Source organism: Bubalus bubalis, chromosome 18 (assembly GCF_019923935.1).
Source record: "Bubalus bubalis isolate 160015118507 breed Murrah chromosome 18, NDDB_SH_1, whole genome shotgun sequence".
NCBI lineage: Eukaryota > Metazoa > Chordata > Mammalia > Artiodactyla > Bovidae > Bubalus > Bubalus bubalis.
In genome coordinates, this window is record NC_059174.1 from 44,770,092 (window position 1) to 44,842,180 (window position 72,089).

The 72,089-nt window shown below is 41.5% G+C and overlaps 1 protein-coding gene across 1 annotated transcript; it reads left to right on the forward strand.

Moving 5' to 3' along the window:
• The first annotated feature begins 17,694 nt into the window (after positions 1-17,694).
• Positions 17,695-19,944, forward strand: LOC102397458 (major allergen I polypeptide chain 2). The gene is made up of 3 exons (XM_044932203.1): positions 17,695-17,852; positions 18,353-18,534; positions 19,712-19,944. The coding sequence occupies exons 1-3, from the start codon at positions 17,738-17,740 to the stop codon at positions 19,811-19,813; spliced, it is 399 nt and encodes a 132-aa protein (XP_044788138.1). The 5' UTR covers positions 17,695-17,737; the 3' UTR covers positions 19,814-19,944.
• The last annotated feature ends 52,145 nt before the right edge of the window (positions 19,945-72,089 follow it).

Consider the following 72,089-nt stretch of genomic DNA (forward strand, 5'->3'; position numbering starts at 1 on the left):
AATGCAGAGTTCCAAAGAATAGAAAGGAGAGATAAGAAAGCCTTCCTCAGTGATCCATGCAAAGACATAGAGGAAAACAACAGAATGGGAAAGACTAGAGACCTCTTCAAGAAAATTACAGATACCAAGGGAATATTTCATGCAAAGATGGGCTCAATAAAGGACAGAAATGGTATGGACTTAACAGAAGCAGAAGGTATTAAGATGAGGTGGCAAGAATACATGGAAGAACTGCACAAAAAAGGTCTTCACGGCCCAGATAATTATGGTGGTGTGATCACTTACTTAGAGCCAGACATCTTGCAATTTGATGTCAAGTGGGCCTTAGGAAGCATCACTGCGAACAAAGCTAGTGGAGGTGATGAAATTCCAGTTGAACTATTTCAAATCCTGAAAGATGATGCTGTAAAAGTGCTGCATTCAATATGCCAGCAAATTTGGAAAACTCAGCAGTGGCCACAGGACTGGCAAAGGTCAGTTTTCATTCCAATCCCAAAGAAAGGCAATGGCAAAGAATGCTCAAACTACTGCACAATTGCACTCATTTCACACGCTAGTAAAGTAATGCTCAAAATTCTCCAAGCCAGGCTTCAGCAATATGTGAACTGTGAACTTCCAGATGTTCAAGCTGGTTTTAGAAAAGGCAAAGGAACCAGATACCAAATTGCCAACATCCGCTGGATCATGGAAAAAGCAAGAGAGTTCCAGAAAAACATCTACTTCTGCTTTATTGACTATGCCTAATCCTTTGACTGTATGGATGACAGTAAACTGTGGAGACTTCTGAAAGAGATGGGAACAACAGTTTGTTGTGATCCACACAGCAGTCACAGATGGTCACAAAGTGACATATACCAAGTTGGCATACTTGGTTCATGTATTGTCATTAACTTAGTGAACCTAACTAGGAAACCACACCTTTAGAAAACTCAGACACATTAGTATACCAGGTAGAAGAATTACAAACACCATTCCCAAAGAAGGAAGGAAAATGGAGCTTATTTATTCTCCAGTAAATGGGACAATCCTAGTTTATACCTGTTGTGTCAAAGTCCCTAGTGCCCTAATATTTCTCTCAGGAAATCTACATTCTCAAGACTTTTAAGCTATTGTTAGCTGTCAGAAGTGTATTGTACATTAGTTCTTTAGAATTTTTCAATTTTCACATTGAATAAACCTGTCAACAGAAATTCCCACTTTCTGACTAGCTTCAGTTCTTGGCAACCAGCGTTCTACTTTCTGTTTCTTTATTTTTCTTCTTCTTCTTCTTCTTATTTTACTTTACAATATTGTACTGGTTTTGCCATACATCAACATGTAAGAAACGAATCGCCAGTCCAGGTTTGATGCAGGATACAGGAAGCTTAGGGCTGGTGCATTGGGACGACCCAGAGGGATGGTATGGCGAGGGAGGTGGGAGGGGGGTTCAGGATGGGGAACACGTGTACTTTCTGTTTCTATGGGTTTAAATATTCTTTCTTTTTTAATGAAGATGCTTTATATTTTTAAACAACCTTTTAGCATGCCTTGCAGCTTGTGGGATCTTAGTTCTTCACCAGGGATTGAACCCAGGCCCTCAGCAATGAGAACACGGAGTCCTAATCATTGGACTGCCAGTGAATCCCTGGATTTACCTACTTTAGATACTACTTCATATAAGTGAGATCATTCAGAATTTGTCTTTCTGTGACCGGTGAATTTTACTTATAATAATGTCCTTAAAGATTCATCCATGTTGTTGCATATAGTAAGATTTTCTTCCTTTTAAAGACTGAATAATATTACCCTGTGTAATATGTCTATATGTATGTGTGTGTGTGCATTCATGTGAGTGTGTTAGTCGCTTAGTTGTGTTCGACTCTTTGTGACCCCATGGACTATAGCCCACCAGGCTCATCTCTCCATGCACTTCTCCAGGCAAGAATACTGGAGTGGGTTGCCATTCCCTTCTCCAGGGGAACTTCCTCACCCAGGGATTGTACCCAGGTCTCCTGCATTGCTGGCAGATTCTTCAGCCTGAGACCCCAGGGAAACCTGTGTATATATGTGCGTGTGTATACATATGTGTGTGTGTGTGTGAGTGTGTTTATGTATAAAACACAATTTCTATATCCATTTATCTGCTGCTGGATATTTAGCTTGCGCCTGTGAATAATGCTACGATGAGATCCTGATTTTCATTCTTCTAGGTAAATACTCAAAAGTCGGTTGCTAGATCAGATGGCCATTGAATTTTTCAATTTTTGAGGACTCTTCATACTGTTATCCATAATGGCTGCACCAGCATACATTCTCTGTTTCTCAATAGAAATGCCAGTACTAGTCTTTTTTCGAAAATGACTTGATAACAATTCTGAGGTGATATCTAACTGTGGTTTTCCTTTGTATTTCCATTACAGTTATTGATATTAAGCACCTTTTATGTCCCTGTTGGCTTATTTTTATATCTTCTTTGGAGAATTGTTTCTTTAGATCCTTAGCATATTTTTAATTGAGATATTTCCTTTTTTTACATGGGGGTGTAGGAATTACTTGCATATTTTACATATTAACTTCTGATCAGATATGTGGTTCAAAAGTATTTTTTCATTCTGTATATGGCCCTTTATTCTGTTGATGATTTCCTTTGCTATGCAGAAGACTTTTAGTTTTACGTAATCCCACTTGTCTACTTTTGCTTTTGTTGCCTGTTCTTCGGGTAGAATATACAAGAAATCATTGCCAAAACCCATGTCATAATGTTTCCCCTCTATGTTTCCTTCTAGTAATTTTAGTTTTAGGTGTTATGTTTCAGTCTTTAATCTGCTTTGAGTGGCTTTGTGTTTGTAGTATAAGATGAAAGTCACATTTCATTGTTTTTCATCTATCTATCTAGTGGTTCCCAACACCATTTATGGAAGAAACTGTCTTTCCCCACTGTGTATGTCTGGCACTCTTCTGCCAGATCACTTGACTGTATGTGTGTGTGTGTGTGTGTTTTCTGGGCTCTCTAATCTGTTCCAGTGGACTATACGTCTGCATGTAAGTATCATACTGTTTCAATTACTGCAGCTTTGTAATATGTTTTGAAATGAAGTGGTGCAGTGCCTATAGCTTTGTTTCCCATTCTCCAGATTGTTTTGGATATTCAGAATCCTTTGTGGTTGCATATGATTTTTAGGATCATTTTTCTAGTTCTGTAAAAAATGCCTTGTGATTTAGATTAGGGACTTCATCGACTGTTTATATCATTTGGGATTGTATGGATATCATCACAATTAGGCTTCCAGTTCATGAGTGTGGGGTATTGGTCTTCTAATTTGTGTCTTCTTTAATGTTTTTCATCAGTGTTTTCTAGTTTTCAGTGTAGTAGTCTTTCACTTGTGTAATTCATTGTATTCTAAGCATTTTATCTTTTATTAATTTCCTTATGGAGTTTTCATTGCTAGTAGGAAGCATAGCTGTAATGGTTGTCATCAGTGTCTCTGGGTTCAGCAATAGGAAAACAGGGCAGGTAGTGGTGATTGGTAGTGCCAGGAATGTACACAGGCTCAGCTGTGGGACTGTAGGTGAATGCACAGGGCAGTGGTGTATGCATCATGGCAAGAGCAGGGCCTGTGTTAGGATCTTGGACTGATCACAGCACACAAGTTCAGTTGCTGAGTCAGAGCTGGTGGCATGTATATGCCTGGCTTCAGGACCAGGACTGGCTTTGCTGCATCCATGATGGCTGTGCTGAGTTCCAGGGAGGCACTAGCTCTCATGGTTCCTGAGGGACTCAGCACCAGGAGTCTGAGACCTTAAAACCTGTGGGACCTTCTGTTGGGGGAGCTGTGGGCACATGTGGTGGTTGTGCTGGCTGTTGGTTTCCTGCACAGCTTTGCCTCATCTTACTTGCAGTACTTGCAGCACTGCTGTGTTGCTGCAACTTCCTAAGTGGACACTCTCAGAGCTGTTTCACCCACATCTGTCTGTCCAATTGTTGTTTTCATTGTGGGAATAGAGAGTGGGATCTCCTACTAAACCATCTTGCTGACATTACTCTCTATATACATTTTAGAATCGGTTTGTCAATTTCTACAAACTTCCTGCTGGCATATGAATCAGGATTGCTTTGAAACTAAAGATCAATATAATTGAAATTTTAACAGTGCCAAGTCTTTCAATATAGAAGCATGGTATATGTCTCCATTTCTTTATGACCTTTTATTTCCCTCAGAAATAATGTTTTGTAGTTTCCATTATCGGAGAAGGCAATGGCAAGCCACTCCAGTATTCTTGCCTAGAAAATCTCATGGGCGGAGGGGCCTGGTAGGCTGCAGTCCATGGGGTTGCTACTAGTCGGACACGACTAAGCGACTTCACTTTCACTTTTCACTGTCACGCATTGGAGAAGGAAATGGCAACCCACTCCAGTGTTCTTGCCTGGAGAATCCCAGGGACGGCGGTCGCACAGAGTCGGAGACGACTGAAGCGACTTAGCAGAGGCACCAGCAGTAGCAGTTTCCATTATGCATATCTTATACATATTAATTCCATACCACATTATTTTTATGTTTTTGGTGGTCTTAAGGATGATATTTTACTTCAATTTCTGGTTGTTTTTGCATGTATGTCAAATACACTTGAGTGAGTTGTAATTTGCAAATATGTTCAACTCACTTTTATGCATAATGATGTTTTTGTAGATTCTTTAGAATGTTCTCTGTATATTATAATTTAGTCTGTGTATTGAGTGTTTTCTGTGAATGAGAAGAGTTTGATTTCTTCCCTTCCAAGTGTACGTTGTTTTCATCTTTTCTTGCCTTATTGCAGTTATGAGAGCTTTCAGTCCAGTGTTGACTAGAAATCGCAAAAAATAGACATTTTTTCATTGTCCTTCATTAAATGTGATGTTAGATTAGGTCTTGTTTGTTATCTTTGATACATTTTATTAAATTGATGGAGTTTTCTTCTATTACTATTGTAATAAGAGGCTTAATGGATGTTGGTTGTTTTCCATTTCTTTTCCATGTTTTGATATTTTATATACAGTTTACCTCTTCCTTTACAGTCTGTATGTATGTGTATGTATATGTGTATATATATATTTTTTTTTTTTTTTAATTTTGTGCTTCACTTTTCAGAACTGCCAGTAAAATATTCCAGAAAATTTTTGAAGTTGGTGTCTTTGCCTTCTTTATCCATTTTAGGAGGAAAGCACTCAGTCTTTCACCATTTATTTTTATGCCAGTTGTAGGTGGTTTTATTGGTGGAACTCATAATGTTGAAGAAGTTTACTTTTCATCTTAATTTATTAATATGTATTATTATGAATGTTTTGATTTTTAAAATATATTTTTTATTCAATTGAGATAATCATATGACTCTTCTCCATTATTCTGTGAACATGGTGGATTTCCTTGATTGATGTTGAATGTTAAAGCAATCATACATTCCTGAGATAAAGAGCCCTTTGTCATTATGTGTCACTTCTTTTTGTGTTGCTGGATTTGATTTGTGAAAGTGTTGACTTTGGGGGTATATATTTATGATAGCTATGGCTCTATAGTTTTCTTGTAACATTTTTCTTGAAAATATGATGAGAGTTTACTGACCTCAAGAGATGAGCTGGGAATGTTAGTTTGTCTTTCATTTACTTAAACCGTTTATATAGGTTCTCTCTGCCTTTTCTCATGTCTCTGATTAAATGTACTATTTGGAATTCAGGGAAGGTCTAGGAGAGGAAAGTTTTTCTACAGATAAGAGGTATGTGGAAGGCATGGTGAGTGGTGGTCTGTTCTGGGAAGAGGCCTTAGAGTCCTACTGGGCTATATTTATGCATTGAATTAGATATTTTTGTAATGCTAAACTATGTTTGCATTCTTGTATTCTTAGAGTAAGCTGACTTTTTAAAACAAAATACCTATTTTTATACATTGTTATACTAGCTTTGCTCACACTTTGTTTTTGTCTGCATGTACCTAAAATTAACCCAAACCATTTATGAAAGAATGAAAACTCTTCTTCCCTTGATCAGATACCATGAGTGCATGAGGAACTATGAACAGAGGTTGGTAACACTGTACAAGAGGTGGTGATCAAAACTGTCCCTAAGAAAAAGAAATGCAAACAGACAAAATGATTGTCTGAGGAGCCCTTACAAATAGCCAGAAAAAGTACAGAAGCAAAAGGCGAAGGTGAAAAGGAAAGATATAACCATTTGAATGCAGAGTTCCAAAGAATATCAAGGAGAGATAAGAAAGACTTAAGTGAACACAGCAAAGAAACAGAGGAAAACAATAGATTGGGAAACACTAGTGCTCTCTTCAAGAAAATTAGAGATACCAAGGAAACATTTCATGCAAAGATGGGCACAGTGAAGGACAGAAATGGTATGGACATAACAGAAGCAGAAGATATTAAGAAGAGGTAGCAAAATACAGACAACAACTGTACAAAAAAGGTCTTAATGACCCGGATAGCCACAAAAAAGGTCTTAATGACCCAGATAACTACCTAGATGATGGTGTGATCAGTCACCTAGAGCCAGACATCCTGGAGTGTGAGGTCAAGTGGGCCTTAGGAAGCATTCCTACGAACAAAGCTGGTGGAAGTGATGGAATTCTAGCTGAGCTATTTAATATCCTAAAAGATGATGCTATTAAAGTGCTGCACTGAATTCATCAGCAAATTTGGAAAATTGAGCAGTGGCTGCAGGATTGGAAGAGGTTGGTTTTCATTCCAATCCCAAAGAAGGGCAGTGCCAAAGAATGTTCAAACCACTGTTAATTTGCACTCATTTCACATGCTAGTAAGGTAATGCTGAAAACCCTTCAAGCTAGGCTTCAACAGTATGTAAACTGAGAACTTCAGATAGATGTACACCATGGATATAGAAAAGGCAGAGGAACCAGAGACCAAATTGTCCACATCTGCTGGATCATAGGAAAACAAGAGAGCTCCAGAAAAACATCTGCTTCATTGACTATGCTGAAGCCTTTTACTGTGGATCACAGTAAGCCTTTTACTGTTGTGTGGATCACAACAAAGTGTGGAAAATTCTTAAAGAGATGGGAATACCAGACCACCTTACCTGCTTTTTGAGAAACCTGTATGCAGGTCAAGAAGCAACAGTTAGAACCAGGCATGCAACAAGAGACTGGTTCAAAATTGGGAAAGGAATACATCAAGGCTGCATATTGTTACCCAGCTTATTTAACTTATATGTGAGCACATCATATGAAGCCAGGCTGAATTAATCAAAAGCTGGAATCAAGATTGCTGGGTGAAATAGCAATAACCTCAGATATGCAGATGACACCACCCTTATGGCAGATAGTAAAGAGGAACTAAAGAGCCTCTTGATGGAAGAGAAAGAAGAGAGTGAAAAATCTAGCTTAAAACGTAGCATTCAAAAAACTAAGATCATGACATCTGGCCCCATCACTTCATGGCAAATAGACGGGGAAACAATGGAAACAATGACAGATTTTATTTTCTGGGCTCCAATATCACTGTGGACAGTGACTGGAAGAAAAGATGCTTGCTACTTGGAAGAAAAGCTTTGATGAAACTAGATCAGCATATTAAAAAGCAGAGACATCACTTTTCTGACAAAGGTCCGTCTTGTGAAAGCTATGGTTCTTCCAGTAGTCATGTATAGAGTTGAGAGTTGGTCCAAAAAGAAGGCTGATCCTCAAAGAATTGATGGTTTCAAACTGTGGTGCTGGAGAAGACTCTTGAGACTCCCTTGGACAGCAAGGAGATCAAACCAGTCCATCCTAAAGAAAATCAACCCTGAATATTCATTGGAAGCACTGATTTTGAAGCTGAAGCTCCAATACTTCGGCGACCTGATGAAGAGCCAACTCACTGGAAAAGAGCCTGATGCTCAGAAAGATTGAGGGCCCAAGGAGAAGAAGATGACAGAAGATCAGATGGTTGGATGGCATCATCGACTCAAAGGACATGAGTTTGAGCAAACTCCTTGAGATATTGAAGGACGGGAGGCCTGGCATACTACAGTCCATGGGATCGCAAAGAGTCAGACATGACTGAGTGACTGAAGAACAACAACAAGGATTATCTACCTCATTGGAACTGACTCAAATGAATTCCTTTCTATGGCTGAGTACTATTCCATTATATATAGATAAACAACTTCTTTAACCAGTCATTTGTTGATGGACATCTAGGTGACTTCCATGTTCTAGGTATTATAAATAGTGCTGCAATGAACATTGGTGTACATGTGTCATTTTCAGTTATGATTTCCTCAGCGTGTGTGCCTGACAGTAGGATTTTTGGGTCATATTGTAGTTTATTCCTGTTTTTTTTTAGGCATCTCCATTCTGTTCTCCATAGTGCCTGTATCAATTTACATTCCCACCCACAGTGCAAGAGGGTTCCCCTTTCTCTATTTGCTCTCCAGCATTTATTGTTTGTAGAATTTGTGATGATGTCCATTTGACTGGTGTGAGATGATACCTCATTGTAGTTTTGTTTTGCAATTCTCTAATAATAAGCAATGAGCATTTTTTCATGTGTTGGTTATCCCTTGTGATGTTTTCTTTGAAAAAATGTCTCTTTAGGCCCTCTGCCCATGTTTTATTATGTTGTTTGTTTTTCTGATGTTGAGTACATGAGCTACTTGTATATTCTGGAGATTAATCCTTTGTCGATTGCTTCATTTGCAACTAGTTTTTCCCATTCCAAGAGTTGTCTTTTCATCTTGCTTATGGTTTCCTTTGCTATGCGAAAGCTTTTAAGTTTAACTAGGTCCCTTTTGTTTATTTTTATTTCCATTACTGTAGGAGGTGTGGAGAAGGCAATGGCTCCCCACTCCAGTACTCTTGCCTGGAAAATCCCATGGACATGGGGCCTGGTGGGCTGCAGTCCATGGGGTCGCAAAGAGTCAGACACGATTGGGCGACTTCACTTCCACTTTCCACTTTCATGCATTGGAGAAGGAAATGGCAACCCACTCCAGTGTTCTTGCCTGGAGAATCCCAGGGACGGGGGAGCCTGGTGGGCTGCCGTCTATGGGGTCGCACAGAGTCGGACACGACTGAAGTGATTTAGCAGCATACAAGGTAAAAAAAAAAAAAAAAGAAACGAAGAATAACCACCAGCTCCATATTGTGGAGAGAGCCGGCACTGCCCGGGCATGGGCCGGCTTCTTACCAGAGTCCTAACAAAACTTGGTCCAGCCTGCGTGTCTCATCGCCCGCCCAGCTCCATTTCCAACTTCACCTTCAGAAATCCCGAATTAGCTACATGCCACCATACACCTGGCAGATTGTCACCCCCAGCTGTTAGCCTTGCTCGTCTCTCTACCTGTTACACCTACTTACTCCTGCCTCACTCTGAGTCAGACACGACTGAAGCAACTTAGCAGCAGCAGCAGGAGGTGAGTCACTGAGGATCTTTCCATGATTTATGTCAAAGAGTTTTCTGCCTGTGTTTTCCTCTAAGAGTTTTATAATTTCTGGCCTTACATTTAGGTCTTTAATCCATTTTGACTTTATCTTTGTGTATGGTGTTAAGAAGTGTTCTAATTTCATGCTTCTATAGTACATGTAGTTGCCCAGTTTCCATAACATCACTTATTGAAGAGACTTTTTTCCATTGTACTGTCTTGCCTCCTTTGTCAAAGATAAGCTGCCCATAAGTGTGTGGGTTTATGTCTCAGCTTTCTATCTTGTTTCATTGGTCTATACTTCTGTTTTCTGCTAGTACCATACTGTGTTGATGACTGTAGCTTTGTACTATAGTCTGAAATGGGGACGGTTGATTCCTCCAGCTCCATTCTTCTTTCTCAAGATTGCTTTGCCTATGATGATTCTTTTGTGTTTCCATATGAATTGTGAATTTTTTTGTTCTAGTTCTGTGAAAAATGCCATTGGTAATTTGATAGGGATTGCACTGAATTTGTAGATTGCTTTAAATAGTATAATATTTTTGCAATACTGATTCTACCCTTCCAAGAATATGTTATAGCTCTTCATCTGTTTATGTCATCTTTGATTCTTTCATCAGTTTCTTATAGTTTTCTCTATTTAGCTTGTTTGTCTCCTTAGGTAGGTTTATTGCTGGATATTTTATTCTTTTTATATCAATGGTGAATGGAATTGATTCTTTAATTTATCTTTCTGAGTATTGATTGTTAGTGTACAGGAAGTCAAGGGATTGCTGCATATTGATTGTTTTGTTCAACTTTACTAAATTCACTGATTACCTCTAGTAAATTTTGATGTATCTCCAGAATATTCTGTGTATGGTATCATGTCATCTGCAAAACAGTGAAAGTTTTCCTTCTTGTTTCCAGTTTGGATTCCTTTATTTTTGCTTCCTCTCAGATTGCTGTGGCTAGAATATCCAAAACTATGTTGAACAATAGCAGTCAAAGTGGGCACTTTTGTCTTGTTTCTGATCTTAGAAGAAACGTTTTCTGTTTTTCACCATTGAGAACAATGTCTCCTGTTGTTTATTATAGTCAGGTAGGTTCCTTCTATGCTGATTTTCTGGAGCATTTCTATCATAAATGGATGCTGAATTTTGTTGAACGGTTTTACTACATCTATCAGTCAGTCCGTTCAGTCGCTCAGTCATGTCCGGCTCTTTGCAACCCCATGGACTGCAGCACACCTGGCTTCCCTGTCCATCATGAACTCCCAGAGCTTGCTCAAACTCATATCCATTGAGTCGGTGATGCCTTGCAACTATCTCACCCTCTGTTGTCCCCTTCTCCTCCTGCCTTCAATCTTTCCCAGTGAAGGGTTGTTGCTTAACCACGAAAAGACACCGGGATTCTTGGCCTCTGAAGGAGAAGAATTCAATCCAGGGCCAGAGACAAGGCTTGATCACTCAGAGCTTTTGTGCAATAGAGTTTTATTAAAGTGTAAAAGGGATAGAGAAAGCTTCTGACATCGACATCAGAAGGGGGCAGAAAGAGTACCCCCTTGCTAGTGTTAGCAATGGAGTTATATACTCTCCAATTAGTTATTACAGTGAATCAAAAGAATGTCCGGAGGTTGTAAAGACATCACTAGACTACTCCCATAATTTACATTTAAGATAACAGGATTAGCCAGAAGGTTTTTTTCAGAGACTGTCCTCAAGCAGGATACATTATTGTTATATAATCCTAAGGAGTGTAGAGGGAAAAAAAAGTTTGTCCTTTCTTCCTCCTTGAGAGTTCCAGACCCCTCTCTCCTTGGGAACCCCTGGACTTCTTATCAACCTGCCTAGGAAATGACTCTCTCACCAGCATCAGGGTCTTTTCCAGTGAGTCAGTTCTTCTTATCAGGTGACCAAAGTATTGGAGCTTCAACTTCAGCATCAGTCCATCTAGTGAATATTCAGGACTGATTTTCCTTTAGGATGGACTGGTTGGATCTCCTTGAAGTCCAAGGGACTCTCAAGTCTTCTCCAACACCACAGTTCAAAAGCATCAACTCTATGGTGCTCAGCCTTCTTTATAGTCCAACTCTCACATCCATGCATGACTACTGGAAAAGCCATAGCTTTGACTAGATGGACGTTTGTCAGCAAAGTAATGTCTCTACTTTTTAATATGCTATCTACGTTGGTCATAGCTTTTCTTCCAAGGAAAAGCATCTTTTAATTTCATGGCTGCTGTCATCATCTGCAGTGATTTTGGAGCCCCCCAAAATAAAGTCTGTCATGGTTTCCATTGTTTCCCCATTTATTGGCCATGAAGTGATGGGACCAGATGCCATCATTTGATTTTTATCTTTTAATTTGTTAATATAATGTATCACATTGATTGATTTGCATGTATAGACGTATCCCTGCTTCCCTTGTATATTCATGAGTTGATCATCGTGTGTGATCCTTATTCATTTTAAATATAGCAGTATGTACATGAGCATCCCAAACTCTCTGACATCCTCCCCAGTGGCAATAATATGCTCATTCTCTAAGTCCATCAGTCTTCTGTTTTGGAAATATGTTCATTTGTATCACTTTTTTTTTATTCCACATATTAGATGTCATAAGACATTTCTGCTTCTCTGTCTGATTTACTTCGCTCACTATGACAGTCTGTAGGTCCATCCATTTTCTACAGCCTTTCTACCCTTGAGTGTCTCTGTACTGTTCTCCCCCATCTCCTCTATAGAGCTCCCAGTTGATGAAAAGCCACGCCCCTTCCAGGCTATTGTCTCTGGGCAGTTGCACAACCAGCTCTGCACTGCTGCTGCCTCTGTGAACTTATCTCAGTCTTTCTCTCCTCCCTGAATACCTCCTGTCTGCCTCTTGACCAGAGCAGGTGTGCTCATGCTGCAGGGCCTCTGTGTGTGGTCCCTCCTTAACTGGGAGGCTCTTCCTCCAGTGGTTGCTTGATTCATTCCCTCATCATCAGGAGTCTTCAAGTATTGCAGGGCATAAAATTTCCTCATATCTTGAGTCCTCATATCAAAGGTTACTGCCTCCATCCTCCCCCTCCACCCCCACCCATGGTTGTCTGTCTTCTCCCCCTGCTTCATCTTCCCCCAGAGTGCTTTTTCCCTTGGGATCACTGTCTTTCACTTCCTCTTAGGTGATGAAGAGCAGCAGGCGAGCGAGAGCTGTGCTGTGTGCTGTTGCATCCCGAGGACCAGGAGAGGGTCCAACATTGGGTAGATGTTGTGCGATGTTTGTTAGAATAATTGCAGGAGGATTCCATTTCTCTGTAGTTGATAAATGAGAGTATTTTTAGTTCTACTTGCTATAGATATGCTTATGAATATTGCCTAGAATTAAATAAATAAGATAAAGTTTTAAAATGTTTGGTTAGCCAGAATCAAGTAGCTTTTGGCTGGAGGAACCTGGCTGTTCTTTCTCTAAGTGAACTTCAGGTTTACTGAAGACCTGAACTGAAGTTGGGATGCAAGGTATGAGCACAGTCAGAACCCTATGCCAAATAGGATTCACATCCGGTAACTGCTCTTGGCAAAGATGCACCAAGTACTGAGCTGTAGTATCAGCTGACCACCGTGAAACCCCTCCTTGCCAGGGCTCCTACCGCTTAGGCGCCAGTGCCCTGAAGTTCACCCCCAAAGGCATCAGGTGGCTGTAGATGTGTCTAAGAGGTTCCTGGGCAGGAAGGTGAACACCCCAAGGCCCAGGCTGCACATGCTGGCTCTTTTCTTTTGGGGCGGAACTTTCGTGTGGTGGGACACCTGCCATGCATCCCATGACTACTGTCCTTCAGAAGACACTGCCCCCAATGCCCTCTGCAGCTCTGTGAGGAGAAGAGCCAGGGGCTGGAGTGCTGAGTAACACAGGTGGCTGCTATGGATCTAGCCCATTTCCCTTCCGAGGGTGCCACAGGATTGTCTGAGACGTCCCTGAATTGTGGGGACATTTGACGAATTCAGGGCAAAGATGTGGTCAGAATCAATGGAATACAGCACATATAACCCTTTCCTAATGCAAGTTGGTTTTTTAAATGTATTTTTAATTGAAGCATAATTACTTTACAATATTATGTTGGCTTCTGCCATACACAATGGCTCAGCTGTAAACATACACATTTCTCCTGACTCTTGAACCTTTCACAATGTCCCACTCAATTCTATTCCTGTAAGTGGTCATAGAGCACCACGTTGAACTCCTTGTGTCAAGTTGTTTTACAATAAAATTTTGATTTGGAATAATTTTTGATTTATAGAAGAATTGAAAATATTTGTCAAAACTGACGAGCAACTTTGGAGCATTACTTCTAACTTAACCTCACATATTATGGGGATTTCACCAGGTTGTCCATTAATGTGTCTTGGGTTTCAGAATTCAATCCACAACCTACACACACTGCATTAATTGTCATATGTCTCCAGTGTTCTCTGCTCTGTGGAGTCACTCATTCTCTCCTGGTAATAGCTTACACGTATGGAGTTCGGTGATGTGTTCTTGGTCTCCAAAGGAGAAGATTTGACTCCAGGACCAAAGACAGTCCCAGTCACTCAAAGCTTTGTGCGGCAAAAATTTTTATTTAAAGTGACAGGACAGAGAAAGCTTCTGACATGGACATAAGAAGGGGGTAGAAAGAGTACCCATCCTCACTAGTTTAAGCGTGGCATTACATACTTCTCAACTGGCTGCTGAGAACAGATAAATAGAATACCTCAAGATGGTAAGAGTTTCACCAGACCCTTTCTGAAGGAATACATCCTGAGATAACTTCAGCACAAGATTAGCCAGAGAGCACGGGTCCTGTGAGGGAGAATGGTTCCCTACAACTTCTCTGGGTGAGATATACTGTTGCTGTGTAATCAGGGGTACAAGTGTTGAGTAACAGGTTCCCAGACAAGATTTGTTACAATTATAATAATTAACATTGACATTATAATCATTAACATAATCAAGAACGTTTCCCTGTTCATAGGTTCTGGACCTAAAGAACAGCCATTCTTGGGTGAGATACATTGTTGCACAAGGCTTAAGGAAAGCATGAGGGAGAGTGTTCACCTCCTCCTTAAAGGGCCCTGGACTGCCTAAGCTTTAACTCTCTTATGGGTCTGTCATGACTTTGGCCATCCCAGGAGGACTGGCTAGGGATGGCAGAAGGACCTCAAAGCTGAATTTGCCTGCTGTTGTATAGCAGACAAATGTAGAGTGGAGGAAGAAATAGCAGCTCTTTCTTGCCTGGAGAATCCCATGGGCACAGGAGCCTCACGGACTATAGTCCATGGGGTCACAAAGAGTGGGACATGACTGAAGCAACTGAGCATTGCAGAAAGTGGGGCTTAGGCTTTGGGTTTTGAGGAAGACACCACAGAGGTGAAACACCCTTCCTGTCTCCTTACATCAGGGTACACGTGACAGCTGTGTGTCTTACCACTGGGTGTGTCAGCTTTGACTATTGATTAACACTGTTTTTGTTAGAACTTCACTGTTTTCCCCTTCTCCTCCCCTCTTCTTTTCTTTGGAAATGAGTTACTATGTCAAGCCCATGCTCAGGGAGTGCAGGGAAGTATGTTCTCCATCCTTGAGGGGATAATCTGTCTGTATTATTAGGGATGTTTCAGTAAGGAATGATAGTCTCTTCACCCACATTATTTTAGTCTAGTTTGCCAGAAAAACATCTATTTCTGCTTTATTGACTATGCCAAATCCTTTGACTGTGTGGATCACAATAAACTGTGGAAAATTCTGAAAGAGATGGGAATACAAGACCACCTGACCTGCCCTTGAGAAATCTGTATGCAGGTCGGGAAGCAACAGTTAGAACTGGACATGGAACAACAGACTGGTTCCAAATAGGAAAAGGAGTATGTCAAGGCTGTATATTGTCACCCTGCTTATTCAACTTATATGCAGAGTCCATCATGAGAAAGACTGGGCTGGAAGAAGCACAAGCTGGAATAAAGATTGCTAGGAGAAATATCAATAACCTCATATATGCAGATGACACCACCCTGATGGCAGAAAGTGAAGAGGAACTAAAAAGTCTCTTGATAAAAGTGAAAGTGGAGAGTGAAAAAGTTGGCTTAAAGCTCAACATTCAGAAAACTAAGATTATGGCATCTGGTCCCATCACTTCGTGGGAAATAGATGGGGAAACAGTGGAAACAGTGTCAGACTTTATTTTTGGGGCCTCCAAAATCACTGCAGATGGCGACTGCAGCCATGAGATTAAAAAATGCTTCCTCCTTGGAAGGAAAGTTATGACCAACCTAGATAGCATATTGAAAAGCAGAGATATTGCTTTGCCAACAAAGGTCCATCTAGTCAAGGCTATGGTTTTTCCTGTGGTCATGTATGGATGTAAGAGTTGGACTGTGAAGAAAGCTGAGAGCTGAAGAATTGATGCTTTTGAACTGTGGTGTTGGAGAAGACTCTTGAGAGTCCCTTGGACTGCAAGGAGATCCAACCAGTCCATTCTAAAGGAGATTAGTCCTGGGTGTTTATTGGAAGGACTGATGCTGAAGCTGAAACTCCAGTACTTTGGCCACCTCATGCGAAGAACTGACTCATTGGAAAAGACTTTGATGCTGGGAAGGATTGAGGGCAGGTGGAGCAGGGGACGACAGCAGATGAGATGGCTGGATGGCATCACCGACTTGATGGACATGAGTTTGGGTGAAATTCCAGGAGTTAGTGATGGACAGGGAGGCCTGGAGGGCTGTGATTCATGGGGTTGCAAAGAGTCAGACATGACTGAGCCACTGAACTGAACTGAAGTGTGCTAGGTCTTTGTTGTGGCATGTGAGCCTTCTCTTTGCAGAGCACGTTCTTTCTAGTTGCAGCAGGAGGGTTTTTAGTTGTCCCAGGTCAGGTGGGAGCTTAGTTCCCTGACCAGCTGCTGCTGCTGCTGCTAAGTCACTTCAGTTGTGTCTGACTCTGTGCGACCCCAGAAATGGCAGCCCACCAGGCTCCCCCATCCCTGGGATTCTCCAGGCAAGAACACTGGAGTGGGTTGCCATTTTCTTCTCCAATGAATGAAAGTGAAAAGTGAAAGTGAAGTCGCTCAGTCGTGTCCGACTCTTGGCGACCCCATGGACTGCAGCCCACCAGGCTCCTCCATCCATGGGATTTTCCAGGCAAGAGTACTGGAGTGGGTTGCCATTTCCTTCTCCTCCCTGACCAGGGATTGAACCAATTACCATGCATTGGAGGGCCTATTCTTAACCACTGGACCACCAGGGAAGTCCCCATTTATTTACTTAATCATTTGTTTGTTCAGTATGGACTCAAACATATTACTTTATACTTTGGATATCATCCAATACTGTTATATATTTTGTGTGTCAGACCGTTTCCAGTTTGGCCATTGGGAGCATCTCACACTTCCCTTTAGAGTTTCAAGGTCCATTTCATCTTGTTTTTGCTAACAAACAGCTCTCCTGGAGTGTAAGTTTGATTTTGACATTGAGAGGGTTTTCAAGTGTAGAATGCCACCTCTGATGGCCCAGCCCTCTGGGCCTTAGAACTCCTGTCCTCAGTGTCCTGTAGGGCTGTGGACCTCAGAGTCTCTGATGCGTGAGACAAACCACACAACCTCACAGCTGCTCACTGATGTTTCTGGATAGACTGTGCAGTGCTAGTAGTTCTTGAGACCAGGTTCACTGATGGAAGAGGATGAGACAACCAGAAAGGGCAAGTCTGGACCACTGGGGGTCCAGAATGTTTCCAGGAACTTGTTTCCTTAAGTGTTTGAGAAAAGTTGTGGCATGATTAGAATTTATCAGAATTATCAGTGCTGGAGAATATCCATCTGGTCCCAGGTCCTGTGAGTTCCTTCTTGGGAATGATTGGAGGCCAAGGCTGCTGTCCAGCAGTGCTCAGGGCCCTGTCTAGGGTCTGCAGATGTTAAGATATTTGATGATTCAGGAAGACCCAACTCCCCATTTTTATCTCCAGGACTTGAGCTTTGGATAAAAGGGAGGATTCTGGATGACTTTTTTTCTACCTGAGGGTGGTGTAGACCTATCCTTGGCCCTCCTGTGATTCTATCTGCTCAGTGTGGGAGAGTGTTGCCTCAGAACCAGGATAGGCTGGGGGAAGGATGACCAGGAAAACAGGTGATGGTTGGGGCTGGGACAACAGAGCATTTGGCTCCAAATGAGTCACTTATAAATGTCAACTCCACTTGATCTTTGGCAAAGATGCTACCACAAAATCTCCCTGAGCACTGTTCTCAGAACAGGATGGGCTTCCAAGTAAACATCCCAAGGTCCAAGAGAACCACCTTTGCCACAGGTTCTTGGCCACAGGCCCGTGGTCCTCCTGAGAGGGATGTGGGTTGAGCTTGGCGAGCTAGTTGTTTATAATGCCGCAGAAACCTTGCCCTGAGCAGAGGACTCCACCTGCCGCCATGATGAAGGGAGCACTGCTTGTGCTGACCCTGCTGGTGACCAGAGAGCTGACCTTCAAGACGACTGACGGTAGGAAGGAGATTCCAGATGACCCTTCTGATCCTTGCCCTTTGCCATCTCACTGCATCCTCCACAGTCCTGTCCTATCCGCTTCTAGGGACAGATTCCAAGGGTAGCTGACAGATCAGTGCCCAGGAGCCCTGCATAAATTCCTTGAGCCTGTCAGTCTTTGAATGTAGAGGGTGGTGTGGAGCTGGAGGGATCATTAGCTGTGCAAACCCTGGGGAATATTTTGTTGGGGGCATTAGTGCTCATTGGAAGGGAGGAAGAAGGCTGATATACCCAGGGATGGTGGTCAAGGGCAGAGGGGTCTCCAGGGCTCACCCCTCTTGCTGCTCCCTCTGCTGGGAGGTTTTCTGTCTGGGATGTTAAGCAGTCCTGGGAGAGGCCGGGTCTCTGTGGGAGATGATCCTGGAAGCTTTGGAGATGTGGCTTCCTATCAAGTGGTGGAAACAGGAACCTCCTACTCTGGTTATTCTTTGACAAGATGTTTTCTGTCTTTCCTTCAGCGGAAGCCTGCCCTGTGTTTTATGGCGGGGTTGCTGCGCTGTTACTTGGAAGCAAAACATTGTTGAATTCAACGCTTGATTTGGTTGATGCTACTGATGAGGAAAAGGCAGCCTTTGGAAAAGTCCAGGATTGCTTCAATGAGGCGGGATTTGTTGCCAAGCTGAAAATTGTAGAACTCATGGTAATTTACTCTCCTGACCCTGACTCTGCCCTGCCCACTCACATGCATAGTGTGGTATGCCACATGGGAATAGATCATGCAGTCATGGGATATGTGACAGACAAGATCTATAAGCAAAGAAGCACATAAATCTTTGCTCCACCCTGCAGCACCTGTAATATGCGAGGGCAGTCCATGTACACATCCAGCCTCTGTTGTTGCCAAGTATGCCCACAGCATGCGAATCAACTCACAAACAGAATAGGGTTGCAAGGCCAAGTGTGTTGAGGCAGGTGATTGTTTTTTTCCTCAGTGAGTGGAACTAGCATCGGAGCAGTAGAATTTTACCGTCTGGGAGGAAAGGAAGCTTTCAGTTCACACACATGTAGGAGTCATGTCAGTTCTACTTTAGGAATATTGAAAAGGAGCCCCTGGCTTTAGAGTCTCTTTCCAGCATGGGACTCCCTGGCTTTGTAAGGTTTCATCACCTCCTCTTGTTCCCACTGTGTGGGCCTTGACTCTGGCTCAGAGTCCCATTTCTACTGACATATCTACAAGCCTGTTTTTCCACTGTGGTGTTTTGGTGCCTGAGGCTCCTGAGCAGGCTTCTAGGTACCTGTGACTGCTCACCTTGGCTAGCAGTATATCTCCCGAAGAACCATTTTCCTTTATACTTCTTGTCAAACAATACTGGAGATTTTGGATAGTCTGTCTCAACATTTTTTCCCTCAAATTTTCTGTTCAAAATGAGAGGTTTTTTTGCAAACAGTAATGCACATAATAGGAGCACACAGAGCACATGGGTTTGTTTACAACACCTGCATGCACATTAGTCCACTCAGCACACCTGACAGAAGAGGCTCAGGTGCAGGAGGTGTGACCCAAACCCAGGCTCCAGCACCTTGCTCCTCCCTCAGGACCCACTCCGGCTGTGCCCTGATGACTCTTATTATCTCCTCCTCTCCCTGGGTGGCTGGTTGCTAGTCTCCATCCTGATGCCTGTGCCTGGGCTATTAGGGAGCCATCCTCCCCCTGGTCCCTGATGGCAGCCTCCTCTCCATTGGTGGGTCTGTGGGCAGAGTTTCTTGCTGGGGAGGGAGCTGAATGCCTGAGGGTATAGCATGTGGTGATGCTGGGTAGACAGGATAGCCCTGCTGTGGGCTCAGGTGTTGTCCCTCCTCCTCCTCCTCCCTCCCAGGGTTCCATCATCTCTGACAAGGATTGCACCGGCTATCAAGTGTCCACGGTTCTGGGTAGTGTTTTTGGAATAATTCTCAGTGCAGTCTCTTTGGTGAAATAGTCTTTGCCAGTGATGCCTGGTCTGCGCTCCATGTGCCACCCTGTTCTTCTCAACTGAAGCTGGAATCCTGACACCTGTCCCACCCATGTGGTCTCTATCAGGCTTACTCTAATAAAATCACTGCAGCAGTGCTCAGTGTGCCCAGTGTCTGTCTGCTGTGGGGAGGATGTGAAGCAGGAGGTCTTGGGTGATGGTGAGAGTGACCCAAGTGGTTACTGTGGGGAGTATGGGGATTGGGATCAGACAGAATGAGGTAAACCTAGGCCCTGTCCTGACAAACTGTGGAACCATGGGCATGTTTATAGTAACTTTCTCAAGTCATTCTGTCATCTGCTAAATAGGGGCTGTGTATGAAGATTAAGCGAAAGAAGATATAGGTAACCCTTGCCATCACAGGCCTGGAAGGATAAAGCTGTTGCTTGTGGCCACAGATAGCATACCTCACTCTGGTCTTTAGCACGGTGGCAGAGCCTCCAGTCCTTTAAGTGTCCTTTCAGTTACTGGTGAGTGACTCAGGAGATGCCCTGAGCAAGCTTGTGACAGGTCCCCTCTTCCTCCCAGTGGCATTCACCATTTTCTAATTGTTAGGTGGGTGACTTTTGAGGAGCCAGAGCTTTTGTTTTCAAGGACACTGTTTTTCCTGGGTTCTGCCACGGGGACCAGGACCTCCAGGAAATCTTGGACCAGGAGGAAGGAAGTGGATGGAAGAAGCTACCTCAGCGGGAATGTTGTTTCCATGGAAACACCTCATGCTGTGAAGTGTGAATTACAGGATGTGCCACATGAGTGAGTGTCCCGAATGCCCCAGCCTAGTTCTAGGAGCATGAAATAGGCAGCTGCATTACCAGTAGGACATTTGTGAAGATACAAGGAAAGGACTAGGTTTTATCCTAGCATCTAGGCCTTTGTCAGATTACTCTTAGCATGACCCACAAAAAGAGTGGCACTACTGGTAAAATGTCTCTACCTTCTGGCCAAGCGGGTCACATTCTGGGAGCTGAAGTCTGGATTTGGGGTAAACGGTGAGGGCCTTGAGTCCTGGCTCTTCTTTGACCTGCTACCTGAATTTAGGCCTTTAAATTCACTTTTGTTCTTTCTACAACTTGATTTTACATATACCAAGGGCTGGATGCTCTGCCAGACTTAGTATTAAGTGTCCAGGTCATACTAAAGAGGTCTAAAATGTTGTTGAAAAGTACAAAGTAAAAATTGAACAGATTCAGGACTAAATTGTATTCTTGTATGAGATGAATTGATATCTAGAATTTCAGATATTCCCAAATATGTCTAAAACAATCCTTGTTATAATGAAGGTAACTTAATGTTGACCCAGAAAACTGAATTCTTGAAGTCAACCAAAAAATTTGAGATCAATAGGAACTGTAAGAAGGATTATTCTCACCAGGTATTATAACAGAAGTATGAGTCTCCATAAATAATCCAGTTGTAGTCAAGGATACAACAAGGATACAAGGATAAATAGATGGTCACTGTGAGAGAAGAGAAAACCCATTATAGAGTCACAGATGGTTTAAGATATAATAAGAACAGTTTATTGAATCTTGAAGAAGGAATAGATTTTTAAAAAAGGGTGTTGAGGAAAATGAGCAAACATTAAAACAATCTAGATGGATCTGCAGAGCTGTTTCCTGTGGATTTACGTGGAGTAATGATTTAATTGTCATAATTCTAATGTTTGATTATTCATTTGTCACAGATCACTTCTCCTCCACCCTCCAGTTTCTCTTTCAATTTGACTTTCATGACATCACAGTTTCTTGTTTTCCTCCTGTTTTACTGGAAGATCCTTCTCAGGTTCTCAAGGCTGTATCCTATATCATGGGTCATTCTCTTTCCATCTCTTTTCTTTCTCATGTATGTTCACTTTCTCAGTGATACCATCCTGCTTCATCTTCACCTTATAAGTTTCATATTAAAATCTCCAAGCCCTTTACTAAAACATTGCAAAACACAGAATTGACCCTTAGTAAGCATTCATTAAATTAAAATAATAAAAAGCTTTTTAAAGAAAGCTCTAAAATTTTCTTGGGGGGATAAATATCCACAAAATTTAAATAAATCAGTGGACACTTCAAGGGGAATTTTCCATGGAATAGGAATGTCATTTCCCCTTACAAATAGCCACAAGTTTAATGTAATCTCAATGAATATAACAAGAGCATTTTTTGAAAGGCATTTTATTCTTATCAAATTATCTTAACCGTTATCTTATTATCCAGAAATCTCCTTCCTAGGTTTACAATCAAAAGAAATGAAAATTTGTTTTCTCATAAAACCTGCTCACTGATGCTTATGCTTTTTTTCAGATCAGTTTATCAAAACTAGAAAACTCCCTAAGTGTCCTTCAGCTGGTGAATAGATGAACAAAGCATGCCACATTCCTACAATTGAATCTATGCAACAATTTAAAGGAAGAAACAAAAAACCAATGTAAATGATTTATTATTGCATATATCAGTAATTTATTCTTATTTATGAGTAATATTCCATTGTATTGGTATAGAATTTGTTTATCCACCCACATAGTGAGGGCTACTGGAGTTGCTTTTCAATTTTGAGTGTTATAAATAAAGCTGCTATGAATATCTATGTATATTTTAAAAAATAGGAAAAACCTGCTGACACATGCAACAATGTGAATGAATCTCAAATATATTATGATCAGTAAGAGATTTGGAACAAAGCGACTACAATCAAGAGCTTCCCTGGTGGCCCAGTGACTGGGACTCCATGCTCCCAATCCAGGGACCCAGGTTGAATCTCTGACCAGGGAACTAGATTCCACACATGCAGTGAAGATCCTGCATACTCCAGTTAAGACGTGGCACAGCCAAATAATAAATAAGTAAACATTAATGAAGAAGACTGTGGTCATAAGGTTTATTTATATGCTATTTATTCTATTTGGGAAAATAAGAATAGCTGTAAAAATGTCAAGTAATTAGGGGTAATAAACCCAGGAGATGCTGAAATATGCACCCTTATATCATGGGCAGATGAATGGGCAATTAAAGGAAGACCAGAAATAGTCATTATGGATTTTATGAAATCTAAGTCATCATGGATTTTATGATCTAAGTCATCATGGATTTTATGAAAAAGGTAATTTGCCAATCAGTGAGGAAATTTGTGTTACTTCATAGATGAAATGGTAGTGGAGAAACTAATTGAATATGTGGGGAAATAAAAGTGTTGCATCTATGTCTCACAGCCATCTCCAAAATTAGTTTCAGATAAGTTAAATATTTACACATTCAAAGACCGGGATAGAAAATGTCATAAAATCCTTAGAAAATATTATGGAAGTCTATATTTTTTAACTTCAGGGTAAGGAAGACCTTTCTAAAGATGAAATGAAACCAGAGTGATAATTTTGACTGCATTAGAAATAAAATGTTCTGTATATTACAATATGTGAAATAGATCGCCAGTCCAGGTTCGATGCGTGAAAGAGGGTGTTCAGGGCTGGTGTTCTGGGAGGACCCTGAGGGATGGGATGGGGAGAGACGTGGGAGGAGGGGTTCAGGATGGGGGACACATGTACATCCATGGCTGATTCATGTCAGTGTATGGCAAAAACCACTACAATATTGTAAAGTAATTAGCCTCCAATTAAAATAATTTACCAAAAAAATGAAAAATTATTAAAAATAAAAAGCACAGTCATATTAAATAAATAAATGTTACTGCATGGCAAAATGTACCATATACACCTTTTCAGGACATCAGTCAAATGTTATTTCATTGATGTCTTCTTCTTATTTTTATGTTTGGCTTTTCTGGGTCTTCATTACTATATGGGCATTTTTCTAGTTCTGGTGAGTGGGCTTCTCGTTGCCATGGCTTCTCTTGTGCCAGAGCACAGACTCCAGGCCTGTGGGCTTCAGTCTTTGCAGCACATGGGCTCAGTAGTTAGGGCTGCTGAAATCTAGAGCATAGGCTCAGTAGTTGTGGTGCACAGGTTTTGTTGTTCAGTGGCACATAGGATCTTCTCGGACCAGGGATAGATCGAACCGTGTCTCCTGCATTGGTAGGTGGATTCTTTACCGCTGAGCCACCAGGGAAGCCCCTCATTGATGAGTTTGTCAATTCTGTTTAAATTATGACAAGTCTACCCCTTCCTCTGTCCTCTATCGCCCGTCTTCTTTCCCTGATTTCTTTTCTAATGGTCTATGTATTTACCAGGTGTAGGGAAAGAGAAAATTAGCCAAGAAGGCATGGTCAGGCTCTCTCGCCCCACACCCTCTTGCTCTTGCCCCACGTTTTGTAAAGAATGATTATGAAACAGCTAAGATTGCTTATACTACTGTGCATGTACATCACGAGGTACTCAGTTGGCCAGGGCTACTTTTGTTCTGTAAGCATATATAAACTTCACCTGATAAAGCTCTGGAGGTTGTGTTGTGTTATGCCCACTTTGTGGCTACGTTAGGTGGTAGTGAAGCTGCGTTATGGCTGTGTCCACGGGGTTCATGAGAGGAGAGAACACAGCATGTCTGCTGCTGCTACGGTTGCCAGTGCCAGCCCAGAGAGAATAAACGTGTCTGCAGATCATACAGCTCTTCATGTTCTCTTCCAGCTTCCCCTCTGATGGCTTGCCTACCCTGGGTTCAACGAACAGTGTGCACAGTGAGGTACACATCAGCAAGACACCAGGCTTTCTTGTTTGTTATTTTTCAACCAGCATCAGGCATAAGCTGCATAGGTAAAGAAGTTTTAGTCATTAAAGAAATATTCTCCATTTGGAAATTACCTGTCATCTGTCTTCTATGTATGTATTATCCCTTCTTTTCTAAGCCAAATTCCAGAATGTTCTTTGCTTACTCCAGCATGAAATATCTAATTAAAACAATGCCTTTCCCATGCTGATAGTCAATGGAATATCCTAAGACAGTAAGACCAAATATATACATATATATATATATATATATATATATATTACTGACTCAGCAGGAAGTGGATTTACCCTTCCACCTGAAACAACTAAACCTGGAGAAAATATAGGGAAGAGTGATGTCCATAAATTGAACTTCAGGTAGCACAGGAGAGTGGTCTCTGAGAGAGGGGAAAAAGTTGCACTCTATGATTGCCCACCTTTACTGCCTGGACAGAGTACCCAGATTGCCCTGCAGGAGGCAGGAGTTCAAGGAGGGAAAAGAGCAGTTTCTCTGAGTTCATGAGAATGAGTTGGGAGTCCAAGATGGTCAGTGTGGTGACATTTTCAGGAAAGAATACTGAAGAGGATAGAGTTTCACAGAAATAGGACTCCTGGGTTCTACAACAAGTCTCCATCCTATTCACTGAATACTCCTCAATGTGTGCATGTGAGAAAACTGCCCAAAGTGAGGAAATAACAACCTGAAACGAGCAGAAGAAATAATACCAAGAATTTATACAAATCTGAAAATAATTTGTATTTCTAACAGCCTTTTTGTAGGAGTACTATGGTTATTCATGGATGTCAAGTCGTTTATTCAGGAAGATATCTCGGCAGTGGCATAAAGTTTACCTTACATATGGATGCTTTTGTGTCATCTTAACAATGCTTAAATGGCTTCCTTTGTGTCTCAGTGGGAAAGAACCCACCTGATAATGCAGGAGACATGGGTTCGATCCCAGGTTAGGAAGATATCCTGGAGAGGGAAATAACAACGACTTCAGTATTCTTGCCTTGGAAATCCCATGGACAGAGGAGCCTGGTTGGCTACAGTTTATGGAGTCACAAGAGTCAGGCATGACTTGGTGACTGAAAACAGCAACAGCAGTACTTAAAAGAAGCTGCAAATGGATCAAGATATTTCAAAATAAAAGAAACATGGCTGAAAAATATCTATAGAACTATAGAGGTATCTAGCAAATAAAAGTTTAAATTTTAGAATATTTGAAATCCAGAAAGTTAGTAACAGGCATGTAAAGTAGCAGAAAAATATGAACTTTTATCAGAAGTAATCAATATAAATGAATCAATATAAAGAAATCATTAATATAAACAATTGAAGAATAGCATCAGTACAAACCATTGAAGAAGAAATCAATATAAAAAACCCAGAATATTAGATAAAATATTAACGGTTATTAAAAATTGTATTCCAAATATTTAAGAATGGAGAGTATGGACATGTAAGCTAGAAGCATAGATATATTTTGTAAAAACTCAAAGTAAACTTGAATAGATACAAAGCATATTCCACTGAATGGAATTAACAATGGATTAGTAATTGTAAAAGAAGAAAATATTAATGACTTTGAAATAGACAATGGCAGAAACTATCCAATTAAAAACAGAAATGGTTGAAAAATGATAAGCATATCAATGAACTGTGAGACAAACCTGGGGGAGGGGAAATACATGATTAATTCAAAATCTCTTAGGGAGTAATGGTCAAAGTCTGCCCATGTTTGATGAAAAGTATAAACCTATAGATATACAACTCTTGGTTAACTTTAAGCATAAGAAAAATGAATAAAACTGCACTTAGCACACTTTAATCAGATTTCTTGAATGTAGTGATAAAATAGAAATCTTCAAAGCAGCCAGAGAAACAAAGATAAGAGGACAGCACACTTCTCTTAGGAAACAATGTGATTTAGTGAAGTATTGAAAATATTAAAAGAAAAATATTGGGAATCTCTAATTATCGGCCTGGTGAAACTAGTTTTTAAAAATAAAGGAAAAATAAACTTTTTTTTTTCACATATGCAAAAGCTTTAAGTATTCATCATCATTATACATGCACTATGGGAAGTAATAGAGGATGGGCTGCAGGAAGGACAGACATGGTACAGCATAGAAATCTAAAACTATACTGGGGGAACAGAGAGCAGGAAAAACTGTTACTATGAGGTCTATCTATATCGCCATGTTTATCCCTAATATAGAGATTTTTTATACATTCACAGTGGATTTTCTTGGACTAAAATATTCAAATAATATATTCAAAAGCAAAAGTTACAGCTGTTGAGAAAATCAGTAAATTGTAATTTAGCTCAAAGAACAATATCCAGAATAAAACAAAGAATATAATAAAATATGGAAGTGTATAAAAGATACCATGGGACACAGTGAAAAGACTGGTCATAAAGAGTCAGACACGACTGAGAGACTGAACTGAACTGAACTGAAGTAGATACTGAAATGACTGGCAGGAGTCCTATCTCCTGCCTAGAGCTGACTGGCAGGAGGACTCCCAGGGAGCAGAAGCTGCAGTGTGTGAGCCCACAGCTGTGGGCGTGGAGTAGGTCAGCGGGGATGCTGGCCTCAGTACACTGGGCGACCAGCGCTGCTGTTTATGTTGCTTTCTGCCGTACTTGTCTCAGTGATGGCTCTGGCTGGAGGGACTTAAGAGACTTGGGTCAAACAAAGCAAAGGACACTCATCGAGCTCCATGGAAGATAAAAGAGTGATCCTCTTGCAATTCCTAGATTGGGTGTATCACTGAAGCCAAGTGGAGTTTCCTGGATGAGATATTAGACAGCCTCCTGGGCACCAAGAAAACTCCTCAGCAGTGCCAGGAGAGGGTATTGTGCTCCCCCCACCTCTTTATTGAGGTATAGTTGCTTTACAATGTTGTGTTAGTTTCTGCTGTACAGTAAAGTGAATCAGGTATCCTTTATATATACCCTTCTTTCTTGGATTTCCTTCCCATTTAGGTCACCACAGAGCATTGAATAGAGTTCCTTGCTCTATACAGTAGGTTCTCATTAGTTATCTATTTTATACATACTGTTAATAGTGTATATATGTCAATCCAAGTCTCCCAATTGATCCCAGTTGCCCTTCTCCCATTGGTGTCCATATGTGTTATCTATGTCTTTGTCTCTATTTTGGTTTGCAAATAAGTTCATCTATGCTATTTTTCTAGATTCCACATATATATGTTATTATATGGTATTTGTTTTTCTCTTTCTGCATTTTTAAAAACTTTATTTTTATTTGGAGGATAATTGCTTAACAATAGTGTATTAGTTTCTGCAATATAGCAACATGAATCAGCCATAGGTATACCTATGTCCCCTTCCCCTTGATCCTCCCTACCACCTCCCACCTCCCACCCCGTCTCACTCTTGTACGTTGTCACACAGCACAAGATGTGAGCTCCCTGTATTGTATAGCAAATTTCCACGGGCTGTCTAGTTTTACATATGATGATGTATATGATTTAGTACTAGACTCTTAATTCATCTCACCCTCTCCTTCCCCAACTGTGTCTGCAAGACTGTTCCCTATGTCTCCCTCTCCATTGCTGCCTTGAAGTCAGCTTCTTAGGTGCCATCTTTCTTGATTCCATATATATGCATTAATATATGATATTTATCTTTCTCTTTCTGCCTTACTTCACTCTGTATGACAGTCTCTAGATCCATGCATGTCTCTTCCAATGGCACAGTTTAGTTCCTTCTTATGACAGTAGTCATGTATGGATGTTTTTCTGGAATTCTCTTCCTTTTTCTGTGATCCACCGGATGTTGGCAGTTTCATCTCCGGGTCCTCTGCCTTTTCTAAATCCATCTTGTGCATGTGGAAGTTTTTGGTTCATATATTATTGAAGCCTAGCTTAGAGGATTTTGAGTATGATTTTGCTAGCATATGAAATGAGTGCAGTTGAGTGGTAGTTTGCAATTCTTTGACATTGCCCTTCTTTGTACTAGAATGAAAATTGACCTTTCACAGTCCTGTGTCCACTGCTGTTTTCTAAATTTGCTGGCATATGGAATGCAGCACTTTAACAGCATCATGTTTTAGGGTTTTTAAATTGCTCAGCTGGAATTCCATCACCTCCACTAGCTTTGTTTGTAGTGATGCTTCCTAAGGCCCACTCGACATCACACTCCAGAATGTCTGGCTCTAGGTGAGTGATCATACCATCATGGTTATTTGGATCATTAAGATCTTTTTTTGCATAGCTATTTTGTGTATTCTTGCCACCTCTTCTTAATATCTTCCGCTTCTATTTGGTCTATACCTTTTCTGTCTTTTACTGTACCCATGTTTGCAGGAAATATTCCCTCGGTATCTCTAACTTTCTTGAAGAGATCTCTAGTCTTTCCCATTCAATTGCTTTCCTCTGTCTCTTTGCCTTGTTCACTTAGGAAGCCTTTCTTATCTCTCCTTGCTGTTCTGTGGAACTCTGTGTTCATATGGATATATCTTTCCTTTTATGTTTCAGTGTATATGTAGCATATCTTTCTTGTTTTGAAAGAAATATTTATACATTTGGCTGTGCCGGTTCTTAGTTGCAGCATGAAGGATTTTTGCTGGGGCATGCAAAATCTTTCCTGTGGCATGAAGGCTCTTCATTGTGACATATTGGCTTAGTTGCTCCGTGGCAGGTGGGATCTTAGTTCCCATATCAGGGATCAAACCCTAGTGCCCTGTATTGGGCAGTGTAGAAGTGTTTGTCACTCATTCGTGTCCAACTCTTTGCAACCCCATGAACTGTAGCCCACCAGGCTCCGCTGTTCATGGGATTCTCCAGGCAAGAATACTGGAGTGGATTGCAAGGCCCTTCTCCAGAGGATCATCTTGACCCAGATATCAAACTCAGGGCTCCTACATTGCAGGCAGATTCTTTACCATCTGAGCTACAGGGAAAACCTGGGTTTGATCCCTGGGTTGGGAAGATCCCCTGGAGAAGGGAAAAGCTACCCACTCCAGTGTCCTGGCCTGGAGAATTCCATGGAGTATAGTCGATGGGGTTGCAAAGAGTCCGACATGACTGAGCGACTTTCACTGCATTGAACAGCAGATTCTTTTTTTTTCTTCTTCTTCTTACATTTTGTTTTATTTTATTTTTAACTTTACAATATTGTATTGGTTTTGCCATACATCAACATGAATCTGTCACAGGTAAACACGTGTTTCCCATCCTGAACTCCCCTCCCTCCACCCTCCCTGTACCATCTCTCTGGGTCATCCCAGTGCACCAGCCCCAAGCATCCAGTATCATGCATCAAACCTGGACTGGCGATTTGCTTCATATATGATATTATACATGTTTCAATGCCATTCTCCTAAATCATCCCACCATCTCCCTCTCCCACAGAGTCCAAAAGACTGTTCTATACATCTGTGTCTCTTTTGCTGTCTCGCATACAGGGTTATCATTACCATCGTTCTAAATTCCATATATATGCATTAGTATACTGTATTGGTGTTTTTCTTTCTGGCTTACTTCATTCTGTATAATAGGCTCCAGATTCATCCACCACATTAGAATTGATTCAAGTGAATTCTTTTTAATGGCTGAGTAATACTCCTCTGTGTATATGTACCACAGCTTTCTTATCCATTCATCTGCTGATGGACATCTAGGTTGCTTCCATGTCCTGGATATTATAAACAGTGCTGCAATGAACATTGGGGTACACGTGTTTCTTTCAATTCTGGTTTCCTCGGAGTGTATGCCCAGCAGTGGGATTGCTGGGTCATAAGGCAGTTCTATTTCCAGTTTTTTAAGGAATCTCCACACTGTTCTCCATAGTGGCTGTACTAGTTTGCATTCCCACCAACAGTGGGAATGTTGTAAACATAAGACCAGAAACTATAAAACAGTGTAAGAGGGTTCCCTTTCTCCACACCCTCTCCAGCATTTATTGCTTGTAGACTTTTGGATCGCAGCCATTCTTACTGGAGTGAAATGGTACCTCATTGTGGTTTTGATTTGCATTTCTCTGATAATGAGTGATGTTGAGCATCTTTTCATGTGTTTGTTAGCCATCTGTATGTCTTCTTTGGAGAAATGTCTGTTTAGTTATCTGGCCCATTTTTTGATTGGGTCATTTATTTTTCTGGAATTGAGTTGCAGGAGTTGCTTGTATATTTTTGAGATTAGTTGTCAGTTGCTTCATTTGCTATTATTTTCTCCCATTCTGAAGGCTGTCTTTTCACCTTGCTTATAGTTTCTTTTGTTGTGCAGAACCTTTCCATTTCAATTAGGTCCCATTTGTTTATTTTTGCTTTTATTTCCAATTTTCTGGGAGGTGGGTCATAGAGGATCCTGCTTTGATTTATGTCAGAGAATGTTTTGCCTATGTTCCCCTCTAGAAGTTTTATAGTTTCTGGTCTTATGTTTAGATCTTTAATCCATTTTGAGTTTATTTTTGAGTATGGTGTTAGAAAGTGTTCTAGTTTCATTCTTTTACAAGTGGTTGACCAGTTTCCCCAGCACCACTTGTTAAAGCGATTGTCTTTTCTCCATTGTATATTCTTGCCTCCTTTGTCAAAGATAAAGTGTCCATAGGTGCGTGGATTTATCTCTGGGCTTTCTATTTTGTCCCATTGATCTATATTTCTGTCTTTGTGCCAGTACCATACTGTCTTGATGACTGTGGCTTTGTAGTAGAGCCTGAAGTCAGGCAGGTTGTTTCCTCCAGTTCCATTCTTCTTTCTCAAGATTGCTTTGGCTATTCGTGGTTTTTTGTATTTCCATTCAAATTGTGAGATTATTTGTTCTAGCTCTGTGAAAAATACCACTGGTAGCTTGATAGGGATTGCATTGAATCTATAGATTGCTTTGGGTAGTATACTCATTTTCACTATTTTGATTCTTCCAATCCATGAACATGGTATATTTCTCCATCTATTAGGGTTCTCTTTGATTTCTTTCACCAGTGTTTTATAGTTTTCTATATATAGGTCTTTAGTTTCTTTAGGTAGATATGTTCCTAAGTATTTTATTCTTTTCGCTGCAATGGTGAATGGAATTGTTTCCTTAATTTCTCTTGCTATTTTCTCATTATTATGAATGGCAGATTCTTAACCACTCACTGGACCACCAGGAATGTCCATATCTTCTTTATAGGAGAGGCAGTCTTGAGGGACTTACCAGATCAAGTCGTGATAAATTAAAACTGCATGTAAGCCTATTGCAGAGTCCTTTAAAGATTTCAATGTTCCACTTGTTAAAAGTTTAGCTGAGGGGTTCCCTGGTGGCTCAGTGATAAATAATCTGCTTGTCAATGCAGAAGAGCAGGTTGGATCCCTGCTCCAGCAAGATCTCATATGCTGCAGAGCAACTAAGCCCACGGGCCACAGCTATTGAGCCTGTGCTCTAGAGCTTGGGAGCCCAAGTGCTAAGCCCACCTACCCTAGAGCCCTTGCTCTGAAGAAGAAAAGCTATTGCAATGAGAAGCCTGCCACTCACAGTAACTAGAGAAAAGCCCATGCAGCAATTAAGACCTAGCACAGCCAAAAATAAATATATATATAAAGTTGAGGAGTCAACAATTGGTTTGGCAGGCACAGAAGGCATGGAACTAGTATACCTGAGACCACAGTGGAGGAGAGACTCTTGGAATGCTTGAAACAGCAATTATTAGGCACAAATGTACAAGATTCACCATTTTGCAAACCTGAAAAAATTCACTGGAAGGAGCCAGGTGACTGTCAGCTCTCCCTGGAACCCATACTGTTTACACATGATCCTATCTTTGCTGACATCATTCCACCTCCCTAACCAGCCTGTATCCTCTTGGAAGATATATGCTCATGAGTTCCTTATACACTTACAACACTTGCTAAAAACATCTTCATTTCATGACAAGTCCTACTGTTTTAGTTGGGCTGGGAGCATTGATAGGGAAAGTGATAATGTTTAGACAGCTAATCTCAGTTTACCTCACATTTCTATTCAACTATCTCTTTTAACTTTTATATTCTCATCTTACTCCATTTTTTGATCCAAAATATTTCCCATTCTACTCAATATGCCAGCAAATTTGGAAAACTCAGCAGTGGCCACAGGACTGGAAAAGGTCAGTTTTCATTCCAATCCCGAAGAAAGGCAATGCCAAAGAATGCTCAAACTACCACACAATTGCACTCATCTCACACACTAGTAAAATAATGCTCAAAATTCTCCAAGCCAGGCTTCAGCAATACGTGAACCGTGAACTTCCAGATGTTCAAGCCGGTTTTAGAAAAGGCAGAGAAAACAGAGATCAAATTGCCAACATCTGCTGGATCATCAAAAAAGCAAGAGAGTTCCAGAAAAATATCTATTTCTGCTTTATTGACTATGCCAAATCCTTTGTGTGGATCACAGTAAAATGTGGAAAATTCTGAAAGAAATGGGAATACCAGACCACCTGACCTGCTTCTTGAGAAACCTATATGCATGTCAGGAAGCAACAGTTAGAACTGGACATGGAACAACAGACTGGTTCCAAATAGGAAAAGGAGTACGTCAAGGCTGTATATTGTCACCCTGCTTATTTACCTTATCTGCAGAGTACATCATGAGAAACGCTTGGCTGGAAGAAGCACAAGCTGGAATCAAGATTGCTGGGAGACATATCAATAACCTCAGATATGCAGATGACACCACCCTTATGGCAGAAAGTGAAGAGGAACTAAAAAGCCTCTTGATGAAAGTCAAAGAGGAGAGTGAAAAAGTTGGCTTAAAGCTCAACGTTCAGAAAACGAAGATCATGACATCCAGTCCCATCACTTCATGGGAAATAGATGGGGAAACAGTGGAAACTGTCAGACTTAATTTTGGGGGGCTTCAAAATCACTGCAGATGGTGACTGCAGCCATGAAATTAAAAGACGCTTGCTCCTTGGAAGGAAAGTTATGACCAACCTAGATAGCAATTCAAAAGCAGAGACATTACTTTGCCAACAAAGGTCCGTCTAGTCAAGGCTATAGTTTTTCCAGTGGTCATGTATGGATGTGAGAGTTGGACTATAAAGAAAGCTGAGCACCGAAGAATTGATGGTTTTGAACTGTGGTGTTGGAGAAGACTCTTGAGAGTCTCTTGGACTGTAATGAGATCCAACCAGTCCATTCTAAAGGAGATCAGCCCTGGGTGTTCTTTGGAAGGAATGATGCTAAAGCTGAAACTCCAGTACTTTGGCCACCTCATGCGAAGAGTTGACTCATTGGAAAAGACTCTGATGCTGGGAGGGATTTGGGGCAGGAGGAGAAGGGGACGACAGAGGATGAGATGGCTGGATGGCATTACTGACTCAATAGACGTGAGTTTGAGTGAACTCTGGGAGTTGGTGATGGACAGGGAGGCCTGGCATGCTGCAATTCATGGGGTCATAAAGAGTCAGACATGACTGAGTCACTGAACTGAACTGAACTGAACTGAACCTTTAGCCTCCAAACAGAAGCATTTTGACCACAGAAGTAGAAGCTTTACGGCCTCTCCCCCTACTGGCACACTTTGAGTTATTAAAGACGGACATAGTAGTGTGTCGACATGATTACATAATATTTTAAAATAAAATTTGACAAGTATGGTATTTTAAGTACCATTCACATAGCTCTTCTTTTTATTCTGATTTGCCTTCCTTTACATTTTTTGAATGTTTGCAGTTACTTTTTTTTGTTTTGTGGGTTTTGGTTGTTTTTATTCCTGTTTTTGGTAATGGGACTATAGAGTTTTTTCCAAACAATTTATTCATAAAGATTTCATGTATAATAAATGCACTCATTTTTAGTAGACATTTTTACGAGTTTTGAGTTATTCTGTCTGATAAACACATATAATCAAGACATTAAGCAAGTCCATTACTTTATCCATATAAAGGGTATTATGTAAAATATGATCTTTTCTATCTATTCCTTTTATTGAAATACCTTGTTGTATGTAGTAGTTTATTGCCAAGTAATATTTTATCGTATGGATATGCCAAAATTTGTTAATCCAATTACATGATGGCAGTGATTTCTGTTTTTTTATTTTTATTTTTGTTGTTGTTCAGTTGCCAAGCCATGTCTGACTATGGTCTGGAGCATGTCAGGAATCTCTATCCCTCACCATCTCCCGGAGTTTGCCCAATTTCATGACCAGTGAATCAGTGATACTATCCAACCTTCTCATCCTCTGTCACCCTCTTCTTCTTATTATTTTAATGGACAGCCACATGAAATCTCTATTTTTTACTTTCTGATTCTTTCTTTAGAAATCTATTATATATATATATATTTATTTATTTACTTATATGAGTCATAAATACGCAGCCACAGAATCTCCTCTAAGGTCAGTGTTGTTACAAGAAAATCAGACCTGAGGAAGTTGGTGGCTTTCAACAGCATCTCCAACAATGACTCCTTTATTGAACTAGTTCTTGACCACATAGCATGTGCTAGGTCCTTCATGCTTTGGCTTGCTCAGCTGTCCTTATATCTAAATGACTGCGGCAGTCTAGTCAATCAGGGAGATTTTAAATTATGTTCAATGACAAATGAAATAAACAGATGGTCACAAAGCCACAGATACCCAGTTGGCATTCTTGGTTCATGTACTGTCATTAACTTAGTGAACTCAAACCTAGGGGACCACACCTTTAGAAAACTCAGACATATTAGTATACCAGGTAGAAGAATTACAAATACCATCCACAGAGGGGCAAGGAAAAAGGAGCTTCTTTATTTTCCTGTAAGTGGGACAATCCCAGTTGATACCTGTTGTGCCAGAGTCCCCAACTGCCCTAACATTTCTCTCTGGAAATCTATATTCCTAATGACTGTTTGGGTATTGTTAGCTAACAATATTGTACATTAGTTCTCTAGAATTTTTCATTTTGCACATTGAATAAATCTGTCAACAGAAATTCCCACTTTCCAACTAGCTTCAGTTCTTGGTAAACAGCATTCTATTTTCTATTTCTATGGGTTTAAATACTTTTTTCCTTTTTAAATGAAAATGCTTTAAATTTTAAAGAAAATTTTTAGCATGCCATGCAGCTTGTGGGATCTTAGCTCTCCACCAGGAATTGAACCCAGGCCCTCAGCAATGAGAGCACAGAGTCCTAACCACTGGACTGCCAGTGAATCTCGCTTTACATACTACCTCATATAAATGTGATCATGCAGAATTTGTCTTTCTGTGACTGGTTAATTTTACTTGGAATAATGTCCTTAAAGATTCATCTATATTGTTGCATATAGTAAGATTTCCTTCTTTTTAAAGACTGAATAATATTTCCCTGTGTATATATGTCTATATGTATGTGTGCGTGTGTGCATGCAGGTGTGTGTGCTAGTCGTTTAGTCGTGTTTGACTCTTTGCGACCCTATGGACTATTGCCCACCAGGCTCATCTCTCCATGTGCTTCTCCAGGCAAGAATACTGGAGTGCGTTGCCATTCCCTTCTCCAGGGACTCTTCCTCACCCAGGGATTGAATCCAGGTCTCCTGCATTGCAGGCAGATTCTTTACCGACTGAACTCCCAGGGAAGCCTGTGTCTCTGTGTGTATACATATGTGTGTGTTTGTGTGTGTGTGTGTGTGTGTGTGTGTGTGTGTATCACCACTTCTTTATCCATTTATCTGTTGCTGGATATTTAGCTTGCCCCCATGTCTTTGCTCCTGTGAATAATGCTACGATGTGATCCTGATTTTCATTCTTCTAGGTAGATACCCAAAAGTCGGCTGCTAGAGCATATGGGCATTGCATTTTTCAATTTTTGAGGACCCTTCATACTGTTATCCATAATGGCTGCACCAGCATACGTTCTCTGTTTCTCAATACACATGTCAGTCTTTTTTCAAAAATGATTTTCATAACAAGTCTGAGGTGATATCTGACTGTGGTTTTTCTTTGTATTTCCAGTACAGTTATTGATATTAAGCAGCTTTTATATCCCTGTTGGCTTATTTTTATATCTTCTTTGGAGAATTGTCTCTATTAGGTCCTTAGCTTATTTTTAATTGAGATATTTCCTTGTTTTACATGAGGGTGTAGGAATTACTTGCATATTTTACATGTTAACTTCTGATCAGATATGTGGTTCAAAACTATTTTTTCATTCTGTATGTGGCCTTTTACTCTGTTGATGATTTCCTGTGCGAAGCCTTTTAATTTTATATAATCCCACTTGTCTACTTTTGCTTTTGTTGCCTGTTCTTTGGGTGGAATATCCAAGAAATCATTGCCAAAACCCATGTCATAATGTTTTCCTCCTATGTTTCCTTCTAGTAATTTTAATTTTAAGTGTTATGTTTCAGTCTTTAATCTGCTTTGAGTGGCTTTGTGCTTGTGGTATAAGAAAGTCACATTTCATTATTTTTCATCTATCTATCCAGTGGTTCCCAACACCATTTATGGAAGAAACTGACTTTCCCCACTGTGTATTCCTGGCACCCTTGTCCCAGGTCACTTGACTGTATGTGCGTGTGCATTTTCTGGGCTCTCTAATCTGTTCCAGTGGACTATACGTCTGCATGTAAGTATCATACTGTTTCAGTTACTGCAGCTTTGTAATATGTTTTGAAATGAAGAGGTGTAGTGCCTCTAGCTTTGTTTCTCTTTCTCCAGATTGTTTTGGATATTCAGAATCCTTTGTGGTTGCATATGATTTTTAGGATCATTTTTCTAGTTCTGTAAAAAATGCCTTGTGATTTGGATTAGGGACTTCATCGACTGTTTATATCATTTGGGATTGTATGGATATCATCACAATTAGGCTTCCAGTTCATGAATGTGGGGTATTGGTGTTCTTATTTGTGTCTTCTTTAATGTTTTTATCAGTGTTTTCTAGTTTTCAGTATAGTAGTCTTTAACCTGTGTAATTCATTGTATTCTAAGCATTTTATCTTTTGTTAATTTCCTTATGGAGTTTTCATTGTTAGCGTGGAAGTACAGCTGTAATGGAGAAGGCAATGGCACCCCACACCAGTACTCTTGCCTGGAAAATCCCATGGATGGAGGAGTCTGGTGGGCTACAGTCCATGGGGTCGCTAGGAGTCGGACATGACTGAGCAACTTCACTTTCATTTTTCATTCTCATGCATTGGAGAAGGAAATGGCAACCTACTCCAGTGTTCTTGCCTTGAGAATCCCAGGGACGGGGGAGCCTGGTGGGCTGCCGTCTATGGGGTCACACAGAGTCGGACCCGACTGAAGCGACTTAGCAACAGCTGTAATGGTTGTCATCAGTGTCTCTAGGTTCAGCAATAGGAAAACAGGGCAGGTAGTGGTGATTGCTAGTGCCAGGAATGTGCACAGGCTCAACTGTGGGACTGAGGTAAATGCACAAGGCAGTGGTGTATGCATCGTGGCAAGAGCAGGGCCTGTGTTAGGATCTTGGACTGATCACAGCACACAAGTTCAGTTGCTGTGTCAGAGCTGGTGGCAGGTACATGCCTGGCTTCAGGACCAGGACTGGCTTTGCTGCATCCATGATGGCTGTGCTGAGTTCCAGGGAGGCACTAGCTCTCATGGTTCCTGTTAGGGAGGGTAGAGGGACTCAGCACCAGGAATCTGAGACCTTAAAACCTGTGGGACCTTCTGTTGGGGGAGCTGTGGGCACATGCGGTGGTTATGCTGGCTGTTGGTTTCCTGCACAGCTTTGCCTCATCTTACTTGCAGTACTTGCAGCACTGCTGTGTTGCTGCAACTTCTTAAGTGGACTCCTGAGCTCTGTCAGAGCTGTTTCACTCACATCTGTCTGTCCAATCATTGTTTTCATTGTGGGGATAGAGAATGGGATCTCCTACTAAACCATCCTGCATTTATATAGAGAGACATTACTCTATATACATTTTAGAATTAGTTTGTCAATTTATGCAAACTTCCTGCTGGCATATAAATCAGGATTGCTTTGCAACTAAAGATCAATATAATTGAAATCTTACCAATATCAAGTCCTTCAATATAGGAGCATGGTATATGTCTCCATTTCTTTATGACCTTTTATTTCCCTCAGAAATTAATGTTTTGTAGTTTCCATTCTACAGATCTTACATGTATTTTATTGATTCCATACCACATTATTCTTATGTTTTTGGTGGTCTTACAGATGATATTTTGCTTCATTTTCTGGTTGTATTTTGCCTGTATATCAAATACACTTGATTTTTATATATTGAGTTGTAATTTGCAAATATGTTCAACTCACTTTTATGCAAAATGATGTTTTTGTAGATTCTTTAGAATGTTCTCTGTATATTATAGTTTAGTCTGTGTATTTAGTGTTTTCTGTGAATGAGAAGAGTTTGATTTCTTCCCCTCCAAGTGTACTTTGTTTACACCTTTTCTTGCCTTATTGCAGTTGTGAGAGCTCTCAGTCCAGTGTTGACTAGAAATAGAAAAAAAATAGACTTTTTTCGTTGTCCTTCAGTAAATGTGATGTTAGATGAAGTCTTGTTTGTTATTTCTGATGCACTTTATTAAATTGAGGAAGTTTTCTTCTATTACTATTGTACTAAAAGGTTTAATGGATGTTGATTTTTTCCATTTCTTTTCCACATGTTTTGATGTTTTATATACAGTTTTACCTCTTCCTTTACAGTCTGTATATATATTAAAAAAATTTTTTTTTGCTTCACTACTCAGAACTGCCAATAAAATGTTCCAAAAATTTTTTGAAGTTGGCATCTTTGCCTTCCTTTCCATTTTAAGAGGAAAGCTCTCAGTCTTTCACCATTTATTTTTATGCCAGTTGTAGGTGGTTTTATTGGATGGAACTCATAATGTTGAAGAAGTTTCCTTTTCATCTTAATTTATCAATGTGACTTATTATGAATGTTTGATTTTTAAAATATATTTTCACTTCAGTTGAGATGATCATATGACTCTACTCCATTATTCTGTTAATATGGTAGATTTCCTTGATTGACATATATATATATTTAAAATTTTAAATTTATTTATTTTAATTATAAGCTAATTACTTTACAATATTGTATTGGTTTTGCCATACATCAACATGAATCCGCCATGGGTGTACATGTGTTCCCAATCCTGAGCCCCACTCCCACCTCCCTCCCCATACCATCCCTCTGGGTCATCCCAGTGCACCAGCCCCAAGCATCCTGTATCCTGCACCTTGATTGACTTTGAATGTTAAAGCAATCATACATTCCTGGGATAAAGAGCCCTTTGTGATTATGTGTCACTTATTTATGTGTTGCTGGATTTGCTTTGCCAAAGTGTTCATTGTGGGGGGTATATGCTTATGACAGCTATGGCTTTATAATTTTCTTGTAATATTTTTTTCTTGAAAATATGATGAGATTTTACTGACCTCAAGAGATGAGCTGGAAAGTTTGTTTGTCTTTCATTTTCTTAAGCCATTTATATAAGATCATTATTTATATCTTCTTTAAATATTTTATAATATTCACCAGTATAACTCTATCGGCCTGGAACCTCTATGTGAGACAGTTTAATTAAAGGTTATATTTTTCTTTTGCATTGAGCCACTGTGTAATTTTTGTCTTCCTTTAAGTTGTTCTTTTCATCTAAGCCATTTAGTTAATGGCCATGGATTTTTGCATCCATGTTCATCAGTGATATTGGCCTGTAGTTTTCTTTTTTTGTGGCATCTTTGTCAGGTTTTGGTATTAGGGTGATGGTGGCCTCATAGAATGAGTTTGGAAGTTTACCTTCCTCTGCAATTTTCTGGAAGAGTTTGAATAGGATAGGTGTTAGCTCTTCTCTAAGTTTTTGGTAGAATTCAGCTGTGAAGCCGTCTGGACCCGGGCTTTTGTTTGCTGGAAGATTTCTGATTACAGTTTCAATTTCTGTGCTTGTGATGGGTCTGTTAAGATTTTCTATTGCTTCCTGGTTCAGTTTTGGAAAGTTGTACTTTTCTAAGAATTTGTCCATTTCTTCCAAGTTGTCCATTTTATTGGCATATAATTGCTGATAGTAGTGTCTTATGATCCTTTGTATTTCTGTGTTGTCTGTTGTGATCTCTCCATTTTCATTTCTAATTTTATTGATTTGATTTTTCTCCCTTTGTTTCTTGGTAAGTCTGGCTAATGGTATGTCAATTTTATTTATCCTCTCAAAGAACCAGCTTTTGGCTTTGTTGATTTTTGCTATGGTCTCTTTTGTTTCTTTTGCATCTATTTCTGCCCTAATTTTTAAGATTTCTTTCCTTCTACTAACTCCGGGGTTCTTCATTTCTTCCTTTTCTAGTTGCTTTAGGTGTAGAGTTGGGTTATTTATTTGACTTATTTCTTGAGATATGCCTGTATTGCCATGAACTTTCCCCTTAGCACTGCTTTTACAGTGTCCCACAGGTTTTGGGTTGTTGTGTTTTCATTTTCATTCGTTTCTATGCATATTTTGATTTCTTTTTTTATTTCTTCTGTGCTTTGTTGGTTATTCAGCAGCGTGTTGTTCAGCCTCCATATGTTGGAATTTCTAATAGTTTTTTTCCCCTATAATTGAGATCTAATCTTACTGCATTGTGATCAGAAAAGATGCCTGGAATGATTTCAATTTTTTAAAATTTACCAAGGCTACATTTATGGCCCAGGATGTGAACTACCCTGGAGAAGGTTCCATGTGCACTTGTGAAAAAGGCGAAATTCATTGTTTGGGGGTGAAATGTCCTTAGATATCAATTAGGTCTAACTGGTCTATTGTATCATTTAAAGTTTGTGTTTCTTTGTTAATTTTCTGTTTAGTTGATCTATCCATAGGTGTGAGTGGGGTATTAAAGTCCCCCACTATTGTTGTGTTATTGTTAATTTCCCCTTTCATACTTGTTAGCATTTGTCTTACATATTGCTGTGGTCCTATGCTGAGTGCATATATATTTGTAATTGTTATATCTTCTTCTTGGATTGATCCTTTGATCATCATGTAGTGTCCTTCTTTGTCTGTTTTCACAGCCTTTGCTTTAAAGTTTATTTTATCTGATATGAGTATTGCTACTCCTGCTTTCTTTTGGTCTCTATTTGCATGGAAAATCTTTTTCCAGCCCTTCACTTGATTTCTGTATGTGTCCCCTGTTTTGAGGTGGGTCTCTTGTAGACAACATATATAGGGGTCTTGTTTTTGTATCCATTCAGCCAGTCTTTGTCTTTTGGTTGGGGCATTCAACCCATTTACATTTAAGGTAATTATTGATAAGTATGATCCCATTGCCATTTACTTTATTGTTTTCAGTTTGAGTTTATACACCCTTTTTGTGTTTCCTGTCTAGAGAAGATCCTTTAGCATTTGTTGGAGAGCTGGTTTGGTGGTGCTGAATTCTCTCAGCTTTTGCCTGTCTGTAAAGCTTTTGATTTCGCCTTCATATTTGAATGAGATCCTTTCTGGGTACAGTAATCTGGGCCATAGGTTATTTTCTTTCATCAGTTTAAGTATGTCTTGCCATTCCCTCCTGGCCTAAAGAGTTTCTATTGAAAGATCAGCTGTTATCCTTATGGGGATCCCCTTGTGTGTTATTTGTTTTTTTTCCCTTGCTGCTTTTAATATTTGTTCTTTGTGTTTGATCTTTTTAAATTTGATTAATATGTATCTTGGGGTGTTTTGCCTTGGGTTTATCCTGTTTGTGACTCTCTGGGTTTCTTGGACTTGGGTGATTATTTCCTTCCCCATTTTAGGGAAGTTTTCGACTATTATTTCCTCAAGTATTTTCCCATGGTCTTTCTTTTTGTCTTCTTCTTCTGGGACTCCTATGATTCGAATGTTGGGGTGTTTCACATTGTCCCAGAGGTCTCTGAAATTGTCCTCACTTCTTTTAATTCGTTTTTCTTTTTCCTCTCTGATTCATTTATTTCTACCATTCTATCTTCTACTTCACTAATCCTATCTTCTGCATCCATTATTCTACTATTTGTTGCCTTCAAAGTGTTTTTGATCTCATTTATTGCATTATTCATTATACATTGACTCTTTTTTTATTTCTTCTAGGTCCTTGTTAAACCTTTCTTGCATCTTCTCAATCCTTGTCTCCAGGCTATTTATCTGTGAATCCATTTTGATTTCAAGATTTTGGATCATTTTCACTATCATGATTCAGAATTCTTTATCAAGTAGATTCCCTATCTCTTCCTCTTTTGTTTGATTTGGTGGGCATTTATCCTGTTCCTTTACCTTTTGGGTATTCCTCTATCTCTTCATCTTGTTTATATTGCTGAGTTTGGGGTGGCCTTTCTGTATTCTGGCAGTTTGTGGAGTTCTCTTTATTGTGGAGTTTCCACACTGTGGGTGGGGTTGTATGGGTGGCTTGTCAAGGTTTCCTGATCAGGGAAGCTTGTGTCGGTGTTCTGGAGGGTGGAGCTGGATTTCTTCTCTCCGGAGTGCAATGAAGTGTCCAGTAATGAGTTATGAGGTGTCAATGGGTTTAGAGTAACTTTGGGCAGCCTGTATATTGAAGCTCAGGGCTGTGTTCCTGGGTTGCTGGAGAATTTGAGTGGTATGTCTTACTCTGGAACTTGTTGGCCCTTGGGTGGTGCTTGGTTTCAGTGTAGGTATGGAGGTGTTTGATGAGCTTCTATCGATTATTGTTCCCTGGAGTCAGGAGTTCTCTGGTGTCTCAGGATTTGGACTTAAGCCTCCTGCTTCTGGTTTTCAGTCTTATTTTTACACTAATCTCAAGACTTCTCTGTCTATACAGCACCGTTGATAAAACATCTAGGTTAAAGATGAAAAGTTTCTCCACAGTGAGGGACACCCAGAGAGGTTCACAGAGTTACATGGAGAAGAGAAGAGGGAGGAGGGATTTAGAGGTGACCCGAATGAGATGAGGTGGAATCAAAAGAGGAGAGAGCAAGCTATCCAGTAATCCCTTCCTTATTTGCGCTTCACAGTCTGGACCACTCAGAGATGTTCATGGAGTTACATTGAGAAGAGAAGAGGGAGAAAGGAGACAGAGGTGGCCAGGAAGATAAAGGGGGTGAATCAAAAGGAGAGAGACATATCCAGCCAGTAATCAGTTCCCTAAGTGTTCTCCACCATCCGGAACACACAAAGAGATTCACAGAGTTGGGTAGAGAAGAGAAGAGGGAGGGAGGAGATAGAGGTGACCTGGTGGAGAAAAAAGAGAGTCCAAAGACGGAGAGAGCAGTCAAGCCAGTAATCTCACTTGCAAGTAAAAATGGGTACTGAAGATTGGATTCTTAAAGGTACAAAGTTGATAACAAACACCAAAAAGCAAAAATTAAAAATCTAGAGTAGAGGTTGGATTTTCAAAAATACAATATTAAAGAAAAGGAAAACAAAAATAAAAACAATCACAGTTCAGTTCAGTTCAGTTCAGTTCAGTTGCTCAGTCATGTCCGACTCTTTGCAACTCCATGAATCGCAGCATGCCAGGCCTCCCTGTCCATCACCAACTCCCGGAGTTCACTCAGACTCCCTTCCGTCGAGTCAGTGATGCCATCCAGCCATCTCATCCTCTGTCATCCCCTTCTCCTCCTGCCTCCTATCCCTCCCAGCATCAGAGTCTTTTCCAATGAGTCAACTCTTTGCATGAGGTGGATAAAGTACTGGAGTTTCAGCTTTAGCATCATTCCTTCCAAAGAAATCCCAGGGTTGATCTCCTTTAGAATGGACTGGTTGGATCTCCTTGCAGTCCAAGGGACTCTCAAGAGTCTTCTCCAACACCACAGTTCAACAGCGTCAATTCGTTGGCGCTCAGCTTTCTTCACAGTCCAACTCTCACATCCATACATGACCACTGGAAAAACCATAGCCTTGACTAGACAGACTTTTGTTGGCAAAGTAATGTCTCTGCTTTTCAATATGCTATCTAGGTTGGTCATAACTTTTCTTCCAAGGAGTAAGCGTCTTTTAATTTCATGGCTGCAGTCACCATCTGCAGTGATTTTGGAGCCCCCCAAAATAAAGTCTGACACTGTTTCCACTGTTTCCCCATCTATTTCCCATGAAGTGATGGGACCAGAAGCTAATATCTTCATTTTCTGAATGTTGAGCTTTAAGCCAACTTTTTCACTCTCCTCTTTCACCTTCATCAAGAGGCTTTTTAGTTCCTCGTCACTTTCTGCCATCAGGGTGGTGTCATCTGTATATCTGAGGTTATGGATATTTCTCCCGGCAATCTTGATTCCAGCTTGTGTTTCTTCCAGCCCAGCGTTTCTCATGATGTACTCTGCATATAAGTTAAATAAGCAGGGTGACAATATACAGCCTTGACGTACTCCTTATCCTACTTGGAAACAGTCTATTGTTCCATGTTCAGTTCTAACTGTTGCTTCCTGATCTGCATACAAATTTCTCAACAGGCAGGTCTGGTGGTCTAGTGTTCCCATCTTTCAAATTGTCCAGTTTATTGTGATCGTCACAGTCAAAGGCTTTGGCATAGTCAATAAATCAGAAATAGATGTTTTTCTGGAACTCTTTTGCTTTTTCGATGATCAGCAGATGTTGGCAATTTGGTTTCTGATTCCTCTGCCTTTTCTAAAACCAGCTTGAACATCTGGAAGTTCACAGTTCACGTATTGCTGAAGCCTGGCTTGGAGAATTTTAAGCATTATTTTACTAGCGTGTGAGATGAGTGCAATTGTGCAGTAGTTTGAGCATTCTTTGCCATTGCCTTTCTTCGGGATTGGAATGAAAACTGACCTTTTCCAGTCCTGTGACCACTGATGAGTTTTCCAAATTTGCTGGCATATTGAGTGCAGCACTTTCACAGCATCATCTTTCAGGATTTTAAATAGCTCCAGTGGAATTCCATCACCTCCACTAGCTTTGTTAGTAGTGATGTTATGTAAGGCCCAACTTGACTTCACTTTCCAGGATATCTGGCTCTAGGTGAGTGATCACACCATCGTGATTATCTGGGTCATGATCTTTTTTGTACAGTTCTTCTGTGTATTCTTGCCACCTGTTCTTAATGTCTTCTGCTTCTGTTAGGTCCATACCATTTCTGTCCTTTATTGAGTCCATCTTTGCATGAAATGTTCCCTTGGTATCTCTAGTTTTCTTGAAGAGATCTCTAGTCTTTCCCATTCTGCTGTTTTCCTCTATTTCTTTGCATTTATTGCTGAAGAAGGCTTTCTTATCTCTTCTTGCTATTCTTTGGAACTCTGCATTCAGATGCTTATAACTTTCCTTTTCTCCCTTGCTTTTTGCTTCTCTTCTTTTCACAGCTATTTGTAAGGCCTCCCCAGACAGCCATTTTGGTTTTTTTGTATTACTTTTCCACGGGGATGGTCTTGATCCCTGTCTCCTCTACAATGTCACAAACCTCAGTCTATAGTTCATCAGACATTCTGTCTAAGAGATCTAGTCCCTTAAATATATTTCTCACTTCCACTGTATAATCATAAGGGATTTGATTTAGGTCATACCTGAGTGGTCTAGTGGTTTTCCCTACTTTCTTCAAGTCTGAATTTGGCAATAAGGGGTTCATGATCTGAACCACAGTCAGCTCCTGGTCTTGTTTTTGCTGACTGTATAGAGCTTCTCCATCTTTGGCTGCAGAGAATATAATCAATCTGATTTCGGTGTTGACCATCTGGTGATGTCCATGTGTAGAGTCTTCTCTTGTGTTGTTGGAAGATGGTGTTTGCTATGACCAGTGCACTTTCTTGGCAAAACTCTATTAGTCTTTGCCCTGCTTCATTCTGTATTCCAAGGCCAAATTTGCCTGTTACTCCAGGTGTTTCTTGGCTTCCTGCTTTTGCATTCCAGTCCCCTATAATGAAAAGGACATCTTTTTTGGGGTGTTAGTTCTAAAAGGTCTTGTAGGTCTTCATAGAACCATTCAACTTCAGCTTCTTCAGCGTTACTGGTTGGGGCATAGACTTGGATTACTGTTATATTGAATGGTTTGTCTTGGAAATGAAGAGAGATCATTCTGTCGTTTTTGAAATTGCATCCAAGTACTGCATTTCGAACTCTTTTGTTGACCATGATGGCTACTCCATTTCTTCTGAGGGATTCCTGCCCACAGTAGTAGATATAATGGTCATCTGAGTTAAATTCACCCATTCCAGTCCATTTCAGTTCGCTGATTCCTAGAATGTCGACGTTCACTCTTGCCATCTCTTGTTTGACCACTTCCAATTTGCCTTGATTCATGGACCTGACATTCCAAGTTCCTATGCAATATTACTCTTTACAGCATCGGACCCTGCTTCTATCACCAGTCACATCCACAACTGGGTATTGTTTTTGTTTTAGCTCCATCCCTTCATTCTTTCTGGAGTTATTTCTCCACTGATCTCCAGTAGTATATTGGGCACCTACCAACCTGGGGAGTTCCTCTTTCAGTATCCTATCATTTTGCCTTTTCATACTGTTCATGGGGTTCTCAAGGCAAGAATACTTAAGTGGTTTGCCATTCCAGTGGACCACATTCTGTCAGACTTCTCCACCATGACCCGCCCATCTTGGGTGACCCCATGGGCATGGCTTAGTTTCATTGAGTTAGACAAGGCTGTGATCCTAGTGTGATTAGATTGACTAGTTTTCTGTGAGTATGGTTTCAGTGTGTCTGCCCTCTGATGCCCTCTTGCAACACCTACTGTCTTACTTGGGTTTCTCTTACCTTGGATGTTGGATATTTCTTCACGGCTGCTCCAGCACAGAATTATTAAAAAAAAAAAAAAAAATATATATATATATATATATATATATATATATATATATATATATAGTTTTCTTTAAAAAATAGGGTCTTTTTTTTTTTTTGCAAAGTAATAGTATGTTATAAAAATGAAAATTAAAGGAGTAATAGAGGACTTAAAATTTTTAAAAATTAAGAAAAAAGAATGATAGTAAAAATAGTAAAAATATATCTAGGACTTTCTCTGGTGTTGTTGTGGGCAGTGTGGGGTCAGTTCATTTTCGGACAGTTCCTTGGTCCGGCTTATATTTCTCAAGATCTATAGGCCCCTTCCTATGTAGTCGGTACTAACTACATGGTTTTAATCTATTGCACCTGTCGCTTCCAAGGCGGTTCCCTCTGTTTTAGCTTCTTCTGTTTGCTGGTCTCTTCAGTGTCTGATTTCCGCCCTGACACAAGGGGGCGGTAGTGGACAGTTTTTCAGGCTCACTTGTTCAGTCGCACTGTGGGGAGGGAGGGACGCTGCAAACAATTAACACTGGCATGTGCTTGCAGTGCCTCAGCCACACTGGGCCTGCCCCCGTTCATGGCGTGTGTACCCTCCCTGCCCACACTGCTCAGGCTCTAGTTTGCTCCGCTGGGAACCGTCCGAGTCCGGGCATGGGCTGCATGCACCTCCCAGGTCTAAGCCACTCAAGTTCAGGCACTCGGGTAGTCCTCAGAGGTGCAGACTCGGTTGGGGCTGCATTTTGTGCCCTTCCCAGGCCCGAGCAGCTCAGGCGATCAGGTGTTTGGCAAGCGCGGTTGCTGTGACTTATCACCGACCCCCCCCCCCCCCGCCCCCCGTCCCTGCTGCTCGGTTTTCTGGGTGTACAACTGGCACACCATCTCAGGGGAATGTTGACCATCAAGAATCCCAAGAAGTCTTTGTTAGCAAAGAAGCCTGCTTGCAGTTTGGTAGATAATGTCTCTCTGGGGCTGCAATTGCCCCCTTCTGGCTTTGGCTGTCTGCCACCTGAGAGGGATGGTCTGCAGCTGGCTAGCTCTGTTCAGTCCTTTGTTCTGTGAGCAGGCCTGGCGGTGTCTTAGGTTAGGGCTTTTCACGTGGTAACTATCCCAGAGTCTGGTTTGCTAGCCCAAGTTAGTTCCTTCAGATTGCCTCTGGGGCATTCAAACCCAGTCCTTACTCTAAGCAATGCAGCCAATGCCTCCCTGCCCAGCCCCCACTTGCTAGAGGCGGGTGCCGGCATCTGCGCTGCTTCTCTGCTGGGGGAGTTACCATTGGGCATGTAATCTGTGGGTTTTAATTATTTGTTTATTTTTCCTCCCAGTTTTGTTGCCCTCTGTGGTTCCAAAGCTCGCCACAGACTTGGCAGTGAGAGTGTTCCTGGTGTTTGGAAACTTCCCTCTTTTTAAGACTCCCTTACCAGGATGGAGCTCCTTCCCTACCTCTTTTGTCTCTTTTTTTATCTTTTATATTTTTTCCTACCTCCTTTTGAAGACAATGGGCTCCTTTTCTGGGTGCCTGATGTCCTCTGCCAGCATTCAGAAGTTGTTTTGTGGAATTTACTCAGTGTTTAAATGTTCTTTTGATGAATTTGTGGGGGAGAAAGTGGTCTCCCTGTTCTATTCCTCCACCAACTTAGGACCTCCCCAAGCAATTTTTTTTTTCTTAAAGATCCTGGTTTTGATGGTTGTTGGCATTCTTATTCTTCTTATTATTATTTTTTGAACTGCAGTGGGTCTTCATCAGTGAGTGCATGCTTTCTCTCTGGTGAGCAGAGCAACTGTGATTTTCTGTTACATGGACTTCTCATGGCTGTGACTTCATTTGTTGCAGAGCACATGCTCTTGGGTGTGTGGACTTCTGTAGTTGTCACCAGTAGTCTCGGTAGTTGTGGCTTGTGAGATCTGGAATTCAGGATCAGTAGTTATAGCACAGGAGTTTAATTGTCTGTGCCATGTGGAATCTTCCTGGACTAGCAATCCCACCCCTATCCCCTACATTAGCAGGCTGACTGTCAATCCCTGGAATACCAGGGAAGTGCGATACTCTTACTTCTTTATCTGTTTTCCACTTCATTGATATGAGACTTTCTTTTCTTACTGAATTAGTAAATACAGTGTAATGTTTAGTAGAAGCAGTGATTCCTGCATTGTTACCTTTTTATCATCAATATGGTGTTTTTTTAATAAGTGCAGTTTATCATGCTGATAAAGATGACTTATTTTTATCCCCATTTTAAGTTTTTTTAAAAAATCACAAATAACTGCTTAGTATTATAAAACTTCTTTTTATTTCTTCATCAGTTAAGATGATCACTCAATTTTTCTGTTTAGCCTCTAAGTGTAACTGAACTTGGCTTGCTTCTGATTACCCATGCCTAGTAAAGCTGATCTATTGACATGGGGTTGTGGTAAAGGAAAGTGCAGTGTATATTGTAGGGCGCCAAGCAAGGAGTCCAGGTAGCTAGTATTTCAGAGGCCTGAACTCTCCAAAGAGTTGCAGGGAAAGGTTTTTAAAGACAAGGTGAGGGAAGAAGCTTTGTGGGATATGTGATCAGCAGTGGACATTTTTGTGATTATTTGGTGCTGAGGTAATTGGGAGTCAACATCATCAACCTCTGGGTCCAAAGTCTAGAGTCAATGTGTTCGTGGGAAGCATACAGTTAACTTCTTCCACCTGATGGAGGTTTCAGTATCTGCAAAACATCTCCAAGGACATGGTTCAGAATATTATGTATAGCCATTGAGGAGTAAGTAAAGATCCTTGACTTTGTTTAATGGCTAGCATATTATTATTTTGTCTTGCTTGACTGTTTTACTTTCTGTCTGCCTTTTCTCATGTCTCTGATTAAATGTACTATTTGGAATTCAGGGAAGGCTTAGGAGAGGAAAGTTTTTCTACAGATAAGAGGCATGTGCAATGAACATTGGTGTACATGTGTTATTTTCAGTTATGACTTCCTCAGTGTGTATGCCTAGTAGTGGGATTGTTGGGTCATATGATAGTTTTATTCCTAGTTTTTTTTTTTTTTATGGAATCTCCATTCTGTTCTCCATATTGGCTGTATCAATTTACTTTCCCACCAACAATGCAAGAAGTTTCCCCTTTCTCCCCTTGCTCAAGCATTTATTGTTTGTAGAATTTGTGATGATGGCCATTTTGACTGGTGTGAGGTGATACTTCATTATAGTTTTGTTTTGCAATTTAATAATAAGCAATGAGCATTTTTTCATGTGTTGGTTATCCATTATGATGTCTTTGAAGAAATGTCTGTTTAGATCTCCTGTCCTTTTTTTTTTTTTCTTTTTCAAGTTTTCTTCCCATTTAGGTTACAACAGAGGATCGGGCAAAGTTGCCTGTGTTATATAGACAGCAGGTTCCCTTTTGGTTATCAACTCTAAACATAGCAGTGCACACCTGTCAGTCCCAAACCCCCAAGCTTCCTCCTTCCTCTACTCTGACAACCTCTGGCAACCACAAGTTTGTTCTCCAAGTCTGTGAGTCCACTTCTGTGTTGCCGACAAGTCCATTTGTATCATTATTTTAACCATTTTAAAGTGTACAATTCAGTGGCATTAAATATGTTCACAATGTTGGCCACCATCACCACTATCTAATTCCCAAACTTTTCATCAACCGAATGCAAACCTATTACCCACTCTTCCCCTCTCCCCAGCCCCTGGCCACCACTAGTCTGCTTTCTGTCTTTATGTATTTGCCTACTCTGGATATCTCACATAAGTGGAATAATATGTGGCCTTTTGTGTCTGACTCAGCATCATGTTCTCAAGGGTCATTCTGTTGTAGCACATGTCAGTGCTTCCTTCCTTCTTATGGTTGAATGATATTCCATTGTATGGATATGCCGTATCTTATTTACATGTTCATCATTTGATGAACATTTAAGATTTTTCCATCTTTTGGCTACTATGAATAGTGCTACTGTGAACTTTCATTTATGGATTTTTTTTTTTAACATATGTCTTCAGTTCTTTTGAGTACATACCAAGAGTGGAATTGCCAGTCTTAAGACAATTCTATGTTTAACTTGTTGGGTAGCTGAAAAACTGCTTTCCACAGTAGCTAGACCATTTATTTGTACCTATGGAGAAGGGCATGGCAACCCACTCTGATATTCTTGCCTGGAGAATCCCATGGACAGAGGAGCCTGGTGGGCACAGTCCATGGGGTTACAAAGAATCGGACCCGACTGAGTGACTAATACACTTTCACCAGCCATGTACTAGGGTTTCAGTGTCGCCATACCCTTGCCAATATTTGTTGTTTTACTTTAAAAAAAATAAAATTATGGCCATCTAGTGTTGCAGAGTGGGACACGATGGAGTGACTTTCAGTTTCAGTGGTGTGAAGCCCATCTGTTTCTTTTCAATTAATTTATTTTTTATTGAAGGATAATTGCTTTACAGAATTTTGATGTTTTCTATGAAACCTCAACATGAATCAGCCATAGGTATACATATTTCCCCTCCCTTTTGAACCTCCCTCCCATCTCCTTCCCCGTCTCACCCTCTAGGTTGATACAGAGCCCCTGTTTGAGTTTCCTGAACCATACAGCAAATTCCTGTTGGCTATCTATTTTACATATGGTAATGTAAGTTTCCATGTTATTCTTTCCATACATCTCACCCTCTGCTCCCTTCTCCCATGTCCATAAGTCTATTCTCTATGTTTCTCCACTGCTGCCCTGTAAATAAATTCTTCAGTACCATTTTTTCTAGATTCTGTATATATGAATTGGAAAAGACTCTGATGCTGGGAGGGATTGGGGGCAGGAGGAGAAGGGGATGACAGAGGATGAGATGGCTGGATGGCATCACCGACTCGATGGACGTGAGTCTGGGTGAACTCCGGGAGTTGGTGATGGACAGGGAGGCCTGGCGTGCTGCGATTCATGGGGTCACAAAGAGTTGGACACGACTAAGCAACTGATCTGATCTGATCTGTATATATGCATTAGAATACAATATTTATCTTTCTCTTGCTGAATTACTTCACTCTGTGTAATAGGTTCTAGGTTCAGCCACCTCATTAGAACTGACTCAAATGCCTTCATTTTTATGGTTGAGTAATATTCCCTTGTGTATATATGTACCACAACTTCTTTATCCATGCATCTGTCAATGGACATCTAGGTTGCTTCTACGTTCTAGCTATTGTAAATAGTACTGCAATGAACAATGGGATACATGTGTCTTTTCCAATTTTGGTTTCCTCGGTGTATAAGCCTAGATATATAGGTGTATATGTTGGGTAATATGGTGGTTTTATTCCTAATTTTTAAAGGAATCTCCACACCATCTTCCATAGTGGCTGTATCAGTTTACATTCCCACCAACAGTGCAAGAGTGTTCCCCTTTCTCCACTTGCTATCCAGCATTTATTGTTTGCAGAATTTGTGATGGTCATTTTGATTGGTGTGAGGTGATACATTACTGTAGTTTTGTTTTCCAATTCTCTAATAATAAGCAACGAGCATTTTTTTTTATGTGTTGATTATCCATTGCAATGTCTTTGAAGAAATGTCTCTTTAGATCTTCTGCCCATTTTTTATTACATTGTTTGTTTTTCTGATGTTGAGTACATGAGCTGCTTATATATTTTGGAGATTAACCCTTTGTCAGTTGCTTCATTTGCAATTAGTTTTTTCCCATTCCAAGGGTTGTCTTTTCATCTTGCTTATGGTTTCCTTTGCTGTGCAAAAGCTTTTAAGTTTAATTAAGTCCCATTTGTTTATTTTTGTTTTTATTTCCATTACTCACGAGGGTGAATCATTGAGGATCTTTCCATGATTTATGTCAAAGAGTTTTCTGCCTGTGTTTTCCTCTAAGAGTTTTATAATTTCTGGCCTTACATTTAGGTCTTTAATCCATTTTGACTTTATCTTTGTGTATGGTGTTAAGAAGTGTTCTACTTTCATGCTTCTATAGTACATGTAGTTGTCCACTTTCCCTAACATCACTTATTGAAGAGACTTTTTCCATTGTACCGTCTTGCCTCCTTTGTCAAAGATAAGCTGCCCATAAGTGTGTGGGTTTATGTCTCAGCTTTCTATCTTGTTTCATTGGTCTATACTTCTGTTTTCTGCTAGTACCATACTGTTTTGATGACTGTAGCTTTGTACTATAGTCTGAAATGGGGACGATTGATTCCTGCAGCTCCATTCTTCTTTCTCAAGATTGCTTTGCCTATGATGATTCTTTTGTGTTTCCAAATGAATGAATTGTAAGGTTATTTTGTTCTAGTTCTGTGAAAAATGCCACATATAAATGGATAGGGATTGCACTGAATTTGTAGATTGCTTTAAGTAGTATACTATTTTCACAATACTGATTCTTCCCTTCCAAGAATATATCTCTTTATCTGTTTATGTCATCTTTGATTCTTTCATAAGTTTCTTATAGTTTTCTCTATTTAGCTCATTTGTCTTCTTAGGTAGGTTTATTGCCGGGTAATTTATTCTTTTTATGTCAATGGTGAATGGAATTGATTCCTTAATTTCTCTTTCTGAGTATTGATTGTTAGTGTATAGGAAGTGAAGGGATTCCTGTGTATTGATTCTGTGTTGTGTGATTTTACTAAATTCACTGATTACCTCTAGTAAATTTTGATAGTATCTTCAGAATATTCTGTGCATGGTATCATGTCATCTGCAAAACACTGAGAATTTTCTTTCTTGTTTTCCAGTTTGGATTCCTTTATTTTTGCTTCCTCTAGGATTGCTGTGTCTAGAATGTCCAAAACTATGTTGAATAATAACAGTCAAAGTGGGCAGTTTTGTCTTGTTTCTGATCTTAGAAGAAATGTTTTCAGGTTGTCACCATTGAGAACAATGTCTCCTGTGTGTTTATTGTACATGATCTTTATTATATTCAGGTAGGTTCCTTCTATGCTGGTTTTCTGGAGAGTTTCTATTATAAATGGGTGCAGAATTTTGTTGAACGCTTTTACTACATCTATCAGTCAGTCCGTTCAGTTGCTCAGTCATGTCCGACTCTTTGTGACCCCATGGACTGCAGCACACCCGGCTTCCCTGTCCATCACAAATTCCCAGAGCTTGCTCAAACTCATATCCATTGAGTCAGTGATGTCATGCAACCATCTCACCCTCTGTTGTCCCCTTCTCCTCCTGGCTTCAATCTTTCCCAACATCAGGGTCTTTTCCAATGAGTCAACTCTTCGCATGAGGTGGCCGAAGTATTGGAGCTTCAACTTCAGCATCAGTCCTTCCAATGAATATTCAGGACTGATTTACTTTAGGATTAACTGGTTTGATCTCCTTGCAGTCCTAGGGACTCTCAAGAGTCTTCTCCAACACCACAGTTCTAAGGCATCAATTCTTTGGCGCTCAGCTTTCTTTATAGTCCAACTCTCACATCCATACATGACTATGGAAAAGTCAGTCCTTTGACTAGATGAATCTTTGTCAGCACAGTAATGTCTCTGCTTTTTAATATGCTGTCTAGGTTGGTCATAGCTTTTCTTCCAAGGAGCAAGCGTCTTTTAATTTCATGGCTGCAGTCACCATTGCAGTGATTTTGGAGCCTAATCTGCCACTGTTTCCATTGTTTCCCCATCTATTTACCATTAAGTGGTGGGATCAGATGCCATCATATGATTTTTATCTTTTAATTTGTTAATGTGATGTATCACATTGATTGATTTGCATGTATTGAAGAATCCTTGCCTCCCTTGTATGTACCTGTCTTAATCATCATGTGTGATCCTTATCCATTTTAAATATAGCAGGATATACATGGGCATCCCAAACTCTCTGACTGCCTTCATCCTCATCCTCCCCACTGGCAATAATATGTTCATTCTCTAAGTCCATCAGAGTATTTCTGTTTTGGAAATATGTTCATTTGTATCATTATTTTCAATTCTGCATATTAGATGTCATAAGACGTTTCTGTTTCTCTGTCTGATTTACTTCACTCACTATGACAGTCTGTTCAGTTCCGTTCAGTCGCTCAGTCGTGTCCAACTCTTTGTGACTCCGTGAATTGCAGCACTCCAGGCCTCCTTGTCCATCACCAACTCCCAGAGTTCACTCAGACTCATGTCCATTGAGTCGGTGATGCCATCCAGCCATCTCATCCTCTGTTGTCCCCTTCTCCTCCTGCCCCCAATCCCTCCCAGCATCAGAGTATTTTCCAATGAGTCAACTCTTCACATGAGGTGGCCAAAGTATTGGTGTTTCAGCTTTAGCATCAGTCCTTCCAATGAACACCCAGGACTGATCTCCCTTAGAATGGACTGGTTGGATCTCCTTGCAGTCCAAGGGACTCTCAAGAGTCTTCTCCAACACCACAGTACAAAAGCATCAATTCTTTGGCGCTCAGCTTTCTTCACAGTCCAACTCTCATATCCATACATGACTACTGGAAAAACTATAGCCTTGACTAGATAGACGTTTTTGGCAAAGTAATGTCTCTGCTTTTCAATATGCTATCTAGGTTGGTCATAACTTTCCTTCCAAGGAGTAAGCGTTTTTTAATTTCATGGCTGAAATCACCATCTGCAGTGATTTTGGGGCCCCCCAAAATAAAGTCTGACACTGTTTCCACTGTTTCCCCATCTATTTCCCACGAAGTGATGGGACCAGATGCCATGATCTTCGTTTTCTGAATGTTGAGCTTTAAGCCAACTCTTTCACTCTCCTCTTTCACTTTCTTCAAGAGGCTTTTTAGTTCCTCTTCACTTTCTGCCATCAGGGTGGTGTCATCTGCATATCTGAGGTTATTGAGATTTCTCCCAGCAATCTTGATTCCAGTTTGTGCTTCTTCCAGCCAAGCGTTTCTCATGATGTACTCTGCATATAAGTTAAATCAGCAGGGTGACAATATACAGCCTTGACGGGCTCCTTTTCCTATTTGGAACCAGTCTGTTGTTCCATGTCCATTTCTAACTGTTGCTTCCTGACCTGTATACAGGTTTCTCAAGAGGCAGGTCAGGTGGTCTGGTATTCCCATCTCTTTCAGAATTTTCCACAGTTTATTGTGATCCACACAGTCAAAAGCTTTGGCATAGTCAATAAAGCAGAAATAGATGTTTTTCTGCAACTGTCTTGCTTTTTTGATGATCCAGTGGATGTTGGCAATTTGATCTCTGGTTCCTCTGCCTTTTCTAAAATCAGCTTGAACATCTGGACGTTCACAGTTCACGTATTGCTGAAGCCTGGCTTGGAGAATTTTGAGCATTACTTTACTAGCATGTGAGATGAGTGCAATTGTGCAGTAGTTTGAGCATTCTTTGGCATTGCCTTTCTTTGGGATTGGAATGAAAACTGACCTTTTCCAGTCCTGTGGCCACTGCTGAGTTTTCCAAATTTGCTGGCATATTGAGTGCAGCACTTTCACAGCATCATCTTTCAGGATTTGAAATAGCTCAAATGGAATTCCATCACCTCCACTAGCTTTGTTCGTAGTGATACTTTCTAAGACCCACTTGACTTCACATTCCAGGATGTCTGGCTCTAGGTGAGTGATCACACCATCGTGATTATCTTGGTCGTGAAGCTCTTTTTTGTACAGTTTTTCTGTGTATTCTTGCCACCTCTTCTTAATATCTTCTGCTTCTGTTAGGTCCATACCATTTCTGTCCTTTATCGAGCCCATCTTTGCACGAAATGTTCCCTTGGTATCTCTAATTTTCTTGAAGAGATCTCTAGTCTTTCCCATTAGGTTTTTTCCCTCTATTTCTTTTTTCTTTTTCTTTTTTTTTTGTGGGTGGATTCTTTTTTTTTTTTTTTTAATTTATATTTATTTATTTTAATTATAGGCTAATTACTTTACAATATTGTATTGGTTTTGCCATACATCAACATGAATCTGCCACAGGTGTACATGTGTTCCCCATCCTGAACCCCCCTCCCACCTCCCTCCCCATACCATCCCTCTGGGTCATCCCAGTGCACCAGACCCAAGCTTCCTGTATCCTGCATCGAACCTGGAGTGGCAATTCGTTTCTTATATGATATTATACATGTTTCAATGCCATTCTCCCAAATCATCCCCCTCCTTCCTCTCCCACAGAGTCCAAAAGACTGTTCTATACATCTGTGTCTCTTTTGCTGAGGAGGCCTTACAAATAGCTGTGAAAAGAAGAGAAACAAAAACCAAAGGAGAAAAGGAAAGATACAAGCATCTGAATGCAGAGTTCCAAAGAACAGCAAGAAGAGATAAGAAAGCCTTCCTCTATTTCTTGCATTGATCGCTGAGGAAGGCTTTCTTATCTCTTTTACTTTTCTCTTTTGCTTTTCACTTCTCTTCTTTTCACAGCTACTTTTAAGGCCTACCCAGACAACCATTTTGCTTTTTTGCATTTCTTTTCCGTGGGGATGGTCTTGACCACTGCCTCCTGTACAATGTCATGAACCTCTATCCATAGTTCTTCAGGCACTCTGTCTATCAGATCTAATCCCTTGACTCTATTCATCACTTCCATTGTATAATCATAAGGGATTTGATTTAGGTCATACCTGAATGGTCTAGTGGTTTTCCCTACTTTCTTCAATTTCAGTCTGAATTTGGCAATAAGGAGTTCATGATCTGAGCCACAGTCAGCTTCTGGTCTTGTTTTTGCTGACTATATAGAGCTTCTCCATCTTTGGCTGCAAAGAATATAATCAATCTGATTTCAGTGTTGACCATCTGGTGATATCCATGTGTAGAGTCTTCTCTTGTGTCATTGGAAGAGGGTGTTTGCTCTGACCAGTGCGTTCTCTTGGCAAAACTCTATTAGCCTTTGCCCTGCTTCATTCCGTATTCCAAGGCCAAATTTGCCTGTTACCCCAGGTGTTTCTTGACTTCCTACTTTTGCATTCCAGTCCCATATAATGAAAAAGACATCTTTTTTGGTGTTAGTTCTAGAAGGTCTTGTAGGTCTTCATAGAACCATTCAACCTTAGCTTCTTCAGTGTTTCTGGTTGTGGCATAGACTTGGATTACTGTGATATTGAATGGTTTGCCTTGGAAACGAACAGAGATCATTCTGTCATTTTTGAGATTGCATCCAAGTACTGCATTTCGGACTCTTGTTGACCATGATGGCTACTCCACTTCTTCTAAGGCATTCCTGCCCAAAGCAGTAGATATAACGGTCATCTGAGTTAAATTCACCCATTCCAGTTTATTTTAGTTTGCTGATTCCTAGAATGTTGATGTTCACTCTTGCCATCTCCTGTTTGACCACTGCCAATTTGCCTTGATTCATGGACCTGACATTCCAGGTTTCTGAGAGGGTAACAGGCAGGAAGGCCAGGGGTCTCCAAATGGAGGAAATAGCCTGCAAGTGTCAGACATTTTTATCTCTCTTAAGCGGCAGGAGGAAACAAACTAGCAATATTTTTTTCCTTCTCTATACAAATTTAAAGAGAGGTTTCTCTTAAAATACTGTGTTGCCATAATGACACCTGGTTTCACCTGAAGTTAGCTATTCTTGAGCCTAGAGATAACCAATGCCTTTTTCTTATGGAAATGTTTGTCTTAAGCTATGCTAATGTACTAAGCCTTTACCCCAAACTCGGTCTCCAAGTCGGTTCCGCCTCTGGGCCCAAAACCTACTTGACAAACCAGTATGTTATACTCAGATATTGTTCCCCTAATCTATGTAAATGAAACTATTTGTATGGTGGTCTGCCCTTCTTTAAGATTCAAGTTAATTATTTTATGGCCCAAGATTATCCCAAAATGCATCTTATGGGCGAGGGGCCTGGTGCTATTCTGAATTACAAGACATTCCTTTCTTTCATTAACAGACTGCTAGTGACTATATAACATCCAGCTGAAGACTAGCAGGGGGGTATTCTTTCTGCCCCCTTCTGATGCCTATGTCAGAAGCTTTCTCTATCTCCTTTATACTTTAATAAAATTTATTACACAAAAGCTCTGAGCGATCAAGCCTCGTCTCTGGCCCCGGATTGAATTCTTCTCCTCCGGGGGCCAAGAATCCCGGTGTATTCGCGTGATTCAACAACAACCTTTCATTCCTATGCAATATTGCTCTTTACAGCATCGGACCTTGCTTCTATCACCAGTCCCATCCACAACTGGGTATTGCGTTTGCTTTGGCTCCATCCCTTCATTCTTTCTGGAGTTATTTCTCCACTGATCTCCAGTAGCATATGGGCACCTACCGACCTGGGGTGTTCCTCTTTCAGTATCCTATCATTTTGCCTTTTCATACTGTTCATGGGGTTCTCAAGGCAAGAATACTGAAGTGGTTTGCCATTCCCTTCTCCAGTGGACCACATTCTGTCAGACCTCTCCACCATGACCTGCCCATATTGAGTGGCCCCACACGGCATGGCTTAGTTTCATTGAGTTAGACAAAGCTGTGGTCCGTGTATTCAGATTGACTAGTTTTCTGTGATTATGGTTTATGTGTCTGCCCTCTGATGCCTCTCGCAACACCTACCGTCTTACTTGGGTTTCTCTTACCTTGGACATGGGGTATCTCTTCATGGCTGCTCCAGCAAAGTGCAGCTGCTGCTCCTTACCTTGGACAAGGGGTCTCTCCTCACAGCCACCCCTCTTGACCTTGAACGTGGAGTAGCTCCTCTCGGCCCTCCTGCACCCGTGCAGCCACCACTCCTTGGATGTAGGGTTGCTCCTCTCAGCCGCCTGTAGGTCCATCCATTTTCTACAGCCTTTCTACCCTTGAGTGTCTCTGTCCTGTTCCCCCCATCTCATCTACAGTGCTCCCACGTGATGAAAAGCCAAGCCTCTTCTAGGCCATTATCTCTGGGCCAATTGCACAACCAGCTCTGCACTGATGCTGCCTCTGTGAACTTATCTCAATCTTTCTCTCCTCCCTCAATACCTCCTGTCTGCTTCTTGACCATAGCAAGTGTTCTTATGCAGCAGGGCCTCTCTGTGTGGTGCTCTCCTTAACTGAAGTCTCTTCCTCCAGTAGTTGCATGATTTGTTCCCTCATCATCAGATGTCTTCAAGTATTGCAGTGCAGAGATTTCCTCATATCTCGAGGCCTCATATCAAAGGTCACTGTCTCCATCCTCCCCCATGGCCCTCTGTCTTCTCCCCCTTCTTCATATTTTCCCAGAGCACTTCTTCCTTTGGGGTCACGGTCTTTCACTCTCTCTTAGGAGATGAAGAGCTGAAGGAGAGTGAGAGCTGTGCTGTGTGCTGCTGCATCCCAGGACTAGGAGAGGGCCCAGCATTCGGTAGATGTTGCACAGTGTTTGTTAGAATAATGGCAGGAGGATTCCATTTCTCTGGAGTTGATGAATGAGAGTATTTTTAGTTCTATTTGCTGTAGATATGCTTGTGAATATTACATGGCATTAAATAAATAAGATAAAAGATTTAAAATATTTGATAAGCCAGAATCATGTAGCTTTTGGGTGGAGGCACCTGGCTGTTCTTTCTCTAAGTGAACTTCAGGTTTACTGAAGAACTGATCTGAAGCTGGAACACAAGGTGTGACCACAGTCAGAACCCTATGCCAAATAGGATTCATATCCGGTAACTGCTCTTGGCAAAGAGGCACTGAGTACTGAGCTTCAGTGTCAGCTGACCTCGTGGAGCCCCTCCTCACCATGGCTCCTGCTTCCTGGGGGCCACCACTCTGAAGGTCACCCCACAAGGGGCTCAGTTGGCTGCAGGTTTGTCGCAGATGTCCCTGGGCAGGAAGGTGAACACCACATGGCCCAGGATGCACATGCTGACTCTATTTTGGGGGCAGGACTTTTTTTTGGTGAGACAAACCCCACCACTGCTCACTGATAGCACATAGATTCTGGATAGATTGTGCAGTTCAAGCACATCTCAAGACCTGGTTCACTGATGGAGAAGGAAGGACATCTAGGAGAAGAAGAAAAGATGGAACCTGCTCAGAAGCTTGTTCCCTTAAGGGCCTGAGGAAAGCTAGTGGTGTGATTTGAAATTATAGAATTACCAGTGCTTGAGAAAACCCATGTGGTCTCAAGTCTTGCAAATTCCTTGTTGAGCATGATTTGGAGCCCAGGGATACTGTCCATCAGTCCTCAGGGCCCAGTCTAGAGACTGTAGATGTTAAGATATTTGGGGTCTTCAGTAAAACCTAGGTCCCCATTCTTATCTCTAGGACTTAAACTTAGGGGGAAAAGGAAGGATTCTCAATGATCTTTTTTCTACCTGACAGTGGTATAAACCTGTCCTTGGCCCTCTTGTGATTTCATCTCATCACTTTGGTAGAGTGCTGCCCTTGGAGCCAGGATAGGTTGGGGGAAGGATGATCAGGAAAACAGGTGATGGTTGGGGCTGGGACAGTAGAGCACTTGGCTCCAAATGGAATCACTTAGAAATGTCAGCTCCACTTGATTTTTGGCAAAGATACTACCACATGTTCTTTAGGAGCTCTGCTCTCAGAGTAGGAAAGGCTTCCCACAGTAAACATCCCAAGGTCCAAGGGGGCCACCTGTGCCAGTGCCTTGCCACAGGCATGTGGTTATGCTGGGAGTGATGTGGACTGGGCTCAGGGAGTAGTGGTTTATTAAGCAACAGAAACTCTGCCCTGAGGAGAGCACTCCAATTGCCACCATGATGAAGGGAGCATTGCTTGTTCTGGCCTTTCTGGTGACCTGAGAGCTTACCTTCAAGATGTGTGAGGGTGGGAAGGAGGGTCCAGATGACCCTCCTGATCCTTGCCTATTGCTGTCTCACTGCATCCTTCCAAGTCCTGTCCAAGCCGCTTCTAGGGGCAGATTCAGAGGGAAGCTGGCAGATCAGTGCCAAGGAGTCCTGCACAAACTCCTGAGGCTCTCAGTCTTTGAATGGAGGAGGTGGTGTGGAGCTGGAAGGTTCATTAGTTGTGCACACTGTGGGCGATAATTCCTTGAGGGTAGTGGTACTCATTGGAAGGGAGGAAGCAGGCTGGTATGCCTGGAGGTGGTGGTCAAGGGTAGAGGGGTCTCCAGGCCTCACCCCTCTTGCCACTTCCTCTGCCATGTGTCATAGAGAAGTTTTTTGTAAGCAGTCCTGGAGAGGGTGGGTCTTTGTGGCAGGTGAGTCTGGAATCTTTGGATATGTGAGTTCTGCCAAGCTGAGGCAAAACAGGAAACTACTGACTCGGAGCTTCTTTTGACAAGGTGTTTTCTGTCTCTGCCTTCATTGGAAGTCTGCCCTATTTTTTATAAAGCCCTTGGTATTGTGAGCCTTGGACTCCCAAGTAGAGCATTGAATGACAACTTCGATTAGATTGATGCTGTGCTGTGCTTAGTCGATAGATTGATGCTAATGAAACAGAAAAAGCAGCCATTGGAATAATCCAGGATTGCTTCAAAGAGGACCTGAAAACAGGTTTAATCATCTGAAATATAAGGTAATTTACTCTTTACCCAAGAGAAGGCAATGGCACTCCACTCCAGTACTCTGGCCTGGAAAATCCTGTGGACGGAGGAGCCTGGTAGGCTGCAGTCCATGGGGTCGCTAAGAGTCGGATACGACTGAGTGACTTCACTTTCACTTTTCATTTTCAGGCATTGGAGAAGGAAATGGCAACCCACTCCAGTGTTCTTGCCTGGAGAATCCCAGAGACGGCGGAGCCTGGTGGGCTGCCATCTGTGGGGTCGCACAGAGTCTGACACGACTGAAGCAACTTAGCAGCAGCAACTCTTTACCCACACTTTTGGAGAGAACTAACATGCAGCCTAGTGCAGTATGTCACATGATAATAGAGCACGCAGTCATGAGATATGTGATAGACAGAGCTATAAACAAAGAAGCACATAAACCTTTGCTCCAACCTGCAGCACCTGTAATATGCAAGCACAGTCCACCTGCACACCCAGCCTCTTGTTACCAAATATGTCCATATCATGTCAATCAGCTTACACAGCATAGGGGACTAGTGTCAATGCACTAGGAAAAGTGTGTTGACTCATGTGATTCTCTTTCTCACTGAGAGGAACAAGCATTCAAGGAGTAGAATTTTAATCTTTGAGGAAATGAAGTATTCAGCTCAAAAATGTGTAGGACTCTTGTTACCTCTATTTTAGAAATATTGAAAAGGCGCCCCTGCTTTTAAAATCTCCTTCCAGCATGAGATTCCCTGGCTTTATAAGGTTTCCATCCCTTGGTCACATCACCTTCTCTTTATCCCTTTTAGATGGACATTGCTCTGACTCAGAGCCCTATTTCCACCAGCATGGTCTCAGTGCCTACAAGCCAGAATTTCCACTGTGGTGTTTTGGTGGCTGAGGCTCCTGTGGAAGCTTCTAGGTATGTGCTGTTACTCAGTTGGACTAACAGTGTATCTCCTAGAGAACCATCTTTTTTGTTTTTGTTGTTTTTCTTGTCATATAGTATTGGAGATTTTAAATAGTCTGTCTCACTCAGGTGTAAAGAACAGACTTTTGGACTCTGTGGGAGAAGGCAAAGGTGGGATGATTTGAGAGAATAACATTGAAAAGTGTATATTACCATATGTGAAATAGATCGCCAGTCCAGGTTCGATGCATGAGACAGGGTGCTCAGGGCTGGTGCACTGGATGACCCTGAGGGATGGGATGGGGAGGGCGGTGGGAGGGGGAGGTCAGGATGGGGAACACATGTACACCCATGGCTGATTCATGTCAACATATGGCAAAAACCACTAAAATATTGTAAAGTAATTAGCCTCCAATTAAAATAAATTAATTAATTAAAAAAAAGCCTGTCTCAGCACATTTTTCTTAAATTGTTGATTATTCAAAATGAGAGGTTTTCCAGGAACCAGAGTTGCATGGACTCATAGAAGTTCACAGGGCACAAGGGGTTGTTTACAACACCTGCATGCACATTCTGTGCACCCAGCACACCTGACAGAAGAGGCTCAGGTGCAAAACATGTGACCCAAACCCAGACTTCAGCATCTTGTTCCTCCCTCAGGACCAGCCCTGACTGTGCCCTGCTGACCCTTGTCATCTCCTCCCCTCCCTGATGTGGCTGGTGGCTCTTTCTCCCTCCTGATGCTTGTGCCTGGGCTATTATGGAACCATCCTCCCCCTGGTGCCTGATGGCAGCCCCTTCTCCAGTGGTGAATTTGTGGGCAGAGGTTCTTGCTGGGGATGGGGCTGAATCCCTGAGGGTGAGGCGTGAGGTGATCCTGGGGAGACAGGATAGCCTGGCTGTGGGCTCAGTTCCTGTCCCTCCTTCTCCTACTTCCTCCCAGGCTTCTGTCACTTTTAGTGACATTTGCTCTGGCTATAAAGTGTCCTCGGTGGTGAATGCTCTTATTGGATTCAATTCTAGTCTGCTGCCTATGGTGACATAATCTTTACCAGTGATGCCAGGCCTATACTCGAGCTTCCTGCCCTGTTCTCCTCATCTGAAGCTGAAATCCAGACATGCGTCCCACCTGATGTGGTCTCTATCAGGCTGACTCTAACAAAAATAACTGCAGCATTGCTCAGTGTACCCAGTGTCTGAGTTCTATGTGGGCAGGATGTGAGGCAGGAGGTCTTGAGTGATGATGAGGAGAAGTGACATATGTGGTCATTGACAGCATGGGAACAGGAGAAGACAGAATGAAGATAAACCTAGGCCCTGTCTCTGGCAAGCTGTGTGACCGTGGGCAAGTTTGTTGTAACTTTCTCAAGTCATTCTCAATCTGGTATACAGGGATTGTGTGTGAAGAATAAGCATAAAAATAAATACATAACCCCAGCTTCAAAAGCCTGAAAAGAGATAAGTGTTGTCTCTGGCCACAGAAATTGTACTCCAACTCTGGCCTTTAGCCCAGTGGCAGAGCTTCCAGTCCTTTAAATGTCCCTCTGGTTGTTGAAGGTTGACTTCAGAGATGACCTAAGAGTATCATCACAGGTCCCCTCTTTCTCTCAATGGCATTAGCCATTTTCTACTTCTTAGGTGGGTGTCTTCTGAGGAGCCAGCATTTGTCCAGGGACACTTAGTGCCACTGCTGTTCTTGGGCCTGCCTTGGGGATCAGGACCTCCATGAAGTGTTAAACTAAGAGGATGGGAGTGGCTGGAAGAAGCTACCCCAGTGGGAATGTTGTTTCCATGGAAACAGCTCATACTGTGAAGTGTGATTTGCAGGATGTGACACATGGACACATTTCCTCATCCCTCCAGCCTACTTCTAAAGGCAAGAAATGGATCGCTGCATTACCATAAGAGACTTGTGAGGCTACAAGGGAGGGACTAGATTTTGGCCCTGTTTCCTAGGGTCTAGTGCAATGCCAGGCTACAGTTAGCATGACCCACATAAAGAGTGGCATAACTGGTAAAATCTCTACCTTCTGACTAGGCAGACATAAGTTCATATATTGTAAACTGAACTTGGGACTTGGAGCCAAGTGGCTAGGGCCTTAAGTCCTGGCTTTTCTTTGACCTGCTGGCTGAAATTAGTTAAATTCACTGATTTGCTCTTTCTACACCTTTATTTTATATGTACCAAGTTCTGTATACTCTGCTATATTTAGTATTATTTGTTTGTGCATGCATGCATGCTCAGTCGCTTCAGTCATGGCCAACTCTCTGGGATATTAAGAATTGTATCCCGCCAGTTCCCTCTGTCTGTGGGGTTTTCCTGGGAAGAGTACTGTAGTGCATTGCTGTTTCCTCCACCAGGGGATCTTCTCAACCGAGGGATAGAACCCACGTCTCTTGCATTTCGGGTGGATCTTTTACTGCTGAGCCACCAGTGTGGCACCTCTGACCCACCCCCATCCCCATAAATAAATCTTTGTTCTGATGAAGGTTGACTTAAATTTACCTCCCAAACTAAATTCTTGAAGTCAACCAAGAAAATTGAGACAAATAGGAACTTTAAGGACAGTTTTCACCAAGTATTATAACAGAAGTGTAAGTTTCCATAAATAGTCTAATTTCAGTGGAGGAATAGATAACTGGTCATTGTGTGACAAAAGAGAGAACCCATAGATACAATCAAAGACAGTTTAAGATATGCTCGTAACAGTTAATTGAATCATGAAGAAGGAATGGCCCTTTTAAAAATGGCAGTGAGACTTTTGGATAGCAGTCATTCTGACTGGCGTGAAATCGTACCTTATTGTGGTTTTGATTTGCATTTCTCTGATAATGAGTGATGTTGAGCATCTTTTCATATGTTTATTAGCCATCTGTATGTCTTCTTTGGAGAAATGTCTGTTTAGTTCTTTGGCCCACTTTTTGATTGGGTCGTTTATTTTTCTAGAATTGAGCTGCAGGAGTTGCTTGTATAATTTTGAGATTAATTCTTTGTCCGTTGCTTCGTTTGCTATTATTTTCTCCCATTATGAAAGCTGTCTTTTCACCTTGGTCATAGTTTCCTTTGTTGTGCAGAAGCTTTTAATTTTAATTAGGTCCCATTTGTTTATTTTTGCTTTTATTTCCAATATTCTAGGAGATGGGCCATAGAGGATCCTGCTGTGGTTTATGTCGGAGAGTGTTTTGCCTATGTTTTCCTCTAGGAGTTTTAAAGTTTCTGGTCTTATGTTTAGATCTTTAATACATTTTGAGTTTATTTTTGTGTATGGTGTTAGAAAGTGATCTACAAGCAATAAATGCTGGAAAGGGTGTGGAGAAAAGGGAACCCTCTTACACTGTTGTGGGAATGCAAACTAGTACAGCCACTATGGAGAACAGTGTGGAGATTCCTTAAAAAACTGGAAATAGAACTGCCATATTGAGAGAGTCAGTTCCTAGGCAAGTTGATAGGGAGTCTAGGGGTCCCCAAGGAGAGAGGGGTCTGGAATTCTCAAGGAGGAAGAAAGGACAGTCTTTGGATTCAACCTTTTGTTATCTTAAAATGTTAATTATGGGAGTAGACCTGGTCTTTACAAGGATGTATCTTGCCTGAGGACAGTGTTACCTTAAGATGTAAATTATGGGAGTGGGTCTGATGAGGTCTTTGCAACCTCCAGACATTCTTTGGCTTATATAACTTCATTGTTAACACTAGCAAGGGGGTGCTCTTTCTGCCCCCTTCTGATGCCTATGTCAGAAGCTTTCTCTATCTCCTGTATACTTTAATAAAACTTTATTACACAAAAGCTCTGAGCAATCAAGCCTTGTCTCTGGCCCCGGATTGAATTCTTCTCCTCCGGGAGCCAAGAATCCTGGTGTATTCGCGTGATCCAACAACAACCTTTCATCTTGGGGGCTCGTCCGGGATCCTTCAGGACAAGGTAAGGAAGCTTGGAGCTTTAGTTCTTTGTTCTCTTAGCGAACACATTTTCTGCCGTGCTTTACTAACCCTACGGTGTGCTTGTGTGAATGAATGGCAGGCCCTGCGTGAAGCAAGTAAGGGGCCCTGCTCTGCGGTTCCACAGTGATCTCATACGGCTTATGGCAGAAACCTGTTGGGGCGTTATACCGACCTGCCAATGCCAAGAGGCACTCAATGTCTCCTTCGGGAACCGACCAGAAATGGGCAAAGCGTGTGGACCGAACTCTCCTTTCTCGGTCAAACTTTTCGGTCTCTTTGACCATTTCATAACTCCTTGAAAATCAGGAGTACTAACCTAATCTATCGGATCATAGACTTTCAAGAGACTTGTGATCTATATTGTTACTGTATACTGTGGCTTAGGTCCCAAACTTGGATTGGTATTCATGAAAGCGCCTAGCCTCGCTAGGAATCGAAAGTTCGGAAGCTAGATGGAGCTCTAGCCCCCAGAACATCTCTGAGGTTAAAGGTTACGCAGATTGGGACTGCGATGGGTAACGCCGGCTCTTAGTGGATCAGAGGAGGCTGTTATACTGGTGTGGTGATGCTTGGAAAGAACATCTCAGTTTTATGTTCGCGTCGGTCTTATTGTAGTCAGGAAATGCTCAGGGTCGTGCACAGGCACTCAGGTGACGAATGTTTCCCACAGCGGTTTTAGCTTGGGAGGCATTCCGGAAGGTTACTCTGATTCACCCCAGGTGACATCAGAGGCAAACAAGGTTAAGGGTGAAGAGCTGGACGTCAAGTAGGGATGCTATCAAGTCTACCCCTGGTACATCCCCACCCCATCTCGGTGGTAGAACCGGGAGGGACGAGTACGGCGCCTGCGTCGGTAAGGGACAGACTAAGTCCGACCAGGAAGGAAAAGCTTTTGGTGTAACGTCTGTCTACACCCCCATCTAGAGCAGGGAGGGACGCCTCTGGTAGAAAAAATGGCGCTGGTCGCTTTTTTTCTCTCTTACAGATGGGAGCTAACAATTCCAGCCTCACTCCTTTGAACTGTATCCTGAAAAACTGGGATAGATTTGATCCCCAGGGCTTAAAGAAGACACACCTGGTCTTCCTATGTGATACTGCATGGCCACGGTATCCATTGGAGGACGGCGAACGGTGGCCGGTTGGAGGGTCTCTTAAGTATAATACTGTTCTACAATTAGACCGGTTCTGTAAGGAACAAGGGAAATGGGTAGAAGTAGCATATGTGTTGCCCTTTTTCTCTCTGCGAAATATGCCAGACTTATGTCCTAAGGGTATAGATTTGGGCGTGAAACCTTCAGCTCCCTCCTGTCCTCTTACTTTGCCCCCGTGCTGGGGACTCCAAACTGGGATTCAAACTGCCCACATGGAGGTCCAAACATCTCCTGTCTCAGTACGACCTCAGACTACTCTGGTTTCAGTAGAAACTCAGACCATCGAAGTAAAAGATGAGATGGAGGACAGGAGACAAAGAAAAGAGGAAAAACAGGTTTCTCCAATCTATCCCTGGGATCATATGCGCAGAGCAGCCAGAGAGACTGAGGAACAGCCACAGAAGCTGTTGCCTCTTTATGAAACACCCACCGGGAGAAATAATCAGTCTGTGAGAGTTAATAAGCCTTTCTCTTATCAAGAAATACAAAGAATCAAGGAAGATCTGGGAGACTATTTAGATGACCCAGAAAAATATATTAGAGCTTTTAAAGGTGTTACTCTGCTTTATGACCTCACTTGAAAGGATGTGATGTATATCTTGGGACAAACGCTGACTCCTGAGTCAAAGACTCGAGTTTTGGGAAAAGTGGTTACTTATGGAAATGAATGGCTTGGTAATGAATCAGTAGAGAAGAAGAAGAACGAGATAGCGGCCCTCCCCACTGGGAATCAGGCGGTCCCAACTATAGAACCAGACTGGGACTACAACACAGCTAAAGAAAGATGGGATCAGAATCATTTTGTTAGATGTATTCTTGAAGGACTTAGACAGGCACGTTCTAAGCCTTTAAACTATGGCAAGTTGGCAGATATAGAACAAGAGGAAAAAGAAGCTCCTGGTAAATTCCTAGATAGACTGAGAGAAGGCCTTCGCAGATTCACTGAGATTGATCCCGAAAGTGAAGAGGGAAAAGTGATCTTAAAGGATAGATTTCTCAGTCAGTCGGCTCCAGATACCCGCCGTAAGCTATTAAAACAGGTGTATGGACCAAATCAGTCTTTAGATACTCTGTTACAACTGGCTCAGACAGTCTATTATGGTAGGGAATATGAAAAAAAAAAAGAAAGGCAAAAAAAGACAAAGGAAAAGGCGGAAGCCTTCGCCATGGCTATGAAAAACATTCTTAAACAGCCTGAGAAAAGTGCCCAGAGGGGCCCAGGTGAAAAGAGATGGGCTTGCTACTACTGTGGAAAGGAGGGGCACCTCAAGCGAGATTGCCCTCAGGCATCTAAGCCGCCCCCGGCTCCATGTCCGGTCTGCAAAGGCCCACACTGGAAGAGAGACTGCCCCCAGAGGCGTAGGTCTCCCGGGTCGGACTCTCAAGACAATCAGGACTGAAGGTGCCCGGGGGTCCCCACACAAGCTCCCGTCCTAATTACACCTGAGGAACCCCGGGTATTAATAGTTGTGGGGGGCCAATCCGTCGATTTCCTTTTAGATACTGGGGCAACTTATTCTGTGCTCACTGAAGCCCCTGGCCCACTTTCTTCCCGATCCGCTTCCGTAATGGGACTGTCTGGACGAGCCAAAAGATATTATTTCAGTTACTTATCTTGCAACTGAGATTCTGTGCTGTTTTCACACGAGTTTCTGATTGTGCCAGAATCTCCCTCACCCCTTTTGGGAAGGGATATACTGAGCAAGGTCCATGCCTCTGTTTTCATGAATATGGAGCCCTCCCTTTCTCTCCCTTTAGTTGAACAAAATGTAAATCCTAGAGTATGGGCTGATGGAAAATCTGTGCGTCGAGCACAAAATGCTATTCCTGTAGTTGTTAAGCTCAAAGACCCGCACGTATTTCCACATAAGAAGCAGTATCCACTGAAACCTGAAGTTAAGGAAGGGTTAAAACCCATCATTGAAAATTTAAAGGAACAGGGACTATTAATTTCCTGTAACAGTCCTTGCAACACTCCTATTTTGGGTATAAAGAAATCGAATGGTAAATGGAGACTAGTTCAAGATTTACAAATAATAAATGAGGCTGTAGTTCCTTTACACCCCGTAGTGCCTAATCCTTATACTCTATTGTCTGAAATTCCTGAACGGGCCAAATATTTCTCAGTAATTGATTTAAAAGATGCCTTCTATTCAGTACCTTTGGCGGAAAAAAGTCAATTCCTATTTGCCTTTGAAGACCCTACGCAGCCAGCTTCTCAATTAACCTGGACAGTTTTGCCCCAGGGATTTCGTGACAGTCCTCACTTATTCGGACAAAGTTTGTCACGAGATCTACAAAACTTTAATAGCTCTGAAACAGTGGTGTTACAATATGTAGATGATATTTTGCTCTGTGCTGAGACAGAGGAAGCTTGTTCGCGAGCCTCTGAAGATTTCTTAAACTTTCTGGCGGACTGTGGTTACAAGGCATCAAGAGAAAAGGCTCAGCTTTGTCAACAATCGGTTAGATATCTGGGCCTAATCATATCAGAAGGGACTAGGGCCATAGGCCCTGAGAGAATTAAACCTATACTAAATCACCCCCTACCTATGACTTTAAGACAATTGAGAGGATTTTTGGGAATCACAGGTTACTGTCGCATTTGGATTCCGGGTTACGGGGAACTTGCCCGGCCTTTATATAAACTTTTGGCTGAAACTCAGCAGGCCCAAACCGACAAACTGGTTTGGTCTCCAGAAACTCAAAAGGCTTTTAAGGTTCTTCAGACTGCTCTCCTGCAAGCTCCAGCTCTGAGCTTGCCCACAGGGTCAGAATTTAATTTGTTTGTCACTGAAAGAAAAGGTGTGGCATTGGGAGTTTTGACACAACCCCGAGGGCCTCACCAGCAACCTGTAGCTTATCTAAGCAGAGAATTAGATGTAGTTTCACGTGGGTGGCCCCACTGCCTAAGAGTAATTGGGGCAGCGGCTTTATTAGCACCTGAAGCTTTAAAAATAATTAATGGACGAAAGCTTACTGTCCTGACTTCTCATGATGTGAGTGGAATCTTAAATTCTAAGGTTAATATTTGGATGACAGACAGTAGGCTTCTTAAGTATCAGTCATTGTTGTTAGAAGGACCAGTAACTAAGCTTAAAGTTTGTGGAAATTTAAATCCTGCCACTTTCCTTCCTAAGAAGGAAAATGAAACACCTGATCACGATTGTTCTCAATTCCTAACTTTAAACTATGCAGCTCGAGAGGATCTAAAGGATACCCCATTAGACAATCCTGACATGGAAATATTTACAGATGGCAGTTCTTTTGATCAGGATGGAAAGCGTAAAGCAGGTTATGCAGTGGTGACTGCTGAACAGGTTTTGGAAGCAAAATCTCTCCCCCAGGGAACCAGTGCTCAGTTGGCGGAGCTTGTGGCTCTGACCTGAGCTCTAGAGTTAAGCAAAGGGCAGCGGATGGGCCTGATAACCTATGTGAGCTTACTTTTGCTGACTCCAAATATCCTGAGTCTGCCGTTGGATCCTCAAGACAATGTCTTCCTGTCCTGGGCTCACTCCTATGCTGCATTCCACAATCGGTCTAACTGCTGGGTCTGTGGAGTGCTCCCTTCTTCATCAGTGGAAGGCTTCCCGTGGTGGACATCCCCACTTCAAGGAAAAGACTTTCTCCAAGTCTGTGAATACCTTCGACAACAATCACATGCAATGCCTCTTCTTCATCTGATGACGTCTACCAACCC

Excerpts from the sequence above, each read along its gene's own strand:
- LOC102397458 (XM_044932203.1), top strand. The coding sequence starts at position 17,738 with ATGCCGCAGAAACCTTGCCCTGAGCAGAGGACTCCACCTGCCGCCATG. Across the intron at positions 17,853-18,352 it reads GACCTTCAAGACGACTGACG|CGGAAGCCTGCCCTGTGTTT; the intron begins GTAGGAAGGAGA and ends TCTTTCCTTCAG. Across the intron at positions 18,535-19,711 it reads TGAAAATTGTAGAACTCATG|GGTTCCATCATCTCTGACAA; the intron begins GTAATTTACTCT and ends CCTCCCTCCCAG.